Raw genomic sequence first — 55071 nt, forward strand, 5'->3', positions numbered from 1 at the left:
CACAAAACAATGACAGATATTGTCCAGAAACCCTCACAGGTACTGCATTTAGCATAAAACAATATGCTCAAATCATAACATGGCAAACTGCAGCCCAACAGGCAACAACAGCTGTCAGTGTGTCAGTGTACTGACTTGACTATGACTTGCCCCAAACTGCATGTGATCATCATAAAGTGGGCATGTCTGTAAAGGGGAGACTCGTGGTTACCCATAGAACCCATTTACATTCACATATCTAGAGGTCAGAGGTGAAGAGGTCAGAGGTCATGTTGCATAAAGTTTCCCTATGAGTGGCTAATGTAAGACTGACAGTCGCGCAATGCATTGTGGGTGAAATAAGTCACTTCACAGAAGAGGCAGATGAAACAGCAACATCACACCAACTACAGGAGAAAATAACAGAAAAGGTAAAACAGCATAAATCCAACGGTCGTTAGAACCGTTAAATATGTTCAGAACAATTCAAGACTATAGTACAAGACTCAAAAATAGTTATAGATAAACAGTTGAAATATTTAGCTAAAATTAGGCGAATGAATAAACAGTTGAAACGGCTAAAAGTAATGGATAAATAGTTGAAATAGTTAGCTAACTGACCTAACAGATTGTTGCCATAGCAACAAAGCTCTCCCCTCAGGCTTAGACAGGGGAGGAGGTGTCTAACTTTAATCAATCTTAATCAACAGAACAGGCTTAATTAGACTCGTCTAACATGACAATATCAGACCATTCTAAAGACAGAACCAGTCTTAAAAACTGCAAGTTAATGCAACTGGCCGCTGATATACAGCTGATAAAGTGATGATTTAACTTGTTAACAGGATGTAATGGGTGCCCCGTCTTTATCTGCAGGGACTTGCTTCTGAACAGGAAGCAGACAGGGAGCTCCACACATGAGTTACTCTTCTCTTGCAAAGCTGCAACACACACACACACACATTCACATTTCTGTAGGCGTGAAGTCGAGACTGAAACTTACGCTGAAAACCCCAAACAGCACAACTGCAATTAATCAGCTACAAGCCACACATATGTAGACTAGAAACACACACACACACACACACAGACAGACCTTTGTGTTGCTGCTGTGAGGATTTTAACCTTTAATCCCTAATCTTAAATCTACGCACATTAGCTCTTTAAAAAGTGAAAACTGGCACGATTTCTTCAGCTTGAAAAGATCAGAAACAAAACAAATGTGTAGCACACTGATATAAAAAGTCACTGTGACATGCACACGCACACCCAACAGGAAACAGAATGGGATTATGTAAATGAGCTGAGAAAAAATGTTTGAGAGAGAAGAGAAGAAGGTGTGACAGAGGTAGGGAGGATCAATAGCAGGCTGAGAAACAGAAACAGGAAGGTGTCAATGTGTGTGTGTGTGTGTGTGTCGGCAGCTGAATCACACACGACACAATGTTTTCTCAGCAGTTTTGTTGCCTGTAAATGTGGATGCCACTGAGTGTGTGTGTGTGTGTGTGTGTGTGTGAGACATGCCTGATGAGGATTATTAGCAACATAAACTAATACAATATGGATTTCCAACACAGGACGGCTCTGGATATCTCCACCAGGAACCCTCAGGATGACTTTGAGATCCTGCTGAGAGTCGGAGGAGGAACTTACGGAGAAGTTTACAAGGTCAGAGCCTCCAGCTGCTGCTGTTAAACTCTTATACCGACTGTCACTGATCACAGGTTCAGTTTACACCAGATTAGAGTTTGTGACGCATCTTATTTTATCTTGAATCAAAGGGGCTTCTTGAAACAGTTTGAGAGAAGAGACTGTGTTTTATTTGAAGATAAAATAGAAATGTAAGGCTGAGTGAATTCATGAGTAAGAAGAGGATGTCTGCCGCGCTGCATCTGAAGTCAAGCGTGTCTTACTTCTGCTTACACAGTGAAACCTACGATACACACTGTTCCAGCAGGGGAACAAGTATTCAGGTCTTTTACTTCAGTAGTGGAAAAATACTCTGTTACAAGTAAAAGTCCTGAATTAAAAATTTTACTAGGTTTATAACTATTGATGCATTAACGTAGAGCTAATTTCAACTACTTTTTATACTGCTATGTATCTTAATCTATAGTAATCATCATAATTAATTAGTTGATTTTAGGGCTGTCAATCGATTAAAATATTTAATCATGATTAATCACATGATTATCCATAGTTAATTGCGATTAATCGCAAATTAATCACACTTTTTTATCTGTTCAAAATGTACCTTAAAGGGAGATTTGTCTAGTATTTAATACTCTTATCAACATGGGAGTGGACAAATATGCTGCTTTATATAAAAGTATGTATATATTTATTATTGTAAATCAATTAACAACACAAAACAATGACAGATATTGTCCAGAAACCCTCACAGGTACTGCATTTAGCATAAAACAATATGCTCAAATCATAAGATGGCAAACTGCAGCCCAACAGGCAACAACAGCTGTCAGTGTGTCAGTGTGCTGACTTGACTATGACTTGCCCCAAACTGCATGTGATTATCATAAAGTGGGCATGTCTGTAAAGGGGAGACTCGTGGGTACCCATAGAACCCATTTACATTCACATATCTGGAGGTCAGAGGTCAAGGGACCCCTTTGAAAATGGACATGACAGTTTTTCCTCGCCAAAATGTAACGTAAGTTCGGAGCGTTATTTAGCCTCCTTTGCGAGGCTAGTATGACATGGTTGGTACCGATGGATTCATCAGGTTTCATAGTTTCACATGATATCAGTATCTTCACTCTAGCTTTAAAACTGAGCCAGCTACAACCTCTGAAAGATTGATTGCGTTAATGAGTTAAAGAAATTAGTGGGATTAAAACAAATTTGCATTACCGTGTTATTAATTTGTATTAATAATTTGACCAAGCATGTAACTGATGTCAAATAAATGTACTGAAGTAAAAGGTTTAATATTTCCCTCTGAGATGTAGTGGAGTATAAAGTAGCATAAAATGGAAATACTCAAGTAAAGTACTTCAACATTGAACTCAAGTTCAGAACTAGTTGATGAACAATTATTACGTTCTGTTTCTCACGGTTGAATCGGTTGTGTTGTGCTCACTGGGAATGTCTTTTTGAGTTTGGAAGGAAATCTAATAGTGATTGATTTTAGTTTCGTTGGTTGATTGCAATCACAACTCGAGTGCAGGCTCCAGCTCTGCAGGAGGAAGTGGTTTCACAAGAAGTGAAAGTATTCTTGTCAATAGCTGATGGTCTTTTTTGAGAATTTTTACTCGAACTTAAACAGAAGTCAGTCTGAGTTCTGCTGGGTTGTAGTCAAATGTCTTCTCTTCAGGTGCTGATTTCATATTTACACTTGTTTGAAAACTATTTTAGGTTCTAAACTCAATATTTGAAGGACAGAGACTTTCTGTAAGATGATTCAGGCTCAATAAGGCGTCAAAGACAGTCAGCTGTGTTCAGACGGGATCTAACTTGACCCCTTGACCTTGATTGGGTGACTGCCCTTTCACACCTCTGCCCTTTATAACATTAATACGTTTTCTTTAGTGTATAATCACTCCAAAATAAGAGTTGTTGTGTTTTTCGTTACGTTAGAATGAGCTGTTTATATCTACATAGGGAGCAGGTCCTCTCTCCACAGAGTCCGCCATGTTGCTCCATACTTGACGACCTTGAGGCCTCGAAAAAAGGGAGGATTTCAAAACCAAAGTGGGGGGTTTGGGGGTCCTTCCCGAGAAAAAATTGAGTTTCAGAGACTTTGTTTCCTGCCTTCTTGTGATTTCAATGAATGAAAATAACAGAAATATTAAGTGCACTGCAACAGCCTTTTTGTTAAAGCAGCAGTTGGTAGAAACGGAGAAAATAAGATTAAAAAAAGTTATTTTTATAAACCAGTCAGTATATCCTGACATTAGTGCATTAGACAGGTAATCTGAAAAAAGTCATGTGTCTCTGTGTCCTCCGGTGTCCTCTGTGTCCTCAAGTGCTCCTAACGGCATCTGCAAGATTTCACAGACCGGAGGAAAACTGCCAGCTGCCGTCTCTGAGCAGCTGTCAATCACTCGCGAACTCCGATCAAACGGTCAAACTAGGCAGCGCTGATAAAATATGAACTACTAAGTCATGTGATCCCCGCGCAATATTAAACATTTTCAATCCATCTTTTCTGCGGTTGCTGCTTTGCAGCTCGGCTCTGCTAAACATGCCGTGCTTTCTGCCCCCGCACTGCATCTATGTGATGACATTGCACAGAAACCTATACTATGCTATATCTATACCGCCGCTTTGTCAATAGTAATAATAATGAAACTGAACGTTGTGAACACGGGACACGAACGAACACACAGAAAGAGAGAACGACTTCATTCTCTGCACCAGATGTGGTGACAATTGAAAATTAAAAAATGGATTGAGCTTGATTATATTATATAAGAGGGCTGTCGAAGTTAACACGATAATAAAGCGTTAACGCAAATTTGTTTTAACGCCACTAATTTCTTTAATGCAACTTGCAATTTTTTGGTTGTAGTGGGCTCAGTTTTGAAGCTAGTTGTTGCCTGTTGGGCTGCAGTTTGCCATGTAGTGATTTGAGCATATTTTTATGCTAAATGCAGTACCTGTGAGGGTTTCTGGATAATATCTGTCATTGTTTTGTGTTATTAATTTATTTCCAATAATAAATATATACATACATTTGCATAAAGCAGCATATTTACCCACTTCCATGTTGATGGGGTATTAAATACTTACATAAATAATACAAAATCTCACTTTAAGGTACATTTTTAACAGATAAAAAATGTGTGACTAAATGGACAATCATGGGATTAATTGTGATTAAATATTTTAAATGATTGACAGCCCTAATAATTGGATTTTTGGGATTGTGATTTACCTTTGAGTGTCTGTTTGCAGCGCTGAACTCAAACTGTTCAACAATGACATACAGTAGTGTAGTAAATGTTAGTGATGCAAAGCAGGTTAGCTGTAGAGCACACTTCCTCTAAACGGGTCAGTCGACAACGCTGTTATGTTTAACAGAGAGACAGAGAGATTTGCATAGTTGTTCTTCCTCAACATATGGACACACACACAAACATACACCCACACATTCAGATATAATCTCACATGCACATGTTTGCAGCTACGCGTTGCCACACTCACAGTCAAAGTGGTGGTCCGTCTGCAAATGCAGCACTTTTGCACCATCAGCAGTGGTGAGAAAGTAGGACTTGTGTGTGTGATGATGATGATGATGAAGACCATGATAGAGATTAGTGGTGGAATGTGACTAAGTACATTTACTCAAGTACTGTACTTAAGTACAAGCTCAAGGAACTTGTAGATTACTTGAATTTGATACTCCTTTACACTTCTACTCCACTACATCTCAGAGGGAAATAGTGTATCAGCCCGGTCGCACGAAAAGGCGTATGAATGACACAAAAATGTGCAAGGCATTTAACGTGCAATAAAAACGTTGTTCTTGAATTTCGTGTCATTTTTACGCCGTGTAGTCTGTACTGACTGCGATGTAAACGCATCCACATAAATATGTTACGCTCAGAGTTAGTGACGTAGAATAAAAAGTGAGAAAGTGCTTATGGCGGACGGAAAGGGAGGCAGATGAATCCAACAAACACGGAACTTTCAACCAGGAGACCGGTGTTTTGTTTTGTGAGTGACGTTTGTGTTTTCCGTAATTGTATTATGTTGATTCCGTACATATATTACTTAGTTTAAGTCCAACCATGATGTTTTTCCTAAACCTAACTGAGTGGTTTTGTTGCCAAACTGCGGACGTTACCTTAGTTTTGTTGCGTGGCGTACAAATGGCATGCAAAAACTCCTAAAATGCGTCATGACACGCAGAATGTCGTTGTAATGTTTTGCTATTTCTACACCTTCCGATGGACAGAGACGCTACAAACATATGATGATCTTATAGACCATGATGCATTGCTGTAGATTAAACTAGCCAACATGATATAAAGGAGGTAAAATGCAACATACACATTAATGCAGCAGTAATATTAATCCAGAAGCATCAGATAGAATAGGAAAACACTGACGGGGAACATTTGACTGCATCATCAATACTTTAACTTTTCAAACTTTATGTACATTAAGCTGATAATACCACTCGATTTGACTGTTATCAGGCCATTAAATAGGCGTTATCGCTCGTATAAGCACCATAGATGTGGGTTATTAGGGGCCGACTACGTTGTAAACATTGTGAAACTTCAAACCAACACATTCAAACTGAAATGTTATGTTTTTAACACAAACAAAACTGCTTTTTTTAGGTTTTGAGTGTGCATACTTTTACTTAAGTAAGGGTGCATGATGCATTGCTGTAGATTAAACTAGCCAACCGGATATAAAGGAGGTAAAATGCAACATACACATTAAAGCAGCAGTAATATTAATCCAGAAACATCAGATGTAATAGGAAAACACATGAACATTTTACTGCACAATGAGTATTTTTACTTTTCATACTTATACATACAGTGTTGTTTTAGTATGTTTACTTATGTAAAGGATGTGAATACGTCTTCCACCACTGATAGAGATAATCAGACCTAGTTCATACCAAAATGCCATTTTATAACGGTGCAGCAGCAGTAGCCAGTCAGAGAGAAGGATGTGGTGAGTGCTCTGGATGAGTCAGGTTTGTTTAGTACGGTTTAGCTTTCACTGCTCATATTAACTACTCCGGGTTATTTGTGAAAGGTGTGATGTAAATTGCATCACGTTCTGTGGTGTGTGAGAAGCTGTTTTTCACAAATGCCCAAACGTTCGTGAATTAATATTAATGAATCAGTAGTGTGTCATATCAACCAGCAACACAGAGTCATGTACTGTATATACAGTCAACCCGACCTCATGGGAAGGCGTATAAATAGCACGACATTACAGCGGCATTCTGCGTTTCATGAGAACGCATTTCAGGCATTTTCGCATGTCATTTGTACGCCATGCAACAAAACTAAGGTAGCATCTGCATTTAGGTTTAGCCAACAAAACCACTCAGTTAGGTTCAGGAAAAACACCATGGTTGGGCTTAAAATAAGTGTGTAAACTAAGCAAAATACGTACGGACACACACGGGACACGAACGGCGGTCTCCTGGTTGAAAGTCTTGTGTTTGTTTGACCCATCTACCACCTCTCCCACCCGCCCTGAACGGACTCTCACACTATTAATCCTACGTCAATTGCTCCGACCGTCGAATAACAGCGCGGGTGGGTGTACATTGGAGTTAGTTGAAAGCCCGGTTCAAGGTGCCTCAGTGCGTCGGTTTTCAATGCCGAGGGGCGCTGACCAAGCGGCAATATTTGATGAGTTGGGAGTGAGAACGGGTTGGTTTGTTGAACCCATCCACCTCCCCTGCCACCCGCCATCAGCAGTGTTTCTCTCTTTTTATTCTATGTCACTAGCTCTGAGCGTAGAAGATTTACGCAGAAGCATTCATATTGCACTCAGTACATGGCGTACAAATGATGCGAAAATCAACGATGGCATTTTTATTGCACGCTAAATGCCTTGCGCATTTTCGTGTCATTCATACGCCGTTTTTGCTGATGCAGCATGGAGTGATTTAGACAGCCTCAAAAGGGTCAAAACAACACAAGACTTTACAAAAAGTTACAGAAAAAAAGCAATCAAGAAATTGTATACTACAGAAAAACTAGAAAAAGAAGCAATTGTATATAATACCAAGTAGTTCCTGGTTACATTTGCTTTTATTTGACAACTTGAAACAAGTATCATCACAGCAGACATGCTGGCATGCACCCAAACAACATTTCTACCTGCTGAGGCATCACGCTTTCCACAATTGTGCTGGAAACCGGAGCTGGATTTACCTGTTGGACAGTAACACACTGCAAAGGGTGGATGCATTGTAACGTTTGTTGAAAACTGGTATATCATATCCCTTATCTCTTACAAAGAGAAATACTTTTTACTAAAGAATTTACAAAATAAGCCCATATATGTATATACTGTATATGATAACATTATTTAGAACACAATTTGAAAGCAAACTGAATGGGCAGCGTGATCAACAGATAAATCGTTCATAGTTTATACGTGTATATATACAGAGATTAAATCAAATGTCTACATATCACTGATAATATGAAGGATGGAAAAAATAAATGCATAAAAAAATAAATGACTCGATAAATAAATGAATATGTCATTAAATGCAGCAAAAATAATATTAAAAATAAATGTAGCCATTAATTAATTGATCAAATGTGACATAAATGGATATTACTGTTTTAATTTGCTTATTTATTTATTTATTTTTCATTAATTTATTTTTCATTTATTTTTTATATATCCATTTTTAAGTGTGTGTATTTATTTATGAATTTATTTATTTATTGAGTCATTTATTTATTCATTTATTTTTGATTTTGGCAGGTTCTGTCCTCCATATGATAACATTATATTATATATATATATATAATATTTTATATAAATATTGGTTTGATGATTGATGTTTCCTTCACAGCTCCACACACAGTTTAAGAGAGTTTACCTGTATGAAATATGTGTAACAGTGCTCTGGTGTTGACTCAGACTTGACTAAGCTAACTGCAACTCTGCATCCGATCATGTCAGGGTCTTCCTCCTCTTACAGTAAAAGCCTCACTCTCCTTATCAGATGTGGCTTGTGCTACTAAGCTGCAGTTGGAGTTGCTGCTGTTCAACACTGTGCAGCGTTTTAGTCTCACAGAAGCTGCGGGCTGCACCTGTGCTGTGTGTGCAACCTCAGGCGCAAAAAAAATGAAGAAGTGAGATAAAAGAGCAGCGGACTACATACAGAACCTGCAGCGTCGAGTTAACTGTGTCAGGTTCCTGCTGAAACTGTGTGTGTGTGTGTGTGTGTGTGTGTGTGTGTGTGTGTGTGTGTGTGTGTGTGCGCGTGTGCGTGTGCGTGCATATTTGTGTTTTACAATGAAATACGCTTGAATTTCTGGGGTCGATTTATCTTTAACCCAAAAAAGAGGAAGAGAGATCATTTATGATGCCGAGAACATCAAGCAAATTGCACCCAAACACCAGCTAATGACTGGTGTGTATGTGTGTGTGTGTGTGTGTAAGTGTGTGTGTTAAACTAAATGGCCCACAGTCAAGTGAATATTGGATTATCAATTTAATATCTGTGTCAGCTCCTACAAAATATCCCTAGTGTGTTTAGCTTCCCTATAATATATTATGAACAAATTAGGGCTGTCAATTGTTTTTTATCTGTTCAAAATGTACCTTAAAGGGAGATTTATCAAGTATTTAATACTCTTATCAACATGGGAGTGGACAAATATGCTGCTTTATGCAAATGTATGTATATATTTATTATTTGAAATCAATTAACAACACAAAAAAATGACAAATATTGTCCAGAAAACCTCACAGGTACTGCATTTAGCATAAAACAATATGCTCAAATCATAACATGGCAAACTGCAGCCCAACAGACAACAACAGCTGTCAGTGTGTCAGTGTGCTGACTTGACTATGACTTGCCCCAAACTGCATGTGATTATCATAAAGTGGTCATGTCTGTAAAGGGGAGACTCGTGGGTACCCATAGAACCCATTTACAGTCACACATCTTGAGGTCAGAGGTCAAGGGACCCCTTTGAAAATGGACATGGCAATTTTTCCTCTCCAAAATTTAGTGCAGGTTTGGAGCGTTATTTAACCTCCTTCTTCTACAAGCTAGTATGACATGGTTGGTAGCGATGGATTCATTACGTTTTTTCTAGTTTCATATGATACCAGTATCTTGTCTGGCTTTTAAACTGAGCCCGCTACAACCTCTGAAAGATTGATTGTGTTAATGCGTTAAAGAAATAAGGAACGTGTTATCATCACATTAACTTTGACAGCCCTAGTTTATCCTCCCCCCAACTATATATACGACCCCGTCCAACCTGCACAATGGTAAATGGTTAATGGACTTGCTTTTATACTGTATAGCGCTTTTCTATTCTTCCGACCACTCAAAGCGCTTCACACTACATGTCAGCATTCACCCATTCACACACATATTAATACACTGATGGCAGAGGCTGCTAAGGTGTCAGCTTTGCCCACCAGGATCTAATCTAAACATTCATCATTCACCCATTTACACTCCGATGGCTATGCCTTCGGGAGCAATTTGGGGTTAAGTGTGTTGCTCAAGGACACATCGACATGTGACCGGACGACCTGCTCTACCCTCTGAGCCACAGCCGCACAGACATCAACCTCGCTTAATCTTATGACTGTTGCGACACCGAATACAAGTCATGTATTCATTATGAACCCCTAGTGAAGCATACATATACGATGCAAAAATGCCGAGCCTCGTGGTCCTTTTACGTGGCCGCCGGATTGTGAACATGATCAAACCTGCTGGTTTCGTTGGCTTCAGCAACAAAAGAATATGACTTTTTTATCTTGTGCATGTTTTGTGTGTGTTATCACAGAGGTCAGTGAAAGGAAAGACCCCTGAAACTAGTAAACGCACACATCAAGATGGAAATGTTTCTGCGGCTTCCGCTTTCACGTCCAGCTCATGTGTGTGTGTGTGTGTGTGTGTGTGTGTGTGTTTGGTTGTTTACTTGTTGGATGTCTTTCCTCTCAGTGACCTCTCTGATGTCACACACTGACACTCTGACACACACTCCTTCGATTGAGTGGAGTTTCCATCGTCATTGTTGTTTTCATCATCTTACTTTTGTCTCGACTGTACTCCACATGTTGCTTCTGTTGCTTCCAGGAAGATATGATTTACCTGCTATGAATGACTGTAACTAGAAACGTTGTGTAATAACGTCCAGCAAGGTGCTTTACTGGTTCATATAATCTGCTCTCTAACGATAAACGTGACTAAACTTCCTCAGAAACACATTTCAAAGAAGACGTCAGACTCTGCTGATCTTCAAGTATTCACTTCTGTCAACTCTGTTACAAATGACTGTTTTGTGAAGTTATTTGTAAATGAACACCCGGCCGTTTAGCTGCTTCTATTTGCGTTTAATTCATTTCTTTGTGTTTTGAGTCAGCGCACATACAGTATAGTACTTCAGGTGAACTGTGACTCTCTCTCTCTCTCTCTCTCTCTCTCTCTCTCTCTCTCTCTCTCTCTCTCTCTCTCTCTCTCTCTCTCTCTCTCTCTCTCATGGACAGCTGTTTCAAGCTCAGACAAGCCGAGCGTACGTAAAGAACCATAAAGTATACAAAGTATAGAAATAGAAAATACTTTATTTACAAAAAGCAGAAATCTTTCTTTGGTTTGCTATGTGAAAAATCTGCTATTAAAAATATTAAAACACAACATATCACATCCAGACAGGACACATGGAAACACATTTACATAAAAACACAATACACCAATAGAAGCCGAATGGTTAAAATGGATAAAACCACGACGGCCTGGGTTTGATTCTGACTTTAGGACCTTTGTTGCATGTCATATCCCTCTCTCTTGTCTGCCTCCACACTGTCATCTGTCGAATAAAGGGGAAAAATGGCCACCAAAAAATAATTTTTAGATTACTGGCCTGAATTATCATCCCAGTCTGGCCGTGTTTTTATGTTTAAAGGTTCACTATACGGAATTCAGAGCATTTCTGTTGCCTCCCCACGGCTCTCAACATGGCGACGGCTGAGCCGGCAGCTAAACGGCGCTAACAGAGCTAACAATGGCAACAGTGCTGACCGAGCTGACGGTGTTAACCTGGGGGGGGGGAACCGGTGGGCTATGCTTCCGCAATGACACCGTTGGTCGGGACGGCATTATCGGCTGTAACCACCGTATGAGCGCAGTGCAGAGCCGTGAGCGAGCCAGAGGGGCGCGCTTACATGCACTAAAAGCACATGCAGCCGGCCCGGCGATGTCAACAAAACACAGAGAAGCTCTGTTTACAACACACACAGAGAGAGAGAGACTTCATTCTCTGCTCAGGTAGACATTACTCCTCTATATCTTTACATAGACAATAGTTGGTTGCTGCTATCTTAATGCTCTAGATATAGAGAACCTTTAGCTCTAGTGGTACGTAGTATCTGGATATATCTCTAACCTTCGAGATATCCACTGCTGAAACTCAAAAGCCCAACCAGGGACAATGTCCTAATTATTCTGGATAATCTACAGAGGTCAGAGGTGAGGTCAGAGTATTGACCTGAATAAAAGAAGCATTGTTTCTGTAAGGACACATTGCTGTTGAGTTTTTAAATTTCATTTATGAAAGATGTGAGCACAACAAACCAAATTGTATTGACCTCCACTGTATTGGGGTAGAGGAAGAAATCTCAGAGACGGAAATCTCAAAACCAAAACTATCCTCATGCCTGAATACCATGAGGGGAATGAAAGTGTCTGACCCTTTAAGGTCAGTTAGTGGAAGAGTAGTGTTAGGTGTTGGTTGAATAAGGAAAGCGTTTCTCGTGAATGTAAGACAGTTGTTTACGAGCGTCCTCCACCGCCACCACAACACCCCGACTTTCCACTGTGCCATTTCAACGTCAAACTCAAAAGGCCACCGACATCAACACGTCTCCAACTGTGAAGTGTCAGCTTCCAGTTTATCATTTAATTTTCCGACAATATGAAAGTAGACGTTTGACAGAGGAGGTGGTGACCGCCTGCCTTCTAGGCGTGCCTTTAAAATGTTTTTCGTATTGGAGAAAATGTGTTTCTCATTTAATTAGCGCCTGAATGCTAAATGTGTTCAGTGACGATGGGGAAAGACGTGTAACGGTGAATACAATGTACATTACGAAGCAGTTTATCTCTTGATAGTAGTCATAGTACTTTCCAGCTGAAAGTATTTACACTTCAGATCATATTTGGTGCTCAAATATCCATGCGTCATGTTTTTAAAAATCCCTCTCTTGAGGCAGTGGAGTTTCCGTGTCTCTGTGTACGACCTGTCCTGCTCTCGCTGACCGAGTTCTCTTCTGACTGTGTCGTATTTCATCAGCATGACAGAATGTGAATCAGTATTTCCTCCTAGTGAAGTTGTGTCTAGACTACAGTCTGCTTTAAGTAGCGGTGGAGGAAGTATTCAGATCTTTTTACCTAAGTAAAAATAGCAATACTACACTGTACAAATACTGTAAGAGTCTTACATTCAAAATCTAGTACAAAAGTAGCATCAAAATATACTTAAAGTACCAAAGGTAAAAGTACTCATTATGCAGAATGGCCCATTTTCAGGATTATATATATATATTATATTACTATGTATATGTATATTGTACTATGTATGTACAATATACGTATTGCACTATATATACAATTTCTACTATACCATATTTATATATATATATATAAATGTATATATATATATATATATACGTATATATATATATATATAAATATTCCTAGATTATAATTATTGATGCATTAACGTGTTCATCACTTTAATGTTGCAGCTGGCAAAGGTGGAGCTCATTTGAATTAATTTATATATATAATTAAATGTATATTATTACACGACTTTGTTGAATACTTGATTCTAATTGGTCAATTATGGCGTTCTACAGCCTGTTATTTCTTTATAGCAGACCGTTGCTATGTATAGCAGACCGTTGCTATGTATAACAGACCGTTGCTATGTATAACAGGCTTTTATTATGTATAACAGACTGTTATTATGTATAACAGACTGTTGCTATGTATAGCAGACCGTTGCTATGTATTGCAGACTGTTGCTATGTATAACAGGCCGTTGCTATGTATAACACGCCGTTGCTATGTATAACACGCCGTTGCTATGGGCACAGTTCTGATTGTGGAGTCTGGCGGGCCGTATTTGTGTCAAATTATTGATTTCTTAAGTAAGTAGCCGTGTAATGAGAGGGATAATGTACAGCTGGCGGGTCATTGTTGTGATATAAACCCTGACAGGGCGACGCAGCACCCTGAAGCAAATTTTGATACTTGACCGTATAAGTCATTATAAAAAACTTTATAATGTGTCATGATTATTGTTATAAAGCATTATGGATATTTAGGAGTGCTTATAACTATAATTATACAGTGCTATAAGCAGTTTATAATGAATTATGAGTATGTTTATAATGCATTGTTTCCCTCAGATAAATTCTTTGTGGTCATTTAAATTATAATATATGAACTCTAATAGACAACATTATATACACATACAGCATTTTAACAGCAGCGTATTCTGTTGTTTGTCTGCAGCTTTGTGTCTCTCTCTCTGTACTGTATCGTCATTGTAAAAAATACTTTTAATCACAATGACTCTCTAGTTTAATAACATCTGGAATCATCTGAACAAAAGAGTGGTCAACTTGCTTTATCAGCTTGGATCCATTGACACCGTATTTATGTGTGAAGGAATTTGTCTTTATGGTTTCTGTTTATAAATAGTGTCAAAAAGCAAAGAGAAGTGAAAACACTTTCTGGTATCACACTTTTAAAGGTCACTATGTCCGCCTGCTGTGTGTGTGTGTGTGTGTGTGTGTGTGTGTGTGTGTGTGTGTGTGTGTGTGTGTGTGTGTGTGTGTGTGTGTGTGTGTGTGTGTGTGTGTGTGTGTGTGTGTGTGTGTGTGTGTGTGTGTGTGTGTGTGTGTGTGTGTGTGTGTGTGTGTGTGTGTGTGTGTGTGTGTGTGTGTGTGTGTGTGTGTGTGTGTGTGTGTGTGTGTGTGTGTGTGTGTGTGTGTGTGTGTGTGTGTGTGTGTGTGTGTGTGTGTGTGTGTGTGAATACACATGCTATAAGTGTGTGTGTTTGTGTGTCTTTAATGTCACAGAGTGGTGCGGTGGGATGTTTGTTTCACTCCACTGATCTGGACAGAAAACATTCAAATGAAGCTCTGCTGGCACTAAAACAAAAAAAAGAAAAGCACCACATTTACAAGTTCTGTCATCACAATTTCTGTATTCCAGTATTGAGGGAGAACGCTGTAAACGGCAAGCACTAAATGAGCTGCGAGGGCGACTGTGCAGCGTCAATGTTACGTTACCTTCACTAAAAGTGCTCGTTGTTGCTGCAGACAGGCTCAGATTGTTATTATAGGTGTCTGACAACATTACGGAAAGGACCCTACAGAGAAATAAAACCTTTCTCTCCATCCGGTCTGTTTGTTATTGTGTCAAAGTCCCGCTCAAGGAGACGTCTCGTTGTGAAATCTGAATATCCGTATACTCTGGCTCAAATAAATACAATTCAGAGACCTCATCCACATTGTGGAAATCATCTAAACATTCAGCCATGACATTGAAAATCTTTTAGATAACACTAAGCTACGCTTTCTGTGCTCCAACACAACAAACTCTCACGTTTCCACCATGGATGTATTCCACTATTCCACCATTGTCTTCATCAACACGTCACCTCGCCAGATTTCACAACGAAACTTCTCCTCGAACGAAACTCTTTCCATGATGTCAGACACTTATAGTAACAATCAGAGTCTGTCATGGCAAAAACAAACACTTTTAGTGGACATAAATGATCCTCCAGGTTGAAAAATACTGAAGTTACCCTTTAAATAAAATTTTGAGGTACTTCACTTAAGTATTTCCATTTTATACTACTTTGTACTACTACCATGTTGTACTTTTTACTCCACTACATTTATGTGACAATTTTAGTTACTTTGCAGATTCAGATTAATAATATAGAATATAAATAATAAATTATGATATCCAGCAGTATATAAAAGTAGTTGTTAAAATGAGCTCCACCTTTATCAGCTGCAACATTAAAGTGATAAACACATTAATGCATCACTAATTATAATCTAGTAATATATATTATTCTGAAATGGACCATTCTGCATAATGAGTACTTTTGGTACATTGAATGTGTTTTGATGCTGATGCTACTTTTGCTTTAATAAAAGATGTGAATACTTCTTCCACCGCTGCCAATGACTGACAGCTACAGTATAAAAACATGAATCCGTATATTTCTGTGTGTTCAGGCGCGTAACAAGCAGAATGGAGAGCTGGCAGCCATCAAGGTCATCAAGATGGAACCAGGTGAGATGTTTTACTCATTATGATCCCGTTATGGGAGCTGTTAACAAGACTTTACACTGCAGTAAATGCTAAACGGCAAATAGAGAGAGACTCATTATTTACTTTATATTGCCCACAGCGACATCAGTTATACAAATCAAAGCTATAAACCAACCAAAGAAAACAGCGTTCAGTTATACCTCCAACAGTTTGATTACACTGTGTGCATTGTGATGAGTTTGAATTGCATAAATAAGAGACCTGATTGACTCATTCAGTGCACCTGCTTATTATCTAATAAAAATGTATTTGTTATAGACAAAGCAGATTAATTCTGTTTTATTTTAAACTCCAAACAACAGAACTTTATTTTAAATTCAAGCAGAGATAATCTCAAAGATGTCCAATGTGTCAGACTGAATTTTACTTAAGTGGAAATAAAAGTAAAAAAAATGGATATGAAGTGGATTGAAATGTAGACTTGGCCTCGATGACTCTATCTCCGTTTGGATGCTTGCCTTTTTGATCACTTTCCCAAATGACAAAAGGGGGAGTATAAGTGTACAATTAAACCTTTCTTATACTCAAATATGCACACATCAGTGTAAGAGATTAAAGCATGTATGTACTGTTTCTGGGACGTTTAAATGCATTTACAGGGAAGTAGTAATATAACAGCTGAGAGGGAGACTTGGCCTTGCAACCCTCCCAAATAAAGAGCTGAAAGTGTGTTAGCATGTAGCATGTAGAGCCACTGACTACACTGTGTTCATATGTAATGTGATGAAAATAATAAATATGTATCCTCTCTTTCTGTCTGGTTCCACAGAGGATGATTTCTCCATCATCCAGCAGGAAATCGTCATAGTGAAGAGCTGCAAACATCCCAACATAGTGGCGTATTATGGCAGCTACATACGGTGAGCCGTCTGCCTCTCTGCTTCCTCTCGCTCTCTTCATTATCATTATTATTATTATTATTAATAATCAGACTGTTGCTATGTATAACAGACCGTTGCTATGTATAGCAGACCATTGCTATGTATAAAGGACCGTTGCTATGTATAACAGACCGTTGCTATGCATAACAGACCGTTGCTATGGGCACAGTTCTGATGTCAGAGTCTGGCGGGCGTTTTTGCGTCAAATTATTGATTTCTTAAGTAAGTAGCCATGTAATAAGCGGGATAATGTGCAGCTAGTGGGTCATTGTTGTGAAATAAACCCCGAAAGGGCGACGCAGCACCCTGAAGCAAATTATGATACTTGACCGTACAAGTCATTATAAAATACTTTATAATGTGTCATGATTATTATTATAAAGCATTATGGATATTTAGGAGTGCTTATAACTATAATTATACAGTGCTATAAGCAGATTATAATGCATTATAAGTATGTTTATAATGCATTGTTTCCCTCAGATAAATTCTTTGTGGTCATTTAAATTATAATATATGAACTCTAATAGACAACGTTATATACACATACATTATTTTAACAGCAGTGTATACTGTTGTTTGTCTGCAGCTTTGTGTCTCTCTGCTTCCTCTCGCTCTCTTCATTATTATTATTAATCTCAGATACACAAGTTAACTCCTCTTCTGTCTGCAGAGCTCATAAACTGTGGATCTGTATGGAGTTCTGTGGAGGAGGCTCTCTGCAGGATATCTACCATGGTGAGAGACTGTGTGTGTGTGTGTGTGTGTGTGTGAGTGTGTGAGTGTGTGTTTTATGCTGAAGTGCCTTAAACTTGCATTCTCATTAACAGCCAGCAGGGGGCGACTCCTCTGGTTGCAAAAAGAAGTCTGATTGTATAGAAGTCAATGAGAAAATGAGCCTAACACTGACACCACGCTGCTGGAGGCCCCGGCTGTATTGCTGGGCCTGCTGCAGTAAAAGAAATTAGGTTTTCTAAAGGGACTCTGGTGCTCGTAAACGCTACCGCTTTTGTCCGGAGGGACCGCCAAAATCTACACAAAATGATGATAAAATTAAATTAAAATGTAGACAATAAAAATTAAACTTTGAACTTGATTCATGACTTCATTTCATGACTAAAATCAAAAATTACACTCTGCATTCAAATTAACATGTAAAGATGTCAAACAGAACCGCAAATGCAACCTTCTTCCTCCTCCTAAGTGCAGAGCTACAGGATTACTCAAGGCTGCCTGCAGAACGTAAACACGTGAACACAAAGAGAGCTGAACAACATTCAGATCACTCTGTAAAATCAAATTGCACAACCTTTCTAATGAACCTTGATCGCTTAGTTTCCAGTCATGTATTGCACTGTCAATTATTCCTACATTGAATTGTTATCACAATTAATTTGTGTCCCACAGTGACTGGTCCTCTGTCTGAGCCACAGATCGCCTACATCTGCAGAGAGATGCTGCAGGTAAAGTCACACTGATTATTCATTATTAACTTTACTATTAATAATCTGAAACTGTTGATGACATGATGTTCAAGGCACAAAAACACACTTCCACTATTTTCTGTTTTGTTCCCTTTATTCTTTGTTTTCTCTTCATGGCTGAAGTGAGTTTAATGGGTGAAATTAATAAGTAAAAGCTGTTATTTTGGTGACAAACTCAGCTGTCAGTTTTTGATTGACTGATTTGACTCACCAGGGTCTGGACTACCTGCACGCACAGAAGAAAATCCACAGAGACATCAAGGTGACTTTTACTCTACATTCTTGTTTACTCGTATCTTGTATTTGTTTGTGGTAAGAGCATGTTAGACTACGGTAAATTAAACACTAAAGGGATAGTTTGGATGTTTTGAAGTGGGGTTGTGTGAGGTACTGATCCATAGTCATTGTATTACCTACAGTAGATTGAGTTTGGAGAAACAGACAGGAGTACCAGCACGGGAGCAAAGCAATGTACTGCTGTGGACGAGGCAGCAGCAAAATGGATTTTAGACACCTAAAGAAATCGATATCGGTTTAAGTGTACGCTATATTTAGAGTATTTTCACCGTTTTACCTTTATAATGACTTCTACGGTCAAGTATCAAAATTTGCTTCAGGGTGCCGCGTCGCCCTCTCTGGGTTTCTTCACAACAATGACCCGCTAGCTGTACATTATCCCGCTTATTACACGGCTACTTACTTAAGAAATCAACAATTTCACACAGAAACGACCCGCCAGAGTCCGACATCAGAACTGCGGCCATAGCAACGGACTGTTATACATAGCAACGGACTGTTATACATAGCAACGGTCTGCTATAAAGAAATAACAGACCGTAGAACGCCGTGATTGACCAATCAGAATCGAGTATTCAACAAAGCCGTGTAATACAAACATATGATGATCTTATAGACCATGATGCATTGCTGTAGATTAAACTAACCTAACTATAAAGGAGTTAAAATGCAACATACACATTAATGCAGCAGTAATATTAATCCAGTAACATCAGATATAATAGTAAAACACTGACATTTTACTACACATAAATACTTTTGATGTTTATACTTTAAGTACATTTTGCTGATACATACTTTTACTTCAGAAAGGTTTTGAACGCAGGAGTTTTACTTGTAGTGGAGTATTTTCACTGTGTAGTATTAGTACTTGTACTGAAGTGAAGGATCTGAACACTTCTTCCACCACTGCAGCAGAAAATGAGCAGATAGTGAAGAGAAGATAGTGAACCTTTAGAGTTATCAGGTCTCTGCGTGGGTTTGCTTAAAGATCACTGAGTGGGTAAAGGAGAGACTTTATATGATAAGATGTTTGTGTGGTTGTGTTGATGTGACTCTTGTCCTCTCTTTAACTCCAGGGTGCCAACGTCCTCCTCAACGATCAGGGCGAGGTCAGGCTGGGTAGGTGGATGTTTGCTCCGTCTGCTCTATCGCTGTACCGCCGTGGTTAAGATGAGTCACTCGCTGCATGAGCGACGGCTCAGTTAACACATCTCTTAGTTAAGGACTAAAATGGTTGAGAATTTATTTTGTGTTGGTCTGAATTCAACACTTAATATTTGGATTCAAAACGTTTCATTTTCCTGATATGATTTTCCCATGAATACACCACTTTGGCTGACATTTTAAAGAGGACCTATTTATGCTTTTGTGCTTTTCCCTTTCCTTTAGTGTGTTAGATAGATTTTTTGTGCATGTAAAAAGTCTGCAAAGTTACAAAGTCCACGCCAAAGGGAGTTATTCTCACAGAAACACTTCTCCTGAACTGACTGAAATGCCTTGCTTGAAGTCCCGTTTTTTCTTCCGTAACATGGTGATGTCACAAAGTAACACACTTTGCCTAGAAGCTGGTTTGGCACGCGCCCAGAGAAAGCTAGTTCGAGCAGAGCTGCATGTAAAAGGTCTGCAAAGTTACAAAGCCCAAAGTCCACCTCAAAGGGAGTTACTCTCCCCCACAGAAAAATAAAGCATTTTTTTTTTTGAACATTAAAGCATGTAAACACGTTCTAGTAGAAACCAAAAATACAAGTATGAACATAAAAATAAGCACAATAGGTCCTCTTTTATCAAGAAAGGAAGAAATTATCTAGTTGGATATTCCCTCATGCATTGAAAACACAACCATTATTAATAATTCTAAAAAAATAACCTTTACATAAAAAAAAAAAAGGGTTCATGCACAGGTGATACACGTCAGCGCTTTAAAGGTTAAGTGTGGTGGATTTGCTCTCATTTACTGATGTGGTTGCAGATTGCAACCAACTGAGTCCCCCTCCGCCCACTCCTCCCTTTCAAAGACTGTGGTAACGTGAGCCGCCGAGTACAAAACCGTGATAACGCCGTTGACCTCGTTCAGAGGTCATCCTCACCATAATAACACTAATTTATGAGCAACAGAAGTCAGACGGCGGATGGTGGTACCACGGTTTAACACTGCAGCTCACGTTACCACAGTTTCACAAACGTGTCGGAGAACTACGGTGGTCTTCAAGTAACATAAAAACGTGAAAGACTCTCTCTAGAGCCAGAGATTGGTTTGTCCGTTCTGGGCTACTGTAGAAACATGGCGGACTCCCTGAAGAGGACCCGCTCCCTATGTAGATATGAAGGACTCATTCTAAGCTAAACGGAAACACAATGATTCTTAGTTTCAGGTGCAACAAGATACACTAAAGAAAACATAGTTATTAATATTATATTCCATTTCTGGTAATAGATCCCCCTCGATGTTACACACTGTTCCTTTAAACTCACATGAAACTCTGAATAAATATAAAAAAATCCAAAGTACACAGACCTGCAGAAACCTGTCATGTGTGTTTTAATGTATTTCTTTCAGTAAAATTTAATGAGTGGTTATCGTGGTTATTATTTATATTTTTTGTTTCCTCTGTTGTCTAGCTGACTTTGGGATCTCGGCTCAGATCACAGCCACTCTGGCCCGGCGGATGTCCTTCATCGGGACGCCATATTGGTGAGGTCAAAACCCCGAGATCAGTCTCTCTGCTTCACTTAGAACGAGCTTCCTCTTCTTTCCCCGCTTGCTGTCTTCACTGGGCTGTAGTTTGATGTGCAAACATGACTTGCTGCTGTTCTCCTCATGTCCTCAGGATGGCGCCCGAGGTGGCAGCAGTTGAGATTAAAGGTGGCTACAATGAGCTCTGTGATGTCTGGTCTGTGGGCATCACAGCCATCGAGCTGGCAGAGCTTCAGCCGCCCCTGTTTGATGTCCACCCACTGCGGTAAATACACATTAAGCATGTACACTTCTACACACACCGGTATTGTGTATTCCCATGTTATGCTACTTCCTACTTCTACTCCACTAGATCTTAGAGGTAAATATTGTACGTTTTACTCCACTACATTCGTCTGACAGCTTTGCTCTCCTCACTTGAAGATGGAAACACCAAAAACACTGCAGTCATTGGTTCAGCTTAGACCAGGCCTGTGTTTACGTATGTGACATTCATGCACTTTAATACAAACCCAAACATATTCTCATTAACTGTGTATTTGTCCTGCAGAGTCCTGTTTCTCATGTCCAAGAGCGGCTACCAGCCTCCTAAACTGAAGGACAAGTCTAAATGGTAAATAAAACACATTATATATAATCATTAAAGGGATAGTTCAGGTGTTTTGAAGTGGGGTTGTATGAGGTACTGATCCATAGTCAGTTTATTATTTACAGTAGATGACTGTCAACGCGCCACCAGTTTGGAGAAACAGACAGGAGTACCAGCATGGGAGCAAAGCAATGAACTGCTGTGGACGGGGGCAGCAGCACAACGGATTTTAGACACCTAAAAAAATCGATAGCAGTTTAAGTGTACACTATATTTAGAATATTTTCACTGCTTTACGTTACTGTCAGTCAGGTCTTTCTGACGGGAAACTGAACTGTTGTATCCATCTTTGCTCTCGCCAAAGCCACCAGACTCCATTGAAAAAAACTGTAATTTTACTTCGCAATAACACAAACACACTAACCGATCGAGGCAGCGGTAGACCAGCAACTCCCGTGTTCTGCGAGGTAAAACTTGTGTTTTTTCAATGGAGCCTGGTGGCTTTGAAGAGAGCATAGATAACAGCTTCAGTTCCCCATTGGAAACATAGACTGTATAGCTGTCTGACGGCGAGGTAAAGAAGTGAAAATATTCTAAATATAGCGTACACTTAAACTGATATTGACTTTTTTAATTGTCAAATCCGTTCTGCTGCTGCTCCCGTCCACAGCAGTACATTGCTGTGCTGGTACTCCTGTCTGTTTCTCTAAACTGGGGGCGTGCCGACCGTCATCTACTGTAGGTAATACACTGACTATGGATAAGTTCCTCATAAAACCCCACTTCAAAACTCTCAAACTATCCCTTTAAATCATGGGAGCAAATGGTTCCTACAGTATCAATCAAGCTGTTGCTGTCGGTGTTGCATTTATATTTACAGTCTTGATGAGATCTGAAGGTCAGATAAAGAAGCTTTGAGTATACAGGCCAACAACAAATGTAAATGTAAACCATAACATAATATAAACGGATTAATATGATCTAAATACAATCATCCATTATATATATATACAGTATATATGTGCTATTTTCTTACGTTCCAACGTGTCTCCTGTCTGCAGGTCCTCCATGTTTTATAGCTTTGTAAAGGCCATGCTGGTGAGGAACCCGAAGAAGAGACCCAGCGCCTCCAAGCTGCTCACAGTCAGTACTGCTCACATCCTTATGCTTAGTTCAGCTTTATATAGTGTTCGTTCTGCATCAAGTTAACCAGTCTATTGTGAATGTGTACGAGAAGACAAGCGGTCAGTCGAAGGTGGTGAATAATAATTATAGCTAATATTTTCTTGCATGATCTTGAAGATGTGATTTGTACACAAACTGTCACGAGGGACAGTTTGAAGGAGATATTACACAACTTAGAGCGGCTATAATTTATATTTTTATAACAACAATATATAAAAATGAATAAAGTGTGAAGAGGTTAACGCCCAGAAACGTCCCGAACACAGCCAAATAAGAAAACACAGTCGAAGGGCTGCAGCGTCTCTGCAGATACAGACACCACCACACACTTCTAGTGGGTCAGAAGTGATGATTGAGAAGGATTACTTTTGTAGTCTATACATAATTTTTTAGGAGAATCCTACTCATTGTGCCGATGGTGATATATCAGTGTTGTGTTCATAACTTCTTTTACGCTTATATATTGCATGTTTAAAACAACAGTTGACTTGTGCTCAGTCTTCTTGTATTAAATAACTACTGACTAACTGTCATCTAGTCTCAGTCAGGTGTGAGTCTTTCTTCCGTCTTGGCTTCCTGTAAGCTTTCTCTATACTTGGACTGGACTGAGCTGGTCTTTATCATCTTCATCATCTTACTACTGCTTACTCACCGTTTCTGTTGTCTCTCTCTCTCTCTCTCCCTCTCCATCCTTTGCTTCCGGTGTCTCCTCTCTGCAGAACACATTTCTGACCCAGCAGTGCCTGAACCAGGAGCTGACCCTGGACCTGCTGGAGAAGTTTCGACACCCTGAGAAACTGAAGACCTGCCTGGTGACGGAGGACGACGACATGGAGGTCTCAACCACATTCTTACTAACACTTTATTTGATAAACTTTAGATGAAGCTCTCTATAGATATTCTGTTCAATCACGATTCCACCTTAAAGGGGCTCTATGTAAGAATCAGAAATTGCTTGTTAACAGTGACACCTGTGGCTGTTAAGTAAACGACAGTCAGCGTCCTGTTGCTCGCGCTCGTGTTCGCACTACGTAGACGTCCGCGAGCATCGGACAAAACAGTGAGGCGACACACACGAGACTGAACGTGATTGACAGGCATCATGTTGATAAATGTTAGCAACATTAGCAGCTAAAACCACAACATCACTATAGATTTCACATGCTTGGCAGTAATGTTAGCTCACCAAACGAAGGTCCCTCTGTGAATCAAAGGCCCGGTCGATGTTGATCCTTGTTTTCTCCCCGACGTCAATCACATTCCTGTTTTACGAGATGGGTTTTGCTAGATATAACTTTGTTTTTTTGTGCTTCTGTGGAGCTTGTGTTAGAGTCTGAGTTGTGGTGGAGGCTGGTCGTTTGTTGGCGTTAGAGGACTCCATTTCTAACCGAACGTTAGCTATGGTTGCACACTGTAAGCCCTGCAGCAGAGCTGAAAATAAAGGCACTCGCAAGCGTGCATGATGTCACATCCATTGTATTTTCCCAGAAAAAACGTCCCAGGTTCTTCACATTAAAAGCAGTCTACAGGCTGATAGAGGAAACCCAGAAAGTCGCGTAAGGTTAAGTTATAACCTGTTCACACATTGGCAATAAAAAATGATTAATACACATTAATACGTGTAAAAACTTACATACAGTCCCTTTAATTTAGTCATTATAGATGAGTTTGTTTTTGCTCATTGCTTTTTGTGTGTTTAACTCGACTTTGCACTTGAAATGAAACTTTAATATAAATTATATATATATATTTTTGCCAACTGGTGGCGAGGGTGTCTGTCACAGGTGAGATTATAGACCCTGATAATGAACCACATGTTTTCTTGTTGATTTAAGGTGGCGCTGCCTGGATCTTTGAAGAGGATCCAGTCTATCAACAAACACAACCGGGCAGAGAGGACCAGCTCTGACATTAGCTGTAAGAAAACAAACTTTACACTTTGATGAACCTTTTAAGACCAAACACATCCGATTTTTTGGCATGATGCTGAGTTTTAAGAAATTTGCTTAAATACATTTACGGTTTCATAACATGTACAGTACATAAGGGTAATCAAAAATAATTTATAATCTATTTTCTGTAATCTGTTAACTGTTTTGTGATTCATGACAGCAAAACTAGCAATAGCTGGTAAAGGTGGAGCTCATTTTAACTACTTCATATTTTTATATTAAGTTAAAATATATACAAAAATAAATACAAAATATCTAACCAGGTAGTAGTGACTAATAATATTTAAATAAATGTAAAACATTATTATTATTAATATTAATATTGTTATTATTATTATTATTATTATTATTATTATTATTATTATTATTATTATTATTATTATTGTTATTATTATTATTATTATTGTTATTATTATTATTATTATTATTATTATTATCATTATTATTATTATTATTATTATTATTATTATTATTATTATTATTCCAGGCATCATTTCACTCACTGTTGCTCTCTTTATTTATTGGATGATAAGAATGCACATTTATTCTGCTCATATTGAAGTTTCTCTGGATACATTAAATGAAACGTTGATGTAAAAAGTGTTGTTATGTTAAATAGTTTTTCTTGTGTTTGCTCAGTGGAACAGATTTACACTCAGAGGCCTATGAAGAAAGAATCACCAAACGCAACAGTAAGTTTAGGACTCATTTAGTACTTAGTACTACAGAAGTACTTCTTAGACTTACATCCATACATTACACACACGTCTGCATCATATATACTTTACATACTGAAAACATATTTGTATGAATCTATGCACACAAAATATACATATACTACAAACATGTGCATGTATATATCTGTACTGTATGTACTATTTGCATGCATGCATGTACTCATTGGCTGTAACCTCTTTTACAAATAGAGATCATTTCATGTGTTTTTTCCAGTTAAGACCTTCACCGGGATACACCGGCAGCAGCAAGAGTCCAGTGAGGTAAAAGACGGATCACAGACGGATTTAAAACATTAAATATCTGATTAAGATACTGAACCTCTCTCTTCTGTTTCAGGGATCAGGACACAGACTCAGACGACGACTATGATGACGTGGATATGTAAGAAAACATCATGTTTAATAAAGTACCACATTGTTGTTTAAATAATAGACTGAATTTAAACTGTTAGGTAACATTTGGAATTAAATACATTACAGATGATCGTGTGAAAAATGTCCAGCGGTGGAAGAAATACTAATTTACTTACGGAAAACTAGCAATACAACAGAGTCAAAGTCATACTCACGTAAAAGTACAAAAGTATTAGCATCAAAATATACTTAAAGTGCCAAAAGTAAAATTTAATTATGCAGAATTATGTATATTATAATACTGGATTATTATTATTATTGATGCATTAATATGTTCATCACTTTAATGTTGCAGCTGGTGAAGGTGGGATAATTTTAATTACTTTAAATAATGCTGGGTAGTTTAATCAAAATAATACATCATATTTTAATAGTTGATTTATGTTTTATATTATTAATCTAAATCTGCAAAGTAACTAAAGTTATCAAACAAATGTATTGGAGTAAAATGTATTTCCCTCTGAGATGTAGTGGAGTAGAAGTATAGAATAGCATAAAGTGGAAATACTAAGTACAAGTACATGAAAATGTACTTTAAGTACAGTACTTGAGTAAATATACTTGGTTAAATTCCATCACTGAAAATGTATTTATTTAGTAATTTCTTAAAGTTCAGGATAAGAGCCACCGCAGAAATATTTAACAGTGCTTTTGACTTTATTGCAGCAATTTCCCTGTTTTTTTCTCTTCATGTACAGTCATTTAAAATAGAGTACTCTGACATTTCCTTTTGTCCTCCTCAGCCCTACGATACAAAAAAACAGGTTAGTCTCAATTAACAAAAACTCACATGTGTATTAATGTGTATTTGTATCATTAAAGAGATAGTTCAGGTGTTTTGAAGTGGGGGTGTATGAGATACTGATCCACAGTCAGTGTATTACCTACAGTAGATGGAGTTTGGAGAAACAGACAGGAGTACCAGTACAGGAGCAAAGCAACGTACTGCTGTGGACGTGGGTAGCAGCATAAAACGCATTTTAGACACCTAAAAAAATCTGTTTAAGTGAACGCCGGTTTACCTCGCCATCAAGAGAGCCTAGATGGACTTGTCAGCTTCAGTTCCCCCCTTTGGGCCGTCTGCTGGCAAGTTAAAGTGGTGAAAATATTCTAAATATAGCGTACACTTAAACAGATTTTTTTAGGTGTCTAAAATGCGTTTTGCTTGCTCCCGTGCTGGTAGTCCTGTCTGTTTCTCCAAACTGGGGTCGTGCTGACCGTCATCTACTGTAGGTAATACACTGACAACAGATCAGTACCTCATACAACCCCACTGCAAAACACCCGAACTATCCCTTTAACACCCGGACTGAACCAACACTCTCTCTGCCAACAGTCTCATAATGCGAGCTGATGAAACTCCTCCTCCGCTTCCTCCAAAGGTGATTACTGACAGATAACTGAATCTGTACATGAAACATGATTTTATATGTGTGTTTATTACGCTGACAGGGCTGTGTATTCTAAGCCAAAGCCTTATTATTTACATTAAAACATTTATTGCCTGTTAATATTTTGGTTATTGGATTTGATCACATTCATTTGAACTGTAAGGTGTTTTTCTATATGCATGCTCATTCATTTTTCAGACAGTTTTGAGTTTTTGCATTTTTGTTGTTTTAGTAATAGACAGTGGTGGAAGAAGTATACAGATCCTTTAGTAGAAGTACTAATACCACACTGAAAATACTCCACTAATAAGTCCTGCATTCAAAATATGACTTAAGTAAAAAGTATTATCAGCAAAATGTACTTAAAGTATTTAAAGTAAAAGTATTGATCTTCTACCGGCTCTGTCATTTTAACTAGTTTTGGATAAGAGTTAGTTTATTCTGTTAGAAGAAGACACTCAGCATGTCGGTATGTTTCCGTGTGTGCAGCCCAAAGCTCGGACCAGCTCTGAGGAAAGCATGGCGGGGGAGGATGATCGGTTGAGGAAGCCCAGCTCCCTGTACGCCCCCACACCTCTCATCAGGACCTCCAGCGGGACGCAGGTCCGACCGGCGCCAAAACCACGATCCTCACGACACTCAGGTGAGCTGCCTCACCTGTATACTGCACTCAAGTATGAAATATGATAGACACAATATAGTGTTTGTTTTCACAATAATAGCGAACATTAAAGGGACTGTTTGTAACTTCTTACACGTATAAATCAATCCGGGTCGGTGTCCCATGCGCGCTCGCGTGTGGCTACGCTGTTCAGACTCAGACTCCAACACAAACTACACGCAAAGTTCTATCTAGTGAAGCCCGTCTGTTAAACAGTGTTGGCCGCGGTCGGAGGACGCGGGGGAGACCGTAGCTTTGGTCTCCAGGGCCGGAGTCTCTGCTCCTCTCCTTGCCTGCCTGCCTTCACTGACAGCTCGCTCCACCTCACGTGCATGCGCGCACACTCCACACTGCAGAAGAGTTAGTTTAGCTCTGAGAATATCTAGTGAATGTACAGCGGATGTTTGTGCAGAAATAAATGCTGCAGCTCCTCCAGACCAACAGAGGTTTCCCGTGTCTTGTGAAGTGACGGGGCTCCACAGAGAGAAACGTTATCGTCTCCGACCAAAACTCCGGTGTCTCCCCTGTTCTCTCCGGCCACGGCTGAGGCACGGCTGAGGCAGGGAAAGCCAACACTAGGATCAGCATTGATTCATGGAGAGACCTTCGTCTGGTCAGCTAACATTACTGCCAAGCAGCTGAAATATAGAGTGATATTGTGGTTTTAGCTGACGTGTGTCGCCTCACTGTGTTGACAGATGCTCGCTCACATTCAGGTAGCGCGTGCACACGGGCGAGCGCGAGCAACAGGACACTGACTTTCGTTGACTTAACGGGTGTCGCTGTTACAACCAATTTCTGATTCTTACAAACAGTCCCTTTAAAGGAGAACTGATTAAGTGATCTAACTTAATCAGGATAAACAGGAAGTTAGTTCCAGTTTCATCCTCACATCCACTCACACAGAAACAAATTAATTAATCGGTTCAGAAAATTTAAATTTCCAAAATGTGCATTTTGTGTGTGTGTGCGTGTGCGTGTGTGTGTGTGTGTGTGTGTGTGTGCGTGTGCGTGTGCGTGTGCGTGTGCGTGTGCGTGTGCGCGTGTGTGTGTGTGTGTGTGTGTGTGTGTGTGTGTGTGTGTGTGTGTGTGTGTGTGTGTGTGTGTGTGATCCAGACCCGTTGTCCCTCCCTGTCCAGCTGATTGAACACCCGTCAGACCTTGTTCCTCCTGAGCTCCCCCCTAAAGGCATCCGCAGACGGCGACCCCCATCAAAGGTACAGCTGTGACTAACTGTGCCGGTACACCAGTGGTGGAATGTAACTAAGTACATTTACTCAAGTACTTAAGCACAAATGTGAGGTACTTTACTTGAGTCTTTTCTTTTCATGGCACTTTATATTTCTACTCCGCTACATCTCAGTGGGAAATATTGTTACTTCTTACTTCACTACATTTATTTGACAACTTTATTAACTTTACAAGTTAAGATTTTTACATACAAAAGATATTTAAAGTTTATAAAAATATGTTGTTTTGTTATAAATTAAACTCCCCAACAGTTTATACAAGTACAGCTGAAACAATTAGTCGATTGATTAATTCGTCGATTGACAGAAAATTAAGTACATAATCAAGTTCCAGCTTCTCATACCGGAGAATTGCTGTTTTTTTCTTTACATTATTTAATTAATTTAAATTTTTATAGTTGAGGTTTGGACTGTTGGTTGGACAAAACCAACATTTTGACAACATTTCTCACTATTTTCATTATTTTTACAAACCAAACAATCAATCGATTAATGGAGAAAATAATCAGCAGATGAATCCATAATGAAAATAATCATGAATTAATAGTTCAAAATGAGCTCCAGCTCCAACGACAACAGTAAAATCCTGCTTTTACATTCATGCATGAGTAATAATAATGTAATGATAAAATATATTATAGATCAGTTACAGTTTAAATACTTTAAGTACATTTCCCTGATTATACTTACATACTTTTACTTGTATAACATTTTGAATTCAGTGCTTTTACTTGGAACAGAGTCTTTTTACAGTGTGGTATTAGTACTTTTACTTTAGTAAAGGATCTGAATACTTCCTCCACCACTGGTGTACACAAGCTACTATTAGTGTTGTGTAGAAGACACGGAAATAGTTAAAATAAGAGAAAGTAGAGATGAAATACAGGTGTAATAGAAACGAAATGGTTAAGATTAATCAGATTCTAATCTTCATCTTCTGTCCTTCACACTCATCATGATCTTTTCCTCTTTGTTCTCAGGATCCGGTTGAATGTGCCAGCCCCGTCATGAAGAAACCTCCTGTGAGTTTCCTGTCGTTTCTACCTCTTTAATTCCAGAGAATATCCAAGTTTTATTCTTGTTAATTTACCACCTTAATCTCAGAGCATATCCATGTTTTTTTCTCGTTAATTTACCACTTTAATCTCGAAAATTTTTGGTTTTTTTCTCTGAATATTCACCCCCTCCCCCGGCCCCCGTAATTATTATTATTTTACCTAAAATGGCCCCAAAACGCCATCACAGTTCATAGTTAACACTCAAATAATCACATCCATTCACTGTGTCAATAAATATACAAATATTGTGTATTTTGTATACAGGAAGTGCAGTTTGGGTTTTTACTTAATAGTAACGTTTGAGGAATACATGTAAACACGTTGTCCAAAAGCTTCTATAGAAAGAAAGAAATACACATAATCATGAAGTACATTTTCAGTATATACGTGTTGTGCATAAATTACACATATAAATGTGACGCCTTTGTAGGTTATTGGTCTTAAAACTGATAATAATCTCATTGTCCTTTACCATTAAAACATTATTCATTTTGTAGGAGTACTCCATGTGTTTATTTGTTGATAAAGCTCATAAATCTCTCTCTCTCTCTCTCTCTCTCTCTCTCTCTCTCCAGGTCTACTTTAAAAAGATCTTCCATGGCTGCCCTCTCAAAATAAACTGCTCCACGACCTGGGAGAACCCAGCTACCAAAGGTTGTCTCATCCATCGAATAAAGCTGCTCTCTCTCATCTTATCAAAGTTGTGTTTTATGTGTCTGACCAGCCTGTGTTTCCTCTCTCTCTCCCTCAGACCAGCATCTGATCCTGGGGGCGGAGGAAGGGATCTACACCCTGAACCTGAGCGGCTCGGAGGCCACGATGGAGCTGGTACGACTTTTATTATCTAATTAATACACATTAATGTTTTACAATCTGTGGCCTGTAAACAACAGGTGAGTTGTGAGGAGACTGAAGTGAGTTAATGGTAATATTTTGTGGCCAACCTTTTATTCCTTGTTGTTACTAAAGTACTGTACTTGTACTTTACTTGAGTATGTCCATTTTATGCTACTTTCTACTTCTACTCCACTACATCTCAGAGGGAAATATTGTACTTTTTACTCCACTACATTTATCTGACAGCTTTAGTTACTGTTCCTGTCCAGTGAAAACCAGGTGTTTCCAGATGTTGAATGTTTGTGATAAACTGAAGGATGAAGTGTTCCTTTATGTGTTGAGAAAATCCTTCTGAAGCTAAATAAACTCTTTAAAAAGCCTCTCGGATCAGCTGGAAAATGCATCGTCACAAAGCTGAAAACAGGTTGACTTTTTAGAGATATGTGGTTCTCACAGGACAGCGACGCTACAAACACATGATGATCTTATAGACCATGATGCATTGCTGTAGATTAAACTAACCAACAGGATATAAAGGAGTTAAAATTAGTACAGTGTGAAGGATCTGGCGGCATCTAGTGGTGAAGTCGCAGATTGTAACCAGATGAAACTTCTCCCGTGTGCTAAAGAAAACATACTTATTAAAGGGACTATTTGTAACTTTCAGAAAGGCTTGTTAACAGCGACACCTGTGGCCGTGAAATCAACGACAGTCAGCGTCGGGCTCGCGCTTGCTCGCTCTAAATATACCTGAACGAGCATCACTCAAAACAGTGAGGCGACAGACGTCAGCTAAAACCACAATATCACTCTATATTTCAGCTGCTTGGCAGTAATGTTAGCTGACCAGACGAAGGGATCTCCATGAACATGATTTAGATCTGATCCTAGTGTTGGCTTTTCCTGCCTCAGCGCAGGCTGAGGTAGCGGGGCTCCGCAGCATGTCTCCCTGCTCTCTCTGCCCGCAGCCGGAGAGAGCAGGGAGACACCGGCACCCGGTCGGTAACGAGACAACAACGTAACTCTCTGCAGATCCCCGTCACTTCACAAGACACGGGAAACCTCTGTTGGTCTGGAGGAGCTGCAGCATTTATTTCTGCTGAAACGTCCCCTGTGCATTCACTAGATATTCTCAGAGCTAAACTAACTCTTCTGCAGTGTGGAGTGAGCATGCGTTCAGGTCTAGAGGTGGAGCGAGCTGAGCGAGAACGCGCGCTCTGTCTGAGTGAAGGCAAGCAGGCAGAGGAGGAGAGGCAGCAGCCACACGCGAACGCGCATATGCGAGCGCGCATGTGTCCCGACCCGGTACATTTATACGCTTAAAAAGTTACAAACAGTCCCTTTAATATTATATTCCATTTCTGATAAAAGAGCCCCCACGATGCTACACACTGTTCCTTTAAACATCAACATACACATTAATGCAGCAGTAATATTAATCCAGAAACATCAGATATCATAGTTAAACACTGACAGGGAACATTTTACTGCGACATCAACACTTTTACTTCTTCCAGCACTGGCCTGACATTATTTAAATAAGTCACACTTGAAAGACTGAACATATGTCTTCTGTTTCTCTTTCAGTTGTATCCAGGGAAGTGTACCTGGATCTACACCATCAGTAACGTCCTCATGTCCGTATCAGGTAAATTAAATAAGAACTGGATCCTCATGTAGTTTCTCTGGGAGCTTCCTGAAAACAGATAAGACACTTTAGTTTAAGGAACATTTTGAAGAGCTGCTAACAAAGACGTGTTTTTATTAACAGCTCAAAGGATTTATTTCTGGTGTAACCTTTAAAGGGATAGTTCTGGTGTTTTGAAGTGGGGTTGTATGAGGTACTTAACTATGTCAGGTGGTTCGGAGTCTCCAAACTGTCCGTAGTTCTGAATGTGAGTGATTCTCTGTCTACTTGTGTGATAAAATAAACGTTCTTGTGTGTTTACAGGTAAATCTTCGCAGCTCCACTCCCATACAATGAAGGAGTTGTACGAACAGGCTCGGAGAGACCAGAGGATGGTTTCCTTGCCGACTCACAGACTGTTACCAAGGTAACACAAGACTATCTCTCTCTTTTGTTTGAAAAGTTTTGTCTAAAAAAGAACACATTTGCTCGTGCCAGTTATAAACTATATTATATGTATATATATGTTTTGTCTTCAGGAAATTTGCAGTGACGAGTAAAATCCCTGATACCAAAGGCTGCAAGACCTGCGCAGTTGGTGAGACAAAATACTGAATTATGGCAACAACAAAAATCATGTTGGATGGTTTAGTTTTATGTCTGTGCAGAGACTATTTTTGTTTTACATACTATTACGTAATTTCCTTCACTGCAATAGTGTGTGTTCAGAAGCTATTGTTTATTTATTTTGCACAAATTAAGATTACACAAACATAAAACAAATACATAATAAACAATTCAGGAAGAGGCAAAAAAACCACTGGGCTTATTTGAACCTCCACTTAAATAGTGTTAAAATTTCACAATGTTGTGACCGTCTAATAATGTTGTGGGTGGGTTTACATTTGAGTTAGTTGAAAGCCCGGTGCATCACATACAGTCGCTAAAGGGCGCCTCCGTGCGTCAGTATCAGACGCCGAGGGGGGCTTACCAAACGGCGGTATTTGATGAGTTGTGAGTGAGAACGTGTCGGGCAAACAGGAGCAGATCAGAAAAGAATATACTTATCAATCATAGTGAATTAGAAACAAACTCTCTGATATGAGCCTGCTTCAAATAAAGGCCCTCTGTGGTTGAGGTAATAAACTATATTAACAACAGTAAATGAAGCAGATTGCTGTACAGTAGACTGTGTTGACCTGGTTTGTCTCCTGCAGCAGGTAGCATGCATGGAGGCTGCGTGTTCCTGTGTTGCGGTCTGGAGGCCAGCGTGGTGCTGCTGCAGTGGTACGAGCCCATGCAAAAATTCATGCTCATTAAGGTACGTGGAGAAACAAAACCTTGTATTGTTCTGTTCTCTTAATATTTCAGGTGAGGTCACTGAGGTTAATCAGTGTCCAAAAAAATGACAAAACTGGATCCTTTTCAATGTAAGCAGGGTGTACTGTTCAGCTGTTAAATGAGAAAGTGTGCTCCGGCTGGTGGGCGGTGCATGGTGTTTCCTCAACAGATCTCAATATGGCTGCCGGGTCACAAACTTTCTCATCTTACAGCTAAACAGTACACTACAAGATGATTCTGAGAACATTTGAGGAGAGAAATAGGCATCAGTACTGCCTAGTTTGACCATTTGGTCGGAGGTTGAGAGTGATTGACAGCTGCTCAGAGACGGCAAGGCTCCAGCTCGGCTCTGATTGGTTGTTTTCCTCCGGTCTGTGAAATCTTGCAGATGCTGTTAGGAGCACCGGAGGACACAGAAGGACATGATTTTGTTCAGATTACCTGTCTCATGTACTACTGTCAGGATATTGTGACCGTTTTATAAAAATAAGTGTTTTTAATCATATTTGCTCCATTTCTACCCGTTGCTGCTTTAAGTACTATTTTGAGGTACTTGTACTTGACAGTAGCCACTCCGCATTATGATGATGAATCTCAAATATTTTCATTTAAATGTCTGTTGAACCACTATCTATCGCCAACTGAGGAAACACAATGGTGATTGAGCTTAAGCCCCACTAATGAGAGTACTGCAATATTTATATGTTTGCAGTATTATGAACTGGGTGTCTGGTGACATTCCCGGAAAAGACGCTGGAGTACACAATTCTGAAAACTTGAAGCTCATGACCATAGAAATATAATATACGTCTAAGCTCATGTATTAACAAAAAGACTCCAGGCTGCTAAACTCTGAGCACAGTTCCATCGTTATCACTCAAATGTTGGTGTGTTTTCATGTATGACTGTATCACACTCTCAGCCGTGTCTCTTCCTGTAAAATGTTCTGCTGCCCTGCCTGAAGGTCGTATATTAAAAGAGAGAGTAAACAGGAACACTATAACAAACTGTGATGAAGGAAAACCTGTGAATTCATGATGAAAATACAACGACATGTGCAGGTTGAGATGACGTATTGAGCTCATCTTTGTCTTTATTGGGCTGTTATCGCTGACCACAGCTAATAAAACGACTGCTAGCGGGGAAATAAAGCATTTTATGGTCACTATTAAATTTAAGAGTTAGCTTTTAGACCTTTGACCATGAAATGGTTTTGAGAACAGACCCTCGGTTAAACACCAAGCTGTGGCTAAACAACCGCAGGTTTAAGTGTCCTTGAATCAAACCTGTCTGCTTCGCTCGCTGCTCTGTGTGAGATAAAAAACACCCAAAGATGTTTGACAGGAGATTAAACTGTTGACTTTTATGTTTGCAGAATTTTGATTTCCCGCTGCCCAACCCTCTGCGGGTGTTTGAGATGGTGACGGTGCCCCAGCAGGAGTACCCGCTGGTGTGTATCGGCGTCTCTCGGGGGTCCAGCCCCAACCTGCCCGTCTCTGTAGAATACATCAACCTCAACTCCAACACGTCCTGGTTCACCAACTCTGGCCTGGGTACGTTGATTTACGTCCATTATAAAGACTTTAACTACAAACACAACAACACGATCCGCAGCATTTAATTCATCCTTTAAATCTCTATCTCTCTTTACTTCAGTGTGTTGGCTGTTTTATTCGTTCATAATCTACCAACAGATTATAGATTTAGCTCAGTGAACATTTCTAGAAATAATTTCATTTGTTGAGTTAAACATCAGCGGTCGTAGCCAGAATCAGAGTTAAAAGGGATAGTTTGGATCGTTTGGACCTGAACTATCTCTTTAAGCATAAGTTAGCGAAGAGGAAAGAGGTCAAAATCTGGATGAAAACATAAATATTCCTTAATTTATCATATTAGTATTCCATTGTTCATCGTATTATTCAAGATGTTTGACAGTCAGACACAACACCTTGACATTTGATGCCGTTGTTTTTTGTTGTTGGTGTTGGTGCTGTGTCTGTGTCTGTTGTTTATTATTTATTCTACATTTTGGATCCCCATTAACTTCCACAAGGTGGTCGCTAGTCGTCCTGGGATCTGCACAAAAACATGTATTGTATTGTATTATTTAACAGTATATTAAATAATAAAAAAAACTAATTTAAATCACAGTTTCAATAAAACAAGCCAAATTTAAGGATCAGAAAATACGTGAAATGGTTCTAAAATGTAAATAAAAACAACAACCGTCACAAATCCACAGCAGGAACAACAACAACAACAACAATAATAATAATAATTAATATTATAATAATGTTTGTGTGTTCTTACAGAGAGAGCTTGCCCAGATGTAGTTCAAGTAAACCAGTTAAACAGTAGCTCGCTGCTCGTCCTCCTAGAAAGTAAGTATTAACGTCTGTCATTAATATTACAGTACTCACAATACTGAAAATGTTTCAGGTACACAACAACACAAATATCTGTATGTACCTAATTCTGTTATATCATGGTATTATGGGATTATTGTGGTGTTACGGAGTCATATTTCTGCAGCAGCTTCTTGTAACTTTAGATACTTTGACTCACTGTTTGCCTGCTTACATCTCTGTATACTTATATTTTACATTTATTCCTATTTACATTACAGTTTATTCACTTTGAAATTACTGTACACCTGTTTACCACAAACACACATTATTATATTTAATATATGATATATTTTATCCCTATATTTGAACCTCTGCTCTATTTTGTGTCTTAGATTCTCATTTTTACTTGCATGTTTTTTTTCTTTTTATACATATTTAATGTCTCTGGATCTATAATAGTAAACTCTGCATTATATACTGTGTACTTGTACTGCTATACAATCTGAGGTATCTCTCCTCCACAGAGTCGGTACATATAGTCGGTCTGGATGGGGAGTCGAAGAGCAACAGGCCTCCGACACATGAGACCACCTTCTCTCACGATGTTGAGTCTATAGGTGAGAACATTTACTCAAGAGTATATTAACTATAAGTACTGTACTTAAGTACAAATTTGAGGTACTTTACTAGAGTATTTTCATTTTATGTTACTTTCTACTTCTACTCCTCTAAACTGAAGGATGAAGTGTTTCTTTATGTGCTGAGAAAATCCTTCTGAAGCTAAATAAAACACTGACAGGGAACATTTTACTGCACAATGAGTACTTTTACTTCTTTAAATACATTTAACTGATAATACTTTTACTTAAGTATGGTTTTGAATGCATGATTTCTACTATGCATTAGTGGAGTACTTTCAGTGTATTTGTACTGTTACTTCAGTAAAGGATCTGAATACCTGTTCCACAGCTGCTGACCAGCGTTGGTTATTAATGTAGATGATTAAAGCTCAGCTTTGACTCTCTGTTCTGTCTGTTCAGTGTATTTTGAGGACACGCTGCTGGCGGTGTGGCGTCACGGCTGGCAGAGGAGAGGACAAGGTTTCACTGAGCTGCTGGAGGAAACCACCGACCACAGAAAGATCTACAGACTGGTGCAGTCAGACAGGTACAGCATGCTGCGTGATTGCTCTGAGTTTTAGTTCGTTTCTCTTGTATTTGTCTGTTGTTGCTAATACCAACTAATAAACAGCAGCAGTATTTTAGACACCTGAAAAAATCAATATCAGTTCATGGTAGGGCTGTCAATCGATTCAATATTTAATCATGATTAATCGTAAATTAATGGCACATTTTTTATCTGTTCAAAATTGTACCTTAAAGGGAGATTTGTCAGGTATTTAATACTCTTATCAACATGGGAGTGGACAAATATGCTGCTTTATACACTTCAATCAATTACCAACACAAAACAATGACAGATATTGTCCAGAAACCCTCACAGGTACTGCATTTAGCATAAAACAATATGCTCCAATCATAACATGGCAAACTGCAGCCCAACAGGCAACAACAGCTGTCAGTGTGTCAGTGTGCTGACTTGACTATGACTTGCCCCAAACTGCATGTGATTATCATAAAGTGGGCATGTCTGTAAAGGGGAGACTCGTGGGTACCTGTAGGAGCCAAAGAATTATGCTGACACATACTGAGGTTGTGGCGTAATTCACTTTTAGGAACACTAGGTGGCACTGTGTTAATTGCCTGACCCAGCCACAGGTATATAGGTAGGAAGTGTGGTGTTGATGTAAGGGTTTAGCCTGGAAGGACAAAGGGTTTTTGACCGCAGTGACGCTGATTGATTGCCGTGTTGTGTTGTTTGGCTTGTTGTTATGGAAACCGGACTTTCTTCTTTATTAAACTATCACAAATAAATGGACTGTTATTCCGAAACCAATGAGCGGCCTAAGGATCGGTTTTGTTCAGCAAAACATGCAGCTAAAGGTAACATCACCAGCGAAAAGCGCGTCAGTCCAGGGCTAATCACCTCAGTAGCTAAAGGAATAGACTTAGCTCCTACAGTACCCATAGAACCCATTTTCATTCACATATCTGGAGGTCAGAGGTCAAGGGACCCCTTTGAAAATGGCCATGACAGTTTTTCCTCTCCAGAATTTAGCGTAAGTTTGGAGCGTTATTTATCCTCCTTCATGACATGGTATGACATGGTTGGTACCGATGGATTCCTTAATCCGCAAAGTGAATTAATGCGTTAAAACAAATTTGCGTTAATGCGTTATTATCGCGTTAACTTTGACAGCCCTGGTTTAAGTGTACATTATATTTAGAATATTTTCACTGTTTCACCTCGCCATCAGACAGCCCTTTCCACCAGAGAACTGAAGCTCTCCTCAAAGCCACCAGACTCCATTGAAAAAAACTGTATTTTTACAGAAGAACAGAACACGGGAGTTGCTGGTCTACCGCTGCCTCGATCGGTTAGTTGGTTTGTGTGACTTTGGTTAGTTTGGATTCACACAACACAAACAAACTAACCGAAAACGACAGGGTTGTACGGGGTACTATGGATAAGTGCCTCATACAATCCCACTTCAAAACACCCAAACTATCCCTCTAAGATCCTCATTGAGTTTACGAAGGTTTAAACTCCACCTTGACCTCCCTGACCTTCTCCCTGCAGGATGGTCGTCTTGGAGATGCGTCAGACGGAGGACCACTCAGGTCTGTCCAACCTGTACGTCCTGGAAATCGCTGAGAACTACGTCATGCTGCCCTGACTCTCCTGTCTGCTGGCGCAGGGCATCATGGGAAACTCCCACTTGTATATGAACGCCGCCACGCAGGAATCTGTCATCATTAACTCTGACGGGCGCGGACGCCACAGTATTTGATTTTCTAACGGGAGGATGTTGCTTTTCCATACTGACCAGAGAGGATTGTTGTGTTTATCCCTCCAGTATGGGGGAGTCTGCTCTTATTTATGCTGATTTCAACTTGTGAGATCCAGAACGACGTCCAGAATCCAGACGGCTGAGAAAAACCTGTGAAGGAAGGTCCTCCTCCAACACTAAAGAGGAGGAGTATCTACTGAAATATAGACGATGGCTTCCAGAAGATGCCACATTAAAGGACTGGATGGACTCATGCTGTGTAGTTTGTAACCTGAGATAAACACTTCTCACTGCCGTTACTTTGTAATAAAGTTAATTAACACAAGATGATGTGAATTGTACTGATCATGGAGTTGAAGCAGTTAATGTGAACATACTATTATTATTATTAATAATAGCATTATTATTATTGGTATTATTAATAACAACATTATTATTTGTATTAATATAATAATAGGCTAATAATAATAATAATGATATTATTAATTATAGCATTATTATTATTATTAATAACAGCATTATTATTTGTATTAATATAATAATAATAATAATAGGCTAATAATAATAATCATACTATCATTAATAATAGCATGATTATTATTATTGTTATTAATAATAACAGTATTATAATTATAATAATAGGCTAATAATAATAATAACCATACTGTATTATTATTATTACTAATAATAATAATAATAATAATAATAGGCTAATAATAACTATATTTTTATGATAATAGCATTATTATTATAATTATTATTATTAATAGCCTTATTAGTAGTAGCATTATTAATAACAGCATTATTATTTGTATTTATATAATAATAATAATAGGCTAATAATAATAATAATCATGTTATTATTAATAATAGCATGATTATTATTATTGGTATTATTAATAACAGTATTATGTAATATTATAATAATAATAGACTAATATTAATAATACATATATTATTATTGATAATAGCATTATTATTATTATTATTATTATTATTAATAATAATAATAATAATACCATTATTATTACTATAATAATAATAATAATAATAATAATAGCATTATTATTATTATTATTATTATTATTATTATTATTATTATTACTATAATAATAATTTAATGAGTTAATACTACTAATAATAATTAGTTCAATGGTAACCGAATAGTATAAGTTGCATAAAAATGGAAATACTCTTTTTATAAATTACCACTAGCTCAGTTAGGTGTGTACACCATGTTAAAGGTGGTGTGATGGAGGTTAAATGGACCGGATCCTGGTCCGGGTGCCTTCTCTTTACCCCCCCTGCCCTGGACCAGCAGCATCATCATCATCATCATCTCACGTCCTTTCCGCTGGATGATCCGCACCGAGCCCCGCTGGAGGAGGATGCTCACACCGGCTCAGGAGGCTTCCTCTCGGGCTTTAATCAGCAGGTAGCAGCGGTATGGTCTCCAGTACTGGAGGTGTGAAATGCTCTGGAGCAGACCGGATGAGCTGATCTCGGCTGCTCCACATCTCCATCTTTATTCTAGGACTTCAAATCTTTTCTTTTTCCCCTGTATTATTATTATTTCCAGGTCATCTCAGCGTTTCCTGTGCGGCGGCAGGCGGCTGGTTTGTACTAAAGATGGCCGGAGATGGAGGCGCTCTGAAGGATATCAATGAGATTAAATCGCAGTTCCGGACCAGAGAGGGTTTCTACAAGCTGCTGACTCTCTCAGACTCCCAGCAGCGAGGCGGGCTGCCGCGGGGAGCCGGGGCCGGAGCCGGGGGAGCCCCGCTGGGCCCCGGGGCTGCAGCCGGCCCGGTACCCGGAGGAGGAGGAGGTGGAGGAGTCGGGCTGCTGCAGGGGCCCGGAGGAACCACCGCTTCATCCTCCTCCTCTAACGCCGCAGCCAGCTCCTCCTCTCCGGCCGGCTTCCTGCCGCCGGTCCGGGTCTCCATGGTGAAGCTGCAGCCGGAAGACCCGAGCGAGGAGTCCGAGCGGGTCTGCTTCAACATCGGCCGGGAGCTGTATTTCTACACCTACACCAACATCAAGAAGGTGAGTCCTCCTGTTCTTCATCATCCTCCTGTTCTCCTTCCTCATCATCATCCTCCTGGATGGTCAAGGTTAGCTTAGCATGCTCATGTGATGCTGTTAGTTCTGATTTCATCATCTCTTCATGCACACATTAAATCAGTATTTGTGTGTGAACAGACAGTGAATGGTGCATCATGCAGACGGATGCTGCAGGAAAACAGACTGTTTATCTCTCTGCTGCAGCCTGGATGCTAATGATACTATTAGTAATAATAGTAATAGTATTAGCTCCACATTGAGGGAAGAAATACATCTAAGATTTCGAGAATAAAGTCATAATATTATGAGAATAAATTCATAATATTATGAGAATAAAGTCATAATATTATGAGGATGAAGTCATAATATTATGAGAATAAAGTCATAATATTATGAGGATAAAGTCATAATATTATGAGGATAAAGTCATAATATTATGAGAATAAAGTTGTAATATTACGAGAATAAAGTCATAATATTATGAGAATAAAGTCATAATATTATGAGGATAAAGTCATAATATTATGAGAATAAAGTCATAATATTATGAGGATAAAGTCATAATATTATGAGGATAAAGTCATAATATTATGAGAATAAAGTCATAATATTACGAGAATAAAGTCATAAGTTTACGACAAAAAAAGTCGTAATATTATGAGAATAAAGTCATAATATTATGAGAATAAAGTCATAATATTATGAAAATGAAGTCATAATATTATGAGAATAAAGTCAGAAGTTTATGAGAAAAAAGTCATAATGTTATGAGAATAAAGTCATAATATTATGAAAATAAAGTCATAATGTTATGAGAATAAAGTCGTAATATTATGAGGATAAAGTCATAATATTATGAGAATAAAGTCATAATATTACGAGAATAAAGTCATAAGTTTACGACAAAAAAGTCGTAATATTATGAGAATAAAGTCATAATATTATGAGAATAAAGTCATAATATTATGAAAATGAAGTCATAATATTATGAGAATAAAGTCGTAATATTATGAGGATAAAGTCAGAAGTTTACGAGACAAAAGTTGTATTATTATGAGAATCACACATGAATAAAGCTCATTGGACCCCAGTATGCAGAAATATTCAAACACACCATTTTAGAATGGGTGAAAATAACACATTTACACTGCATTAAAAAAAAAACTGCATGTGATTATCATAAAGTGGGCATGTCTGTAAAGGGGAGACTCGTGGGTACCCATAGAACCCATTTACATTCACATATCTTGAGCTCAGAGGTCAAGGGACCCCTTTGAAAATGGCAATGTCACTTTTCCCCTAGCCACAATTTTGCGTAACTTGGTAGCGTTATTTAACCTCCTTCCCGACAAGCTAGTATGACATGGTTGGTACCAATGGATTCTTTAGGTTTTCTAGTTTCATATGATGCTGGTATCTTCACTCTAGCTCAAAAAACTTCATTCTGCTTAGCTGATGTTTTGCTTCTCCTTCCTCTTCATCCCGTCTTGTCTGCAGGCTGTAGACCTCAGCAAGCCGATAGACAAGAGGATCTACAAGGGGACTCAGCCAACATGTCACGACTTCAACCAGTACTCCGCCACAGCGGAGAGCGTCGCTCTCATCGTGGGCTTCTCGGCTGGACAGGTCCAGTATCTCGACCCCATCAAGAAGGAAACCAGTAAACTCTTCAATGAGGAGGTATTCTATCTATCCGTCTGTGTGTTGATTAAAACCTGCTACAACACAACAGAAGTCATTCTTCTAGTGATTTCTTTGGCCTAGATTGGGTGCTGTGATGTTGCCTAGATATCTTCAGTTTCACTTTCCTTTACTGCGTCTCCTGAACGGCCTTTTCTCTTTAATGGGATTCCACCATTACATTTAGGAGATTGGGGGTGTATGCAGGCAGACGTTGTGTTGGGTGTCTCATGAATCTGTTCACCTCCTAAATGAATAAATAAACAAATGACTCGATTAATAAATAAAAATGTCATTAAATGCAGAAAAAATAATATAAAAAATAAATTTAGCCATTAATTCATTGATAAAATGTGACATAAATTTAATTTGCTTCTTTATTTATTTATGTTTGTATTTATTCCCTTATTTATTTACTCTTCTGTTTAATTTCCCCATTTATTTATTTATGTATTTATTTCTATTATCTTTAAATTTATTTATTTATTGTTTGATTTATTTTTTATTCCTTTTTTTTAATTTATTTTTAGACATGTGTATTTATTTATTTATTTCTGCATGATTTTCCCTTTGCATTTCACCCCTTATTTATTTCCACAAACTTATTTATTCCTGTATGCTTTTCTTTATATATTTCTTTACACATTTCTTTTTACATTTATTTATTCATTTCTGCCTTATTATGCAAATGGTGGTTCTACATTTATTTTTAATATTACTTTTGCTATATTTAATGATACATTTATTTATTTATTTATCAAGTCATTTATTTATTTATTCATTTATTTTTATTTCGGCAGATTCTGTCCTCCATAGTTTCTTGATCTCTACAGACCTCCTCTCTCTTCCCATGCTTCCTTTCTGCGTATGCTTCTCTCAACAGTTTATATTTAGCTTTTTTCATATCACATTTTGCTCGCAATGAGGTGACTCAACATCGTGTCCACATAAAAGCACAATACAGGGGAGACACCTCAGGTGAATGATTTAACTAATAGAGATAACAATGAAACTTCCCCAGTTGATTACTGACATTAAGACCATTTTTTTTTGTATTACAAGTGTTCTGAAAAGTTATGTTTTAATATGCAAATGAGGCATTTTCTAATGATAACTTTTAGGAGAAATCTACAGACGTAAGTAGACAAAGTAGTAAAACAAACACTTAAATGTTCCACTAGTCTGAAAGAAATCATGTTGTGAAAAAATCGCAAAATTGATTAGTGCATGAAAAACCATGTTTTGCCTGCAGCGTCGCGCCCTAAGTGTAAATATTTGCAACGTCTGCATTTTTACTCTTCCCATTCTTTCATCTCTTCCAATCGTTCCTACTTGCATATTTTTCTCTAACTCTCTCCTCCCTCACTTTCCTCCGTCCTCATCCTTCCTGTTTTCCAGAGGTTGATAGACAAATCCAAGGTGACGTGTCTAAAATGGCTCCCCAAGTCAGAGAACCTGTTCCTGGCCTCCCACGCCAGCGGCCACCTCTACCTCTACAACGTGGACCACCCGTGTGGCACCACGGCGCCGCAGTACTCGCTGCTCCGGCAGGGAGAAGGCTTCACCGTCTACGCCTGCAAAACCAAGACGCCGCGCAACCCGTTGTTACGATGGGCCGTCGGTGACGGAGGCCTCAACGAGTTCGCTTTCTCCCCGGATGGCGTGCACGTGGCGTGCGTGGGTCAGGACGGCTGCCTACGCGTCTTCCACTTTGACTCGATGGAGCTGCAGGGGGTGATGAAGAGCTACTTCGGCGGGCTGCTGTGCGTGTCGTGGAGCCCCGATGGGAAATATCTCGCCACAGGCGGAGAAGATGACCTGGTTACCGTCTGGTCATTTGCAGAAAGCCGCGTGGTCGCGAGAGGTCACGGCCACAAGTCCTGGGTCAACGTGGTGGCGTTTGACCCCTTCACGACTTCCCTGGAAGATGAGGAGCCTATGGAGCTTAGCGGCAGCGAGGAGGACCTCCACCAGGGGGCACCAAATAACTCCACGCACTTCGGCCGCGTCCGGACGAGCAGCACGTTGTCGCGTCTTTCTCGGCACAGCTCTAAAGGCGGCGGCTCGGCGGCGGTCACGTACCGGTTTGGCTCGGTGGGGCAGGACACCCAGTTCTGTCTGTGGGACTTGACGGATGACGTGTTATACCCACGCCTTCCGCTGTCCCGCGCCTTTACTAACACTTTTGGACCCTCGCTGTCCAACTCTGGCAGCGGGGTGGTCAACAGCACCACAGCAGTTGTGGCAGGAAGTGGAACCGTTGAGGGGCACCATCATCCGCCCAACACCAACACCGGCACCCCCAACCCACCGACGCTCCCCTTACCGCTGCCTCGCTCCCTCTCCCGCTCCAACTCTCTGCCACACCCTGCCGTGGCGAATGCCTCCAAGGGCCAGGGCGCCTCGGAGAGCGGCGGGGGAGGCGGAGGAGGTGGAGGGAGCAGCGTCGGAGGAAACAGCACCCCGTTCAGCATCGGCCGCTTCGCCACGCTGTCACTCCAGGAGCGCAAGTCGGACAAGTCGGGCTCCAGCAGCGGCGTGGAGAAGGAGCACAAGAGGTACCACAGCCTGGGCAACATCAGCAAAAGCAACGACAAGATCAACGTGGCGCCGAGGAGCAACCGTCTGGACGCCGCCAAGGTCCTGGGCACCACGCTGTGCCCGCGCATGTACGAGGTGCCGCTGCTGGAGCCGCTGGTGTGCAAGAAGATTGCACACGAGAGGCTGACGGTCCTGGTGTTCATGGACGACTGCATCATCACAGCCTGCCAAGAGGGTCTCATCTGCACCTGGGCGCGGCCGGGGAAGACAGTAAGTCTTCAATTCAACTATTATTATATTCACGATTAAACAATAATGGTGGTTTTCGATTCACTTATTTATCGTTCAGTCAGTTAAATGTCAATACGTAGTGAAATAATCCGTCGATTGAGGAGTTCAAACATAGAAACAAAGTCTCTGAAACTGAAATGTTTCTGGGGGAGGAACCACCACACCGCCCGCTTTGGTTTCAAAATCCTCCCTTTTTTTGAGGTCACAAGGTGGGAGTTTGTTTTTTATTACTTAAAGTTCATAAGTTCAGTGATATTCTGCAAACAAGTTTTTTTCCTTGAAGGTCAGTAATCAGGTGGATGTTTCAGACTGCAGGAAGATGATTTCACCTCTTCTCCTGAGCGACGATGCTTTTTATCTTCCTGCACGTAGAAGTGGAGTGTAGATTTTCCTCTCGTGTCTAACTCTCCTTCATGTTTTGTCTCTCTGATCAGAACTTGACAGCACAGAACGGGAACTCTCCGAGCGGCACGGTGGTATAGCTGGAGGAGAAGCTTTGCACTCATCCCTCCCTCCATCCACCCTCTCCACCCATCCTCAGATAAGGTCATATTAGGGGCCAACAACCGGAGAGCGTACCCGACCTACCGCTGCAGTATTATACCGTCAGTATAACCCTCTGTACCTGCCACGAACCCAAACCCTGCTCACGACTCACTTCACTCTCATGGCAGCCAGTGTGGTGGGAAACACTTCCTGAATCATCAACAGATTTATGATCAGATAGACGTTAAGGGAACAACAGTAAAACCCAGATGAGCTTTATTTATGTGATGACTTGGTCAATAGTTATCTTGTGGAGGCTTTGTGAGGACGTTCACGGTGGCTGTTCAAGCACACATGTTTGGATATTGTGAATTTCTATACAGCCACCTCGCCTTCGGCAAACAGTGCAGCCATACCCGAGATTTGTCTCCTTCCTTTAAAATCGCGCAAATATATGCGATTGCATTCATGCTTCAAAAATCATAGAAGTGGCGTTCATTCGTTGAGATTATCTTGCTGAACAAAACGTTTAATTTCATAAACGTGTGTTTTGCCACAGAGATTATTTTCTGCAATAATCCAAAAGCCAACGGAACGATCCTGTTGGGTTTTTGTGGAGGGAACCAGGGCGATGCTAACTTCCTGTTTGGCCCACAAAAATATCCCTGCAGCTCTCCATTATGGTGGTCAGCCGTAGGACAGAGCTACTCTGTACTTCAGGGAGAGTTTCCCACCTCGTGCCACTGTGTAAGTTTAAGAAGTTAATCCGCAGTGCTTCGGCCTTCACCTCGCCGCTCCGTGATCAGAGGTGCTTTATCCTTCCTGTCTGCAGCCCCGAAGCAACAAGGAGCAGCGTCCCATCCCTCCCGTCTCCCCTTCATGCAAAAGACACTACAAAAAGCCACGGCCATTGTATTTAAGTTATTTATTTTATCACAAGACTGTGTAGTAATTTATAATGTAAATACTGAAAATACTCTATAAATACAAAAAAGGACAAATGTGTATGGAAACGATGACGTGACAGCGAAGGAAGCGAAGAACAAACAGGAAAGATGAAGAATATTAATATATGAAGATCCTTCTATTGTACATAGACGTTAAGAAACTGAATGTCTGCTGTTTTAGGGAACTTGAAGATGTCAATGTGTTTTTATTTCGTGTGATAGAGTTTCTCCAGTTTGTCTCTGAGAGCGAGCTCGCGGAGGCGTTTCAGGTCCAGTGAGACTTTTTAGAGAGAGACTGACCTGAGTGGAGCACAGAGAGGCTGCTGGCTGTACATTTCACTGAATAGGTCTGAGTAATACTAATTCTCCTGAACAGCATCTTAATAATGGATAACGAACAAACACACACTCTTTGCACATTCCGAACGTAAAACGTCTCTCACACACACACACACACACACACACACACACACACACACTCACACACTCACACACACACTCACACACACACTCAGGCCCTGTTCACACCTGGCATTAACATGCGTCTCCACTTGCGATCTGATCTCACTTCCCCGCTCTATATAAAAATAAACACGTATTCAACACACGGCTAATACAGCGCTGTGACGTAATATTTAGGGCTGTCAATCGATTAAAATCTATAATCTCGATTAATCGCAAATTAATCTCAAATTTTGTATCTGTTCAAAATATACCTTAAAGGGAGATTTGTCAAGTATTTAATACTCTTATCAACATGGGAGTGGACAAATATGCTGCTTTATGCAAATGTATGTAAATATTTATTATTGGAAATCAATTAACAACAAAACAATGACAGATGTTGTCCAGAAACCCTCACAGGTACTGCATTTAGCATAAACAATATACTCAAATCATAACATGGCAAACTGCAGCCCAACAGGCAACAACAGCTGTCAGTGTGTCAGTGTGCTGACTTGACTATGACTTGCCCCAAACTGCACGTGATTATCATAAAGTGGGCATGTCTGTAAAGGGGAGACTCGTGGGTACCCATAGAACCCATTTACATTCACATATCTGGAGGTCAGAGGTCAAGGGACCCCTTTGGAAATGGCCATGCCGGTCCTTAATGTGGCCCAGGATACATTCACTACACACTGCTACAACAATGCGGCCACATGTGGCCCAGACCAGAACGTGGTCTGAGCGATCGGATCTTAATGCGTCATCAACGCGTCCCCACACCTGTTCTTAATAGTGACCACTTGTGATCTGATCACTCAGGACGCATGTTAATACCAGGTCTGAACAGGGACACACACACACACACACACACACACACACACACACACACACACACACTCCCCTCATGGTGTAGCATCATATAAACTGTATCTTCATTCCTGTTGCACCTCAATTGCCTCTTGCAAGAATTTGCACAAACAATAAATCCACAGTCTATCCTGAGCTGCCCGATGAGTGACACAAGGGGTGTTATTGTCTCGTCCAATCCGCTCCCACCGCTCACTGGATGTCTTTGGTGCCGAAGGATTTATAAGGTGTACTTCCATCTTCCATGACCATTTTTTTCTCTTTTAATTCTGCTTATCGAACTCTTCCGGTGCTTCAGATTCCTATTGTATTATTCAAGAAGGAAAATAAACCAAAATATGATGGAAGCAGAAACCACCTATATTTTTTAGCAGATTTTGGGCTGCCTGCCTCGAACCTGCTGAAAGGTATTCTGTGATTATTTTTGATTTAAAGGTAAAATAAAGAAAAAACAAAGTATTCTTTTAGAAGTTTATTGTTTGCAGTTTTACATTTGTTTTTACTAGGGCTGTCTGACTTGACTTGCTCCAAACTGCATGTGATAATCATAAAGTGGGCATGTCTGTAAAGGGGAGACTCGTGGGTACCCATAGAACCCATTTACATTCACATATCTTGAGGTTAGAGGTCAAGGGACCCCTTTGAAAATGGCTATGCCAGTTTTTCCTCGCTAAAATTTAGCGTAAGTTTAGAGCGTTATTTAACCTCCTTCACAACAAGCTAGTATGACATGGTTGGTACCGATGGATTCTTTAGGTTTTATAGTTTCATATGATACCAGTATCTACACTCTAGCTTTAAAACTGAGCCCGCTACAACCTAAAACTTGCCAGTTGCGTTAATGCGTTAAATTAGTGGCGTTAAAACAAATTTGCGCTATTCGTTATTATCGCGTTAACTTTGACAACCCTAGTAATATTACATCAGTAATAATATCCTACGTATTTGTGAATTTCTTTTACATTTTATTAACATCAAAATAAAAGGTTATTGTACCGGCGTTCCCCAGGGACACTCCTGTCCGCCATATGGTACATACTGTATGTGACGGTACTGTAGGTCCAAATGTTTTCAGGAAATCGATAAGCAGAATTGAAAAAGCTCGTTGTTATTCATTTGGAACTGGTTTGAATTCAGAACCAGTTCTTGAAGCCTCGCTGATAACCAACACACCTGCATGCCGCACCAATACGGGCTGCCGAGGTGTTTCTAAGGATCTGCTTTGTATTTTGGGCCCTAACGAACTACTGACTTGCATGTATGATAAAGTTGGAAGCTCCACCGTGCAGCAGTATTTTGATCAGCCTCTTTGTGAGTTATAGAGTTACCTGTCGGACAAATACATCCTATAAATAGAAGAGCAACTACCAGCACTGCAGGAGCCAAGGTTATGCCCTTGTAGCAGCAGACAAATCACCAGGTGTCCTCGCCTTGTGTGAGGGTACTGTTGCAGCCCGTGCCTACTTGTATTTGTTGTCATAGCAACGGCATGTCTGCCGCTGAACTAATGGGCTCTGGGGTCAATATCGGCTTTAAGGCTAAATGAATGCTTCATCATGATGGAAAAACTAGATCTGTTAAAGGAATAATTCACCCCAAAATATCAACCTTCTCCTAAAAATGCAACCCTGAATGCACCCTGATTTAATGTCTGCAGGTGGTCAGGGATGCATTTGGTGTGTGTGTGACTGATATATTAATATTCATACAGCACGCAAAATCTTCCAAACTCCAAGTGAGTTATCTTCCCTTTGTCCCTCTTTACCTCTTTCTCACTATCATGTCTCACATTAGTGTTTCTGATCACAGTCCTCTTCTTTAGCTCTCCAATACATCTATGCATATCATCATATTTTAATGCAGGTGTCTAGACATAATCAGGATGTATCATATCCGAATAAAAGATACCAGGACACATGAACATGATCCTGCATTTTCCTCACAATGTACTCGACATTAGCGAGTCTTGCACTGTCTGCGTGGAAAGTCTGTACGTAGTGAATAGACGCTTAAATTGTGCTGCACAGACTGTTTGAAGGAATCTGATGGGGACATTAAATGTGTGCACTTCCGTACTTTTAGAAAAGACTGTGGTGAAATACAGCAGACAACTATCTGAGAAGACTGAAATATTTAAAATAATGTATTATTTAGCTGATAAATGTGCGTCCTGTATTCAGGCTCTAGAAAAATTAAAGAGGTTTAAGAAAAACGATGACCCTGCTGATGAACTGAAGGGCTAAAATATGGAATCATAGGAGTGATTTAAAAACAATAAATCTGTAAAAGAATAATACAAAATAAACAAATGTGGAAATAAAACACAAATAATTAAATGTAAAAGAATAATTATAAGCATTTCCATTCATTTTCACATTTATTTGTTAATTTATTTCTATATATATATTTCTATATTTTTTTTAAATATATATAAACAGTATTTATTCTTTTTTTGCATATAAATTACTCAGGAAGGTCCACCCAGAGCCAGTTGATTGACAGCTTGGCCTTTCAACGAATAGCAAAAGCAATAGGGAAAAGAATAAGGAAGAGTAATGAAATAAAAATAAATAAATGGCGTTATATAGGAATACATTTTTTTTTTTTAAATATACAGAAGAAAATAGTAAATTACATGCAAAAATTAAATAAGTGTACAAAAATAATAATAGTTTTAATATAATATATAAAAAATACATACAGAAATAAATGAACTGATAAATGTGAAAATAAATGAAAATGCTTATAATTTTTATTTTATATTTTATTTGTCTTTATATTTACAGATTTATTTATTCTTTTTGTTTATTTGTCTTTATATTTCCAGATTTATTTATTATTCTTTTACAGATTTATTCTTTTTTTATGGCACTCCTATGACTCCATAAACCGCTTGTGTGTTTGTATATCGCACTTGCGTTTGTTATTTTTTGGAGTACATCGTCACCTCCAAACTCCCTTCCCTATTTGACATTTATAAGCCCTTCAAACAAATGTTGTTAATCATGTAGAGAAGGGACGAGGTGTACAGCTCCGCTTAGCTTCAACTCAAATCACTTCATAAGTCAAATTGCAGAAGATTGCAGAAGAACAATGAGGAGCGAGTGGGTTTATAATGGAGCAGATTAGGACTATCAGAAATAAATAGGAAGGTGGTCAGAGGCAGGATCACTCCAAAAAAAGTCCAATTAATATCGTTTATCTTGACAAATGTTCATTAAATACGATCCTGCAGTGCAAGACTTCATTTCCAAAACAATAAATTATTACTTGAACTCTTTGTATTTCAAACTAGTAACAGATCCAGTGTGTTAAAAGTGCTTTCAGTTGGTCATCCAAGGATTTACGTTGCTTTCTGCGCTTTAAAAACAAGATTTTGTTTGAATTTTGTGCTTCATTCTGTCAAAACAAAGCATTCATCTAGCCTAATTTCTGTTGAGCCAACTGAGAGAGGTGAAGGCAAAGAACAGAGTGAATACCAGATAAATGGAAGGAGATGGACAGTATTAATGGAGAGAGCAAAAAAGTACAACAGCGTTGAGTCAAATGAGCCGTTGTTCTGCACATGAGACAACATGAGACAACAAATATCATTCCATGTATGTTGTTCATTTTTATGTGACATTTCAGGCTGAAACAAGACACTTTATTATTAGTTTTTATTATTTCTCTCTGTGTGTATGTGTAAAATATGCATCCTCTATTATCACCATACAGTTACCACACACACTCACACACACTCACACACACTCATACACTCACGCACACACACACTCACACACACTTTACACCCGTTCTGGTGGAAGTTATAACAGCAGAATGACGTCACTGTATCCAGTTTGTATATGGAGATCTGTTATTAAATCCTGAAACAGTCGTGTGTGTCCTGTAATATATATCAGCATAACATCCTTTACGAAAAGGTACTTCAAGTTTATTTTTATGAAGTAAACTTCAAGTATATTTCCCAATTATTTATGTAATAAGTATACTAATATCAGTTTACTAGTAATCTACTTGTAAGTGTACTACTCCAATACTTCTTGGGACTAAATTGGCCCACTTTTTAGCTTATAAAAGTGTACTTTTAAGTGTAAGAATATTAATCTTTGAGTACAAAACTAGTTTACATCTAAGTTGTATTTTATAAAGCAACTATACTGTGAAATGAACTATACTACAAGTGATCTTATGGGTGTACTGTTAGTTTACTAGATATATACCCACTTTTTAGTTTATGAAACTACACTTTAAAAGGTCCCATATTGTCAAAAGTGACATTTTCACGTTTTTTATATCATAAAGCAGGTTTAAGTTCTATATAAATACTGTGAAAGTATCGAAACGCTTAATCCATAGCAAAATACACACAGCCCGTATTCATAAACTCTGCATTTGAAGCAAGCCGTCAGGATTTCTGTCTATTTGTGATGTCACAAATCTACAATATTTAGACCATATCAAAGTTTTAAACGTAAACATTCCAAATGAGTCCCAGTTTATTTCCTGTTGCAGTGGATGTGAATGACATCAGCTGACAGGAAGTAATCATGGACCCAATCTGTTGCCTAGCAACGCAATTCTGTTGCAATTCCATTGAAATATACTAAAACGGAGTGTTTCAGACAGAGGGTAAATACAGGTATATTCAAGCAGACAGTACGAGGAAAATAAAGGGTTTTTTAAACATTAAAGTATGTAAACATGTTCTAGTAGAAACCCAAAATACAAGTATGAACTTGAAAATGAGCACGATATGTCCCCTTTAAAGTATACTTTCCGTAAACTACTAGTTTAATAGTTTTTACTGCAACTATAAGTTTTCTTTAACTTATAGTAGTTAGTCAATGTTTTATTTTCCTTTTGCTATTTCACTTGATGTTTTGTGATGAGATAAGAATAATAAATTAATTAGTTTTTCTTGCATGCTTCCACGGTGAACGGAGAATGCGAAAATGTGGAAAATCCTTGATGAATTGAAGTAAATTCATATCAAAACATACGTTTACAAACTCTCACACACTCTTATAGGCTAATATATCTAAAGTATATACTGACTATACTTAGACTTTTCTGTATACTTGTCAGTATAAGCCAAGTATACTTTAGTATAATTTTGTTAAGTATATCTCTGAAAAGAGAAGTTGCATATAATGGAAATACTCAAGTAAAATACAAGTACCTCAAAACACTTAAACTTGCTGTTCTGGAGGACCAACAACATATTTTGTCATTTCATTTTGAGGACTTGTTTTGTTGTTTTCATCACTAGAATCAGTAGAAAAATAGATAATTAAATGTTGTTTTCTACAACCTACATCTATAAAATGTTGGAAGAAGAAGAACCAATAAACTACATCTGTAAAGATCTTACTCATTGGAAAAGTAGAACTAGAAGACTAGATTATTTCTACATAACTGTTTGGGTTTTCTGTATTGTTGACATATTTCTATACATTTACAGAGGAAATTGTAACTTTTTATATTCAACTTATAACTAATATTATAAGAAATAAGAAAGACATGTCAGCTGGACCACATCCAGCAGTGACAGAGCAACAAGTTTCTGTCCACCTGATGAATGTAACTCCGATATTCACTCTGTTTTACCTGTTTTTGGTCTTCACTAACTGGCTATGTCTGGCTGGCTGTATAGAAGAGGTGTATGCCTTTTTGAAGGTCTCAGTTATGGTAATCATACACAAGGTACCACAGATACAGGAAATACAACTAAACATTATTTTATTTGAATTTTATTTGAATTTTATTTAATTTATTTAATTTATTTAATTTATTTAATTTATTTAATTTATTTAATTTATTTAATTTATTCTATTGAGATATTGCCTCACGTTGCTCAGACAGTCACTGCACTGAGCCAAATTGTGTCTTAATTTTAGATGTCAACACATGTGAGATCATTATCCACAAACTGCCTTGCATGTTCGGTACCATCATCCAGTGGCTGCGAGGATGATGACATGTCATCTGGAGGCATAAGGGGCACTACCATGTCAACTATGTAACGGGGTGGTG

The 55071-nt window shown here is 39.1% G+C and overlaps 2 protein-coding genes across 4 annotated transcripts; both read left to right on the forward strand.

Moving 5' to 3' along the window:
• The first annotated feature begins 290 nt into the window (after nt 1-290).
• On the forward strand, nt 291-40034 carry map4k1 (mitogen-activated protein kinase kinase kinase kinase 1). 2 transcript variants are annotated; one of them, XM_074641097.1, is made up of 33 exons: nt 291-410; nt 1557-1647; nt 15952-16009; nt 16818-16908; nt 17603-17667; nt 18337-18392; nt 18628-18675; nt 19790-19832; nt 21333-21405; nt 21542-21673; nt 21959-22021; nt 23059-23140; nt 23902-24018; nt 25018-25099; nt 25774-25826; nt 26086-26132; nt 26209-26253; nt 27029-27049; nt 27622-27667; nt 28166-28319; nt 29454-29554; nt 30568-30609; nt 31221-31299; nt 31397-31473; nt 33070-33130; nt 33434-33536; nt 33649-33707; nt 34327-34430; nt 35826-36003; nt 36763-36831; nt 37323-37415; nt 37839-37965; nt 39499-40034. In XM_074641097.1, the coding sequence occupies exons 3-33, from the start codon at nt 16000-16002 to the stop codon at nt 39593-39595; spliced, it is 2418 nt and encodes an 805-aa protein (XP_074497198.1). In that variant the 5' UTR covers nt 291-410; nt 1557-1647; nt 15952-15999; the 3' UTR covers nt 39596-40034. The 2 variants fall into 2 exon arrangements, with proteins under 2 accessions (XP_074497198.1, XP_074497197.1); XM_074641096.1 differs by lacking the exon at nt 291-410 and having other exon boundaries at nt 1340-1647.
• An 892-nt stretch (nt 40035-40926) lies between these two features.
• Nucleotides 40927-48313, forward strand: LOC141771145 (WD repeat-containing protein 20). 2 transcript variants are annotated; one of them, XM_074641099.1, is made up of 5 exons: nt 40927-41144; nt 41289-41755; nt 43271-43453; nt 44852-46264; nt 46720-48313. In XM_074641099.1, the coding sequence occupies exons 2-5, from the start codon at nt 41339-41341 to the stop codon at nt 46765-46767; spliced, it is 2061 nt and encodes a 686-aa protein (XP_074497200.1). In that variant the 5' UTR covers nt 40927-41144; nt 41289-41338; the 3' UTR covers nt 46768-48313. The 2 variants fall into 2 exon arrangements, with proteins under 2 accessions (XP_074497200.1, XP_074497199.1); XM_074641098.1 differs by having other exon boundaries at nt 40927-41755.
• The last annotated feature ends 6758 nt before the right edge of the window (nt 48314-55071 follow it).

Source organism: Sebastes fasciatus, chromosome 7 (assembly GCF_043250625.1).
Source record: "Sebastes fasciatus isolate fSebFas1 chromosome 7, fSebFas1.pri, whole genome shotgun sequence".
In the NCBI taxonomy this organism is placed as follows: domain Eukaryota; kingdom Metazoa; phylum Chordata; class Actinopteri; order Perciformes; family Sebastidae; genus Sebastes; species Sebastes fasciatus.

What these genes read in the sequence shown, in the direction of transcription:
- map4k1 (XM_074641096.1), top strand. Translation starts at nt 1,540, where the DNA reads ATGGATTTCCAACACAGGACGGCTCTGGATATCTCCACCAGGAACCCT. An exon ending in TCTGCAGGATATCTACCATG is followed by an intron (nt 17,668 to 18,336) that starts GTGAGAGACTGT and finishes TGTGTCCCACAG; the next exon opens with TGACTGGTCCTCTGTCTGAG. An exon ending in ACTCACAGACTGTTACCAAG is followed by an intron (nt 33,537 to 33,648) that starts GTAACACAAGAC and finishes TTTTGTCTTCAG; the next exon opens with GAAATTTGCAGTGACGAGTA.
- LOC141771145 (XM_074641098.1), top strand. Translation starts at nt 41,339, where the DNA reads ATGGCCGGAGATGGAGGCGCTCTGAAGGATATCAATGAGATTAAATCG. An exon ending in GTAAACTCTTCAATGAGGAG is followed by an intron (nt 43,454 to 44,851) that starts GTATTCTATCTA and finishes CCTGTTTTCCAG; the next exon opens with AGGTTGATAGACAAATCCAA. An exon ending in GGGCGCGGCCGGGGAAGACA is followed by an intron (nt 46,265 to 46,719) that starts GTAAGTCTTCAA and finishes CTCTCTGATCAG; the next exon opens with AACTTGACAGCACAGAACGG.